Consider the following 72,089-nt stretch of genomic DNA (forward strand, 5'->3'; position numbering starts at 1 on the left):
TGTCCCATTTTAGACAACAGGGCGGGTTTCCAAGGAAAGCAATAAAAAGCAAAACAAACAACCAGACCAAACAAGAAGCACGACTTGAAAGTTCCAGGGAAGACGGCTGAGACATTGAGAACTGGCCTTGCCATTTCCTTGGTAACCTAAAATTATAAGTGGTTCTAGATAAATAGGACATAAGCTATTTCTAGAGAGTCAGAGCTTTCTCTCACCGTGGAGAGTCCCCAATCCAGACGCATCCCAGTGGATAGAGTCTGCACTGTTCCTCACCTTGGCTTTGTGGCCATCTTAGGCAACTTCCTCTGGCTCAGACAGATATGACTGTAGATACTTTACTCCATTCATCCAGGGCACAAGTAGAAGAGAAGAGAGCCAAGCAATGCCATCTTATCAATCCCATGTCCCCCTTTTCCACGTGGTCCTCAATTGGAATATGTGACATTATCTCTCCCTCTAGTAGTAACCAGGGTGGCAGGACACACTGACCCCTGAGTTACCAGTTTTGCAATCTTTTAGCGTATAACCTATATTAATAAAAAGCATTTAAAGTTGATCAAGACATTGCTATGAATCATTGAGCAAATCTCTCAAAATTTCCAAGCCTTGGGATTTATCAGGATCCTACGTCTTATCTACCACAGCAGGACAGAAAAGGTCAAGTTCAGAGGCCTGACAGGACAGGTCCTCTATGAGTTTTATCCCCCAGTGGGTTGACAAGCCCCTTTCACATCGAACTGACCTAAGGCCTGGCGAGGTAGGGCTGCTACAGACATGAAAAGTAATCTTGTTTGTTATCCTGGGAATTAATCTTCCATGTCCTGGTCTGATAGAGGCATAATGGCACAGGGACGGTGAGAGGTGGAAAAGAAGTGGACTCTAAATACTGCCAGAAGCAATGATTTTATTGTAGAACTTAAGGCACAAATAGAATTTTGGAGTACTGTTTTAATAGAATATACAATTAGGTGTATTACTCTCCAGTTCTCTGCCAAAATTCACTAAGTTTAACACCCAAAGCCTTTAGTGCTTCGTGGCCAGTCCTAAAAGAACTGGAAGTATCTAAGAATTTTTATGTCCTAGGCATTTGACACTAAGTAGCTTCAAATAGCAGAAAAATCCAAAGTAATCTGAACACTATAGAATTTAGCAACTTGCATTGTGGAAAAGTCTGGGGGGTTGATAGGGACCAGGGAGGATTCCTCCATTTCTTTGAGATTTTCTTGACTTTGTTCTCTTTTATTGTGTCTGTTTCATCTGAAGACTGGTGTCAAGACATGTATGAGACTGTGGCCTATGTAGTTGCATGGAATAGTATTTGATATTTCTCTATGGAACTCTATGAGGAGGGAGGAAGGATTCTCAGAATCTCTCAACACACTTTGCTCATATCTCATGGACTTGAGGATTTAACACCTACCAGATAGAGACACTGTGCTAATCAGAGTTCCCTAGAGTAATGGAACTTACAGAATGAATCTCTATTTATGAGAATGGCTTACAGACAGGCTGCAGTCTAGCTAATCCAAGTGGCAAGTTCCAGAACTCAGTAGCTGCTCAGTGCACAGTGCTGGATGTTGCAGCTGTTTTTTAGTATTTGGGATTCTGGAATCCTGAAGAAGTAGGATCTAATGTCAATGAAGGAATAGACTTTGTATTGGCTGGTTTTATGTATCAACTTGACACAGGCTGGAGTTATTACAGAGAAAGGAGCTTCAATTGGGGAAATGCCTCCATGAGATCCAGCTGTGGGGCATTTTCTCAGTTGGTAATCAAGGGGGAGGGCCCCTTATAGGTGGTGCCATCCCTGGGCTGGTATTCTTGGGTTCTATAAGAGATCAGGCTGAGCAAGCCCGGGGAAGCAAGCCAGTAAGGAACATTCCTCCATGGCCTCTGCATCAACTCCTGCTTCCTGACCTGCTTGAGTTCCAGTCCTGACTTTCTTTGGTGATGAACAGTAATGTGGAAGGGTAAGCTGAATAAACCTTTCCTCCTCAACTTGCTTCTTGGTCATGATGTTTGTGCAGGAACAGAAACTCTGACTAAGACTTTCTAGCAAGGCAAGAGAAAGCAGGCAAAGAACAAAAACTTTCTTCTTCCATGTTTTTATATAGGCTTCTAGCAGAAGGTGTGGCCCAGACTAGAGGTGGGTTTTTCCAGCACAGATGCTCTGTGTTAAAGGTATGTCTTCTTACCTCAAATATCCAGAATAGAAATGGCTCTTCCTACTTCAAATTGTGGAAGAATCCCTCACAGGTTTCTCCTCTATTTTTGAGTTTTAGTTTAATTTTAGGTGTAGTCAAATGGTCAGCCAAGAATAGTCATCACCTGTGACTACTTGAACACTGTGTGTGGATTGCTTTAAGTTCAAGTTTCTGAATGTATTTCTATTAAGTAGCAAAGACTTACTCTTAGATCCATTAGAGTTAGTTGTGTAAAATTGAGTCCAGTAATTTAAAATGTACATTGTAGGCTTAGAATTTAAAAACCTACTTTTAATAAGGATTCTTAAATGCTTCCACCCTCTCCTACTTCTAGCCCATTGTCCAAAGATAGGAGAGAAAAGATAGTAAAAAGGAAAAGGGGATGTGGACCTGTTTAGAAGTAGTTCCTTGACAAGTGAATGCTGCCATCTTCATTTGTCAGGATACCAGCAGTCCAGCTCAGTAGTGTCAGGATACTGAACAGGAATTAGCAGTGGTGGCATGATCCAGCAGAAACCACCAGGCCTCCACCAAGTAAGCAGGAGCAACCACGGTCAGCCAGGATGCCAGGAGAAGTTCTCTGGTCTGCTTCTCTCAACGAAGTGAAGATCAGTAAAGACTAAGAAAGACTAGAGACCAAAGAAGCATTGCAAAGGTAGCTATGCAAGCACAACATCACTGTCTGTTGAATCCTAGTTATACTCTATCCAAATATCACTTGTTCTCCCATGGGTCTTGCCTCAGCAAAACACCACGTGACTCTATATTACCTGACATATCTGGAAACTTAAACTTCAGTGGATAAAGAGATATGTGGAGACATGGGCTCTGATCGAAGGTCTGCTTCTTGCATGTAGCACTGACGCTTCTGTTTACATCCAAGATCTTTGTTAATCCATATTTAGCTGCAAGAGAGTCTGAGATATAGACCCTTTAATTCTGAGCAAATGTGTGTCCAGTAAAAACTGTGTTACTATGAAGAAAGTGGAGAAAAACAATGGAGAATGTAGCAACCATCACATGAGTGTTGCAAGGGAAATCAAGAAATTAGGAAAAACAGAGTTTTGCAGACTTATAGGTGGAGGTGCTGCTTTCTGGGATGAATAAAACTGGAGCAGGTTTTGAGATAAGGTGGGTGAAAAAGAGCAAGGGATCTTGTTTTTCCATATTAAATTTTAAGTAAGTTAACATTAGAAATTCAAGTCTACCCATTGATTATAGCAGACAGAAACCCAGAGGGCTCATCAATATACTAATTGCAATCAGAGGCCTGTGATTGGATGCAGTCATATGTGGACAGAGTACAAAAAAGGGAAAAACTTTGGACATAGCCTGAAATTCTAACATTTATGGGGGGGTCAGATCTAATTAGAGCCATCAAAGAAAGCAACTGTTAGTATTTGATCATATTCAGAAATGTTATGTAGGGGTGATAGTAACAATAGTGTGTTATTTTTTTATGAAAGTGTTCTTATTTTAAAATGCATGAAATATAAGTGTCATAATATGTCTGGGACTTGAAAATAACTTGAACAGGGAGCTGGGTAGAAGATGGAGGAAACAAAATTGATCATGAGTTAAACCAATGAACATGGAAGTTCATTCTACTATTCTGCAGACTTCTTATATAGTCAGACTTTTCATAATAAAAATGAATAAATAGTCACTCAAGTGGAATGACAACTGGAATCCATGGTGTCATGAAACCTGGGAAAGAGGCAGTGACCAATGTCTGATGTGCTGGTGGTAAGGAAGATAGGAACTGAGAGTTGACCTCTGGGTTTGACAAAACATTGGTAATTAGTGATACTATTTCCTTATTGAAAATAGATCTTTTCATAAAATATATTCTGATTATTGTTTCTTCTACAACTTCTCCCAGATCCTTTCTACTTCCTCACCCACCCTTTCTTTATTTCTTTTGTTAGAATGCAATAGGTATCTAAAAAAAAAATAAGACTAAACAAAAACAAATGAACCAGAATAGGACAAAACAAACAGAAAAGGAAGAGGCAAAGCAAAAAAAAAATCACATACAGATGCTGAGACACATACATACATTCAAACATATAGAAATCCCATAAGCATAAAATGTTAAACCATAATATACAAATAAAGCATCTGTTAAAAAAACAAGCCCAGACAAAGCATTGTGAGACAAAAACCAAACCAAACCAACCGAACAACAAAAACAAATCAAAAATAAAGAAAAAAATCCTTCGAAAATATGATTGAGTTCATTTTGTGTTGGCCATCTACTACTGGGCATGGGGCCTGCCCTTAAGTATGTTTTGTCTTCCCAGTGAGACTCTCTTGGAGAAACCTTATTTTGCCTTTGTGAGTAGTTATCAGTTGGGGATAGCTTTGGAGTTGGGTATAGGGGCTTGTTTCTTTCCCCTCTAGTCTCTTCCTATATACTTAACCTCTGGGGTAATATAGACTATAGCCTGCTTATTGAAGACTTGACAGATAAATCCACATATAAGTGAATACATATGTCTGGGTTACCTCAGTAAGGATGATTTTTTTCTAGTTCCATTCATTTACTTGAAAATTTCATGATTGTTTTCTTTTTAACAGCTGAGTAATATTTCATTGTGTAAATACAGCACAGTTTCTTTATCCATTCATCTGTTGATGGACATCTAGGCTATTTCCACTTCTGGGTCTTATGAATTAATGAACAGGTTTGAACAAGTATCTTTGTAGTAAGATGTAGAGTCCTTTGGGTGTATGTTTAAGAGTGATCTTGAAGTCTACTCCAAGCTTCCTGAGTAACCACCACACTGCTTTCCACAGTGGCTGTCTGTCCTAGTCACTATGCTATTACTGTGAAGAGACACCATGACCAAGGCAACTATTATAAAGGAAAACATTTAACTTGTTTACAGTTTCAGAGGCTTAGTCCATTATCATCATAACAAGGAACATGGTGGCAGGCATGGAGTTGAGAAAGCACTTTAAAGCTACAGCCTGAGAGAAAGAGAGAGACAGAGAGACAGAGAGACAGAGACAGACAGAGACACACACACAGAGACACAGAGACATACATAGACAGAGAGACAGAGACAGAGAGACAGAGACATACACAGAGACACAGAGACAAACAGAGAGAGAAACACAAGGAAAAAGAGAGGGGGAGGAAAGGGGAGAGAGAGAGAGAGAGAGAGAGAGAGAGAGAGAGAGAGAGAGAGAGAGAGAGAGAGAGACTGAGCCTTACATGGACTTCTGAAATCTCAAAGCTTTGTCCAACAAGGCCACATCTATTCCAACAAGGCTACAACTCCTAATCCTTCTCAAACAGTACCACTCCCTGGTGACTAAGCCATTCAAATATATGAACTTATGGGGCTATATTTATTGAAACCACCAGATTTCACTCCCTGTCTCTGATAGGTTTATAGTCAGATCATAACGCAAAGTGCATTTACTTTAACTTCAAAAGTCCCCATAGTTTTTCAGCACTATTTAAAAGTTGAAAGTTTTCAAATATGTATTGAACAATTTTACATCTATGTTCATAAACAGAAATTTGGCTGCAATTCTCTTTTTCTGTTGGTTATTGGGGTAACTGCTACCTATAAAATTAAAGACAAAGTTCCTTCTATTTCTCTCGTGTAGAGTAATTTGGGGGGCATTGATGTTAATTCCTCTTTGAAAGTCTGGTAAAATTCTGTACTAAACCCATCTGACCTTGAGTTTTTTATGATTGGAAAACTTTTAATGACTACTTGTATTTCACTAGGGGGTACAGGCCTGTTTAAATTGCTTATCTTGTCTTGATTTAGTTTTGATAGGTGGTATATATAAAGGGTGGATTTTATTTTTGAGTTCAATCTGTTGACTGTGGTTTTTTTTTGGAGGTATATTAGGACAATTGATGTTGAAGGTTATCAACAAGCAGAACAAAGGGACAAATTATCCATCTCTTTTGTGTTTTCTAGTTTTGTGGAGTACAGGGGGTTTATTACTGATTTTTTCAAAGAACAAACTCTTATTGATTCTTTGTATGGGTTTTTATTGTTGTTGTTTGTTTTTGTTTTACTGATTTCAGGCCTGAGTTTGATTATGTCTTGCTACCTTTTGAGTGTTATTTCTTCTTTTTCTTCTTGAACTTTCAGGTATGCCATTAAATTACAAATATGAGATTGCTCCAATTTAGTGCTATGAACTGTCCTCTTAGAATTACCTTCACTGAGTTTTCATTTTTATTCTAGAAAGTTTAAAATTTTTTCTGGAGTCATTTTTCATTCAGTAGTGAATTATTTATTTTTCATGAGTTTGTAAGCTTTCTATTGTTTCTGTTGATGATATCTAGCTTTAATCTGTGAGATCAGATAGGATTCTGAGTATGTGGCCAATTTTGGACAAAGTTCCATGAGTTCCTGAGAAGAAGGAATATTCATTTGTGTTTGGTTGAAATGTTCTATAAATATCTGCTAGATCCATTTCATTTATAATGTTGTTTAGCTCTAGAATTTCTGTTTAGATTTTGTCTAGATGATCTATCTATTGAAGAACATGGGAATCATCCACATTACCCAGTGAGGGCCAAGATGGAATTTAAGTTGATGTTTCTTTTATGCACTTGGGTGCCTTTGTGTTTGTTGCATAAGTGTTTAGAATTATAATATCCTCTTGATGAACTTTTCCCTTGATGAGTATATAGTGTGCTTTCCTAGCTTTAGTTTGGTCTGTCAGATATTAAAATAGCTATACTGGCTTGCTTCTTGTCCATTTTTTTGGAATATCTTTTTCCATTATTTTATCCTGAGGTGGTTCTTGAATGCAGGAGAAGGATGGATTCTATTTCTGAATTCCATCTGCTATCTGTGTTTTTTTTTGGGGGGGGGACCATTGATGTTGAAGGGTATCAATGAGAAGGGTTGATTCCTGCTATTTTGTTGTTATGGTGTGTGCTTTCTTGTCCATATTTTGTTTTACTGGTGTGAGATTATTTATTCCTTATCTTTTTTGGGTGTGGTTAACCTCTTTAGGTTGAAGGTTTTCTTCTAGTACTTTCTGTAGAGATGGATTTGTAGACAGATCCTGCTAAATTTGGTTTTTATCACGGAATGATTTCCTTTCCACATCTATTTTGATTGGCATCTGTGGTCTATAAGACTTTGTGGAACATCTGTCTAGTTCTTTTTGGCTTTTAGAGTCTTCATTGAAAAGTCAGGTGTTTGAGGAATATCAAATGGTGAAGAAGGACCTAAAGAAATGTTCAGGGAAATGCAAATCAAAACAACCCTGAGATTTCATCTCACACCAGTAAGAATGGCTAAGATAAAAAACGCAGGAGAACACAGGTGCTGGTGAGGATGTGGAGAAAGAGGAGCACTCCTCCACGGTGCTGGTGGGGTTGCAAGCTGGTACAACCACTCTGGAAATCAGTCTGGCAGTTCCTCAGAAAACTGGGCATGATACTACCGGAGGACCCTGTTATACCACTCCTGGGCATATACCCAGAAGATTCCCCAGCATGTAATAAGGATACATGCTCCACTATGTTCATAGCAGCCCTATTTATAATAGCCAGAAGCTGGAAAGAACCCAAATGTCCCTCAGCAGAGGAATGGATACAGAAAATGTGGTATATATACACAATGGAGTACTATTCAGCCATTAAAAACAATGATTTCACGATATTCTTAGACAAATGGATGGAACTGGAGAATATCATCCTAAGTAAGGCAACCCAACCACAAAAGAACACTCATGCTATGCACTCACTGATAAGTGGATATTAGCCTAGAAGCTTGGAATACCCAAGACACAATTCATATATCAAATGATGCCCAAGAAGAAAGAAGGACAGGTCTCTGGTCCTGGAAAGGCTCAGTGCAGCAGTGTAGGGGAATACCAGAACAGGGAAGTGGGAAGGGATGGATTGGGGAACAGGGGGAGGCAAGAGGACTTATGGGACTTTCTGGGAGGGGGGATCCAGGAAAGGGGAATCATTTGAAATGTAAATAAAGAATATATCAAATAAAATAAATGAAGAAAGAAAGAAAGTAAAAAAATGTTCATAATTGATAAATAAAAATTACTGATCTCAAAATAAAAAAGAAAGAAAGAAAGAAAGAAAGAAAGAAAGAAAGAAAGAAAGAAAGAAAGAAAGAAAGAAAGAACAGTCAGGTGTTGTTCCAATAGGTCTGCCTTTATATGTTATTTGGTCTTTTCCCCTTGAATTTTTAAATATTCTTTCTCTGTTCTGCACATTTAGTGTTTTGATGACTTGCTGAATGTAATTTATTTTCTGGTCAGGTATATTTGGTGTTCTGCATACTTCTGGTACTCTGATACTCTTCTTCTTCTTTTTTTTCTTCTTCTTCTTCTTCTTTTTTTTTTTTTTCCGAGACAGGGTTTCTCTGTGTAGCCCTGGCTGTCCTGGAACTCACTCTGTTCCAGGCTGGCCTCGAACTCAGAAATCTGCCTGCCTCTGCCTCCCAAGTGCTGGGATTAAAGGCGTGCGCCACCGCTGCCCAGCCATCTCCTTCTTTAGGTTAGGGACATTTTCTTCTATGAATTTTTTTTGAAAATATCTGGATTCTTCTCTTTTCTCTATTTCTATTATTCATAGATTTGGTCTTTTAATAGTGTCCCAGATGGCCTGGATATTTTTAAATTTAACATTTTCTTTGACTGAGGTATTCATTTCTTCTATCTTTTATTCAATGTTTGAGAGCCTGTCTTCCATCTTTTGTATTCTGTTAGTGAGCATGCCTCCTAGCTTCCTGTTTTTCATTTCCAGTTTCCCCAAGTTAGGATTTTTTATTGATTCTATTTCCACTTTCAAGCTCTAAACCATTTTCTTCATTTCATTCTACTGTTTTTGTTCTCACAGGTTTCACTAAAAGATTTGTTTATTTTCTCTTCAAGAACCTCTATAATATTTATAAAAGCTATTTTAAGGTCTTTGTTCTGTTTCTCAGCTATGTTGTTATTCCCAGGGGAATCCTACCCTAGGATTCTGGACTCTAGTGGAGACATATTGTTCTAGCTATAATTGATTGGGCTTGTGTGATAATATCTAGACATCTGGGCTTGGGATGACTATAGTCCTAGGTGTTTATGTCTGATCTTGTCTTTGTTGGGTGGATTTTCTACCTTTTGGTTTTTATTGTCTTTTCTGGATCTTAGAAAGGTAAGGTGTGTATGGGTTTTCTTGCAGAAAGTGCTTCTGGATCTCTGTAAGGTGTCGCCGTGGGGGTCCCAGGAAGAATCTGATCCTTGGTATTAGGGCATGATAGAAAGGAACATGGTTGGGCTAGAAGGCTGAGGATGTGAGTGTCCACAGGAAGGTGGAAAGCTGAGTTTGCTGTGAGGATCTGTGGGTTCAGAGAGAGAGAGAGAGAGAGAGAGAGAGAGAGAGAGAGAGAGGCGAGTCCCCTGCCGATAGTCTTCTATAGGGCTGGCAATGAGACTCAGGAATTTATAACAGAGAAGAGGAGGGAAAGGGAAGAAGGCCCACTTGATTCTCAGATGTCTGGCCACCAGGTTCCCAGGTAGAGAGTACCTCTAGGTATTGGTGACTGACACAAAGTTGTGGGGAGAGGGGAGGAAGACTGGGTCCTGTTAGTGTCTGCAGAGTCTCCAGGGAGTGGAGACAGAGAAGAAAGGCAGACTCCATGGGTGGCCTGCTGCAGGGCTGTGTATGAGCCATTGGTGATGTTTCTAAGATCATTCTCTTGACAAGGGAGAGGTGTTGTGAAGAGAAAGAAAGTGAGGAACTAGAAGAAGTCAAGCTCTGGTCTCTGAAGAGAAAGAGAAATGGACAAATTGTCTGAACAAGGCTGTGGGCACAGGGAATGTACTTAACTGCCACACTCAGGCATATGAATATATTGATGACTCAGCAAAGGAGACATTATGCTCTGGGGGCAAGGGGTGGAGTCAGGAAAGATGGTTGGATGGAGAGAGGCTGGCTTTGGCAAACAGCAAGGTTCTTTACTCCTAGGCCCAGACCACTCATAGGTACGGGTTGTTGTTGGTCCTGAGATAGTTCTCCTTTACTTAGAAGCATTTTTTCCCCTGTAATTTATGACATGAGGTCTTGAAAACAAGGAAAGAAAGCTGTCGTAGGCTTGAGGAAGGAGAGGAAGCAGCCTAACAGTCACCCTAGGAAGAAGGATCAGATTTCCCAGGCCAATGCAGTGCTGGTTTAGGAAATGTCATGAATTTAAAATAACCAGTGGGAGAAACATTTGATTTTCATCTTGTTTCAGTGACCGGAGAATGAGCAGGAAGGAGGCAGACGAGGCTTTGGGAGAGCCGGAGCTTACCCAGGTGACTCAGATGGCTGCAGAGAAGTGACTGGAGAGGGGGCATCACAGAGGGCTAGAGCCAAGGACCATGGCCTCCCAGTGAGGAGTGGTGGCTGAGGACAAGTGGCCCATGGGAACAGAAACCTCAGAGGTGGTGCGGATGTTGGTGAGGGCAGACATGAGGACAGATGTCTGAGGTGGGTGCAGGAAGTGGTTATTGGAGCTAGGGGCCAAGGAACCAAGAACCCGGAGTGCTCCTTTTCCCCTTTCCAGCGCTGAGCACAGGACTCTCCATGCAGTGGCTCCTTTATAATAGTTGGTATATGTCAATCCAGACCAGCTGCAGAGGGACCAAGGGGCCAGGAATGAGATTTAACAGAAACAGAGGATGGCCAAGTTGAGAGTAGGAGCAGTCTTTCCATCATCTTGGTCCCTGGGGTTGGCCCAGGACACTCCTTTTGTTGGGCTGACTATCTTCTAATGGAGCAGTAGGAACATACTCAGCTCCTGCCAATTTAACTATTGAGCATTTACTACGTCTCAAATGGTAGGCTGGGCGCTGAGAGCCGGGAGGGAAGGCGTACAGCCAGGCTGGAGAGAAGGTGGGACACAGGCATAACAACCCTAGGCAGCTTAAAGTGCCACACAGTGAATAAAATTGGCTGCCTCCTGCTTTGGGGGGCAGGCAGGGGCACTCCTTGGAGACTGCGTTTGAGACTACAATCTCCGGAAGGCTGCTGCACTATCACACGGCACTGGGGCAGAGGAGGGTACCCACTGACGCTTCTGAAGTTGGATCACTTTGTAATTATTCTCAGTGTCTCCATCCCAATCTTCCAGATAGATTTCTTTAAGGAATGTTCATGCAGCGTGGAAGCTGGCAAGTTAAACAAACAAATGTAAGACAGATGGGCAAGTTGAACATTCTGGTGAAAGTGGATACTGTTCAGATCCCACAGGCTCTAGACGTTAGGTTATAGTCCAGAAAACTCCAATTTTGGAGAAGCTCCGCCATTGTTTTAAAGACCTTCAACCAATCGGGTGAGGCGCATGCGCATTATGGCGGGTTCTCTGCTGTGCTACAAAGCTCTGGCTTAAATATTTGACATGTATTTTCAGTACGATCGCTGTTGCCATAGGGACAAGCAACTGGGCCCGTCCCCTAATTGACATATAAAAATTAAGTGTCATATCTGTTTGTAAGACTATCAACGTGAAAGTCCTGTGTAATTTTGGCTATATCTGAAGCATGCCAGTCACACATGTCTTCCTGAACTGCAGACTTTAACCTTGTTGCTACTAGGCTCCATTTTCTGTTTTATTAGAACACATCTCTTAAGAGGATACAGGTTCCTCTTGCCTTTACATCTGCCAGAGTCAGACCCGAACTCTAACATGCCAGGGGACAAGACGAGGGTAAGAACAGATGATAACACAGGCTGAAGAATAGATTCTGAAAGGTCATTCCAGCTACTTGTTTATATTTTGGAAAGAAGCACAATTTTCACTAAACAGCAATGTTGATTTACAATTTGGTTAAAATAAAAAGAGGTCTGTGATTCTCCGATCTAATAATTTTACTTTTTTAAAGTAAGGGGGCTAGAAAGATGGCTCAAAGAGTAAGAGTGGTTGATTAATCATAAGGATCTGAGTTCAGATCCCAGCAACCACCTTACGGGATGGGCATGGTCTCGTGTGCGTGTGTGCGTGAGGCCATGCAACTGCACATCCCAAGTACCAGAGAGAAGGGGAGAGAGGGGAAGGAGAAAAATGTTTAGGAGTGATGTAAGCACTACCTCAGTACTAGCCTCTTAATGAGAATCAGTCATTGGGAGGGTATCAGAAATGAATTCATATTTTGTCCTAAGAAAGCAAGGTATTGGGAAGAATACAGCACAGGGAAATGTGTATGTTATATTCACAAGGGAAGGATGTTCAAATGCGAAGGGTCAGCAAGGAAAAGGCAGTTTAAATAGCCTCAAGTTCTGGAATGTTAGAGGCTCACCATGCTCAGAGGACCTGCACGGAAGCAGGAGGGTTAGCCAACATAGCACCATGGGCTCTGAACATTGTGGAGGATTCAAATATGGAAAGGAACACTGAGAGGATTTATAGGTGAGCTACTGAAGTTTGAAATGAAGGAAGAGATCATTCTATCATCACAGTCTGGGAAAACCCCAAGATGATAGAAAGGAATAATAAAAATGGAGGGTCAACAGCACGGGTATATAGATACAGGAAATACCCTAAAGCATTGTATTCAAGTTTACTCCACAGTCCTAGAGAGAAACAGTCATTTCCAAGCTGGTAATTTGTATCTCACCTAATTCCAGAGGTAGCCTTGGGATTGAAGCATCTTCCACTATCTAACCCCAGGAATCAGACATTTTTCTTACTGCTACCTCCGGCCAGTGTCTCCCTGAGGTGATCACTAGCTGCCCAGGACACCCTCATGGCAATTCTCAAGCTGGTGCGGATGCTCCGTTATCCACTTACATGCATCTCTTATTTTTCTCTGCTCCTGAGAAATGGCAATACTTGGCTTGTTACTTGGGGAACAGTGTCACATGACCTCGGTAGTGTCAGCCATCTTAAAAACACGTGTCGTACCACCCTTAGGTCAGGATCTTGGGAGACTCTCCATCATTCCATGGTGGGAGCTTTTGGCTTCTTCTATGTTCAGATCTTACTCTTTCCTACGACACAACACCCCCTCTCCGCTGTGTAACCCCTTCTTCGCTGACTCTTGCAACACATACTGTAGATCGCAGATGAAGCCAGCCAGTGTTCACGTTCTGCCAGACTATTCAGAATGCCTTTTGCAGTTCATCCTTCCCCTCAGAGTCCAGGGTGCCGCAGTGTTCAAGTGCTGCGTGTACACGCTGCAAGCTGACCCTAGCAGGGAGTTAGTTCTCTCTTCTAGGATGAAGTGCTCCTCAGTTCTCAGATTTTCCTTCATCCTGCGCCAGCTTTTCCTGAGCTCCATGGAGTTTCTATCTGTATTTTTGGGCACCTTCCTCCGTGAGGAGCTTGTGGTAACCATGGTGCACCCGAGACTGCCCAGAAAGCCAGCATAGCCTTCTGGTCTCCCTACAGAGGGGCGGGCTTTTCTCTCCAAGGCTTGTGAACCCTTATGCTTTCTGCCTGGTCTCTGGGCTCAATTTGCTCCCTTGAGCCTCTCCACTGTGTTGGCCCCACACCAGTTAGGTGTCAAGTTTTTAAACTGGAAAGGAATTCGGGGACACAGGGCAGGTGCTCTCCTTTGCTGGGATCCACAGTTCAGTGTGGTGCAGGCCCAGCCAGAGCTGCCCCAAGTCTGTGTTCAGCGATGCTTTCAGGAGCCCCAGGCTGATGGGGCAGGTCACCTCTCTGTTGGCATTCATCAGAACGGCTGAAGCCATAGGTGACTTTCTCTGCTTCTTCTGCCTTGACTCCTGGGGTTTCTCTGCTCAGATTTCTAAGCAATTTCAATGTTTTAAAATTTTCTGAACTCTCCTTTCTGCAAATCACCCAATACAGCTTCAGGCCACTAAGAGAAGCTGTTGTTTACGGCAGGGGAGCAAAGGCAGGCCAGGGAGTGTGTGTCCAGGACTCATTTACTAAGCTTGGCCTCTATCATGACCCTCTCCCCTCAAAATAACTTTAAACAATTATCTGACAGTTCTCTAGATGTAAAATGGGAACAACAGTCCTTTTTATAAAACTATTATAGATTTGTTGGGAAGCTTTGTTTTGAATTTCTCTTTTGTCTTCTGTCTCCAAACTTAGAACTTACCATACTCCGAGGCAGGTGTTAAGCACTACTTGGGCACATACTTGACCTTCAGAGCAACCTCATTGTGCTGTAATTATTATCACATCGTATGATTATTATCCCCATTTCACAGAGAGCAAAGGGCCCAGAAAGTCATATTCTGCTTTGGCTATTACCATAAAATACCCACAGACTGGTAGATTAAAAATAACAGAAGTTTAGCCTCACAGCTCTGGAGGTGGCTGACTTGGGGCAGGTTGAGGATTTGCTTTCTGGTTTGTAAACAATGAACCTCCCATGGTGTCTCCGCATTGAGGAGGAACATGGGAGCTCCTTTTATAAGGCTCCCATTTTATACAGGACAGCTTTTATAAGGCTCCAGTTCTGTGCACAAAGGCTTGACTCTCACCATCTTCTATAACTTCATCTTCTAATACCACCATCTTGGAGGTGAAGGTGTCGGTATATGAATTCTGGGGTAGTGGTACAGTGAACCACAAACACTATCAATAGAGAGTCATGCTCGACATGGTGATGTAGGATTGGAACTTTTTTCCTGTGGCTCCTCTTGATCACGAAAGGCCTTCCCTCCACCTGGGGTACCTGCTTATCTTCTAGAGCTAGCGACTGCCTCTCTGCCTCTGTGATGTCTTTATAGATGCAGCCTCCCTCGGGATGAGCTTACCTGGATGGTGTGTCAAGTATGTCCTTGACCAAGGCAGGGAGGGAATTGGAAATCAGCCTTAGCTTCCTGGCATCTAAGGAGGCCTGCCTCAGGCTCTTGGGGTTGGTCTAATGCTGCTATGCATTCAAATGCTAAATGCTGGTCTCCAAGGTCTGGTGGCAGTGAGCACATTCGCATGTACACCAAGTGATGTGTAAACTTCCCTTGCCAATCTTCTCTGACTGGTTAAATAGAAGTGATTGATAGCCAATTACTGGGAGAACAGAGTTAGGCAAGCCTTTGGTTCCTGGGCTGGGGAGTCACAGGTAGGAACAATGAGGCTGAGAGAGAGAAGAAGAGAAGAAAAAGAAGAGGAAGAAGAAGAGAAGAAGGAGGAGGAGGAGGAAGAAGAAGAAGAGTAGGGGGAAAAAGGGAAGGGGAGAGAGAGGGTGAGAGAGGAAGAGAGAGAGACAAAGAGATAGATAGACACACACACGCACACATACACACACAATGAGGCTGAGAGAGAGAGAGGAAGGGGGAGGGAGAGAGAGAGAGAGAGAGAGAGAGAGAGAGAGAGAGAGAGAGAGAGAGAGAATGGACAACCAGGATATAGTCTGATGGCGTGACTCCAGCACAGACAGGACCACTATTGGCAAATGGGGAGTGCGGCTGGGAAATAGCCAGTCTAGCATAGAAAAATAGTTTAGGGATAATCACTCAGTAATTGTGCTAAAGCTGATTAAACAAATCAATAGACTTCTGTCTCTATTATTGGGGGCTGGCTGGGTCATAATAAGAACTAATAGAGTTATTAAATATTCAACAACACTATCAGGCTGCCAAGGAGGAAGGGCCACTTGGCTGTAATTCTAACAATCAGAAGGTTCTTTTCCCACAAGGCGCCTGAGGTTATCTGGGCCTTGAGAATGGCCCTTCCTCCAGGACCCACCATAACAAGTTGAGGAAGGGCCATCTTCTGCTGCTCTTTACCAAGCAGTGACCTTTTAAGGGCCTTCAGTGTCAATGTGTACACTCACCTAACACGGTACCAGTAACACTTCTGCTTCTAGTAAGCAAATGTGTAGAAGGAAGAGAGGCCCCTCCACGTATCTCTTGAGGTTGAAAATGATGTCACTCTTTTATTTATTCACAACAAACATTTACTGAGCATGAACATGCACCATGCATAAGTCACAGTGTAGAAACTGGCTATGTAAGACACACAAGATGTTCTGACCCTTAAGGAAAAACTCATTTTTTTTTCTGTTACTATAATAGAAAGGGAACATTATATAGTTAAAAATAAAACTATATAACATCCACACTGAGCAGGCTTCTTGAAACACCTTTTCGATCTCTGGGGTTTCATGCTTCTAGACTCCTAATGAGTCAGCTTGCTCAAAACAGCAGGGGGTTTTGCTATGTACCAGAGGAAGGAAGTGATGAGCCTGTTATCCCTGGAGTGTGGGAAACCAAGATGTCAGAGAGACTTAGCTGACTCATCCTGCTCGATGCCCTGGAGTGTGGGGAAACCAAGATGTCGAGTGACTTAGCTGACTCATTGTGCTCAATGCTTTGTGCTTCTGTAGCATTTGCTGTACCCTGCCAGAGCAGAGCCTGGGCTGGCCTACCTGGCAAAGAAAGCCCTCTTCACCCACAAGCCCTGTGCCCCTCCCCTCCAGAGCAGGTGGCACCAGCAGGAGTCCCGTGGCATCATCTGCGATGAGCACAGTGAATTGGTTTGTCTGCATAGTTCCTAAGTGGCTTGGTGCTTGGGCTTCCGTAGTGACACAGAGCAATAATACAACGTCCTGAGCTCTACAGAGCAGTGGGGCCTCCAGCTATTAAGGCCAATATGACAATATGTTTAAACTCAAATGCGTGATACATTTTCTGTTATTTTCTTGGATAATTGGGTGTGGGCATTGTATGCCAAGCACCCAGTTTAAGAGGGAGCTACAGTTTTTATTTTAGAGATTAATTTAACTCTGTCATAATATAAAGTGTCAGGTTAAGGCAAAACATCATATAAATGCTCAGAAATGCTGAGAGGAGCCACAGGGGTGTTTTTTGTTTTGTTTTGTTTTATTTTTGTTTGGCTTTTTTTTCTTTTCCAGTAAGGAGAAATTTCCTTATGTGGTGAGGTAGAGTCCTAACATCACTGGGACCTGTAGTTTATATCATTAGTGTTTTCTAATGACAGAAGCCATTTTACATGTGGAAGTTCTTCATCATTTACATACTGTCAAATGGGACACACAGTTGACATCACATAACAAGGTTTACATAAAACGCTCAGCATGGGCCTGGCTCCAGGAAGGCACCCAGTAGCTGTTTCAGTGTTTGACTCTGATGAACACCCAGTAGCTGTTTCAGTGTTTGACTCTGATGAACATAACTGGGAGCTCTTCAGAGCTGCCAGTCTCACAGATCTTGGATTCATTCAGCAAACTGAAATTGCACCCGGCTCACACAGATGATGGAGCAGCTGAGAGAGCAACCAGTGGGCAGAGATTAGCAAAGAAGAAGCTGTTACCATGCTTGGGCTACAGGGAGACTGAGAGACATCATAGCTAGCCCCCCAGAAGATGGCTGGTCATCATGGGACCATGGTTGGCAGGACTTGGAGCCACAGAGGACACCCAGATGTCCCCCAAAACAGCATCATCAGAGCCAATGGAGAGAAATGTTCTGTGATTTGTGATTTGCTTGTTTTTTTTTTCTTTTATTTCTCCCCTCACACCCATGCCCAGTATAATTAGAAACTGAGTCAACATGGAGCATCTGAGCTTTAGGGGTGCCTCCAACCTTACCTCACAGAGAGGGGATGTGGGGGGAGAGGGACAGATGAAGAAGGGAACAGATAGAAAACAGACCCAGGCTCTTGGCCCCTGCCCCCTTCGTGGGAGACATACCAAATGCATTTCTTTTGGTGTGTAAAGTCTTCATTTAGGGTGGCACTTTGTTTCCAGTCCATCACTTACCTGCTTGTCCATATCCCTACATTTCTCTATGTCTCCAAATCCCCAGATTTTCTGCTCACCTTGCATATAGATGTCAGGGGATGACAGACAGCAAACACATTGTCATGGTCACTGGGTCACCCCTGCTGCCATTGCGATCACTGCTTCCAGACATCATCAGCAGGGTGAAACCCAGAGGGAAGTCTCTTGGCGATGCAGGCCACACATACTCTGCTCAGAGCTGGGAGGAAATCTCCGGAAGGCTTTCTTGGAGAACCTGGATGCTTTGGGCCCAAGACTGGCTATTGGGTGCATTATTTGAAAGGGTCCTCTCCTTGTGTCACCTGTACTCACCCTGCAAATTCTGCATGACTTTTAAGAGAGAAAGCAGAGAATAGAGAATACAGGGTAGTTCATCATCACCAACAGCTTAACTGGATTTAGAGCCACCTGGATTGAACGTGTCTTGGTGTGTGGATGGGTCCACAGGAGAACGGACCCAGCCGGAATGTGGGTGGCACATCTCGTGGACTGTGATTTGGACATTGGGGATGGGGAAGAAATCCAGAGAAATCACTCACATTCCCCTTTTCTCTCGGTTCTGACTTGCCGCACGGAGCGCTCTTGTAAGTTTATGCCAGGTGCTTGGTCATAGCGATGAGAAGTGACTTCAGGGTTTGGGGCACAGCGTGTTTGCTATTCCCCTTCTTGAGCTCTTCCTCCAGCTGCCACGTTCCACGTTACTGCAAACTTGCTTCCTATTCCTCAAGGCAGCCCTGAGCCTCTCCGTGCCATTACCTTCAATTCAGGGTAAGCTTCGTGTATGCAGGAGAAATTTAACAATGAGAGCGGTTTATTTTTCTAACTGCAGCATGTCTTGTTTGAATATGAGATTCATTAAAAATATTTATGATGACATGGGAAATGTTTTTGTTGTAAAGTAGATGGGGGGAAAAGCTGCATGGACATTTATGTCAAACAGAGTAAGCAACAAATGATCAAATGATAGCACATCAAAGTGTCTAAGGGACATGAACTCACATGTTGTCTGTTAGGGGACGCTAATGTGATTGGTTTTCATGCAAAAGAAAGGATGTTTGTCCCAGAAATCCCTTGGCCTCAGGAACTGATTTTAATTATTCTCGTGTCTATTTTTCCTCTTTATTTCCAGAGAACAGAAGATTCCCAGTAGGCAGAAGTCTGTGGAAGGGTCTCTTGTGAGTCTTCTAGAGTTTCAGCCCATCTCTGTTCTTATGTGGCACCTGGGGTGAGGGTCACAGAAGTCAGAGTGAGGGACTCAGCTGTTCACACTGCAGACCTAGAATCTCAGGAGCAGACCCTAGATCCTGATAACCGTCTCCTGACTTCACAGTCAGGGCCTGGAGAGAACCAGAGGGGCTGATGATCAAGTGCAGGTTTGAAACAGAAGTAGGGTGTTTAGAGTGTTTGCTGCAGTGTGTGTTTTGCTGAGGTTCTAATTGTGTGGTTCTTTTTTGGACTGCTTGCTGCTGAGGCTTGAGGATACCCCTCAAACATTCATGTGCTACAAGGTTCTTTTACTGGATTCACAGCTTCAAGGTAGTGCGGTTGGGGTTATGATTAGAGAGTTCATGAGAAACTCTTCAGTATGTGCCCTCCACAGAACACACTCCACTTAAGCTTTCTAAGGCATGGCCTGGGCGTGGGCCTCTTCCCTCCAAGGAATGTTGTTTGGGTTACTTGAAACTCCTTTGGAGTCATTGGTGCAGTGGGTGGGTGCTTGTCTACTATGTGGATTCAATCCCCAGTGCTACCAAGACCAAAACAAGACAGAACAAAGTGAAAAGCCCTCTTTCAGCCTTACTCTGTCTCTTAGAAGGATCTAACTGATTGCATGTGGTCAAATTGTACAGAGCAGGAAAGAATGTAATGGCTTCTGTGTTGGCAAATAGATTTTGTTTTTGCAAACTCAGCACAAACCAGAGTCATCTGGGAAGAGGGAACTTTAGTTGAGGGGTTGCCTCCATCAGATTGCCTGTAGGGAAGCCTGTAGGTCATTTTCTTGTTTAAGGATTGATTTAGGAGGTCCAGCTACTATGGTGGTACCTTGATTGGGTACAAGCTCCTGGGTGGTTTAACACGGAAGGCTGGGGAGTCCTGGGGAACACGGCAGTAAATGGTGCCCTCCAGAGGACTCTGCTTCAGCTCCTGCTTCCAGTTCCTGACCAGACTTCTCTCAATGAGGGACTGATTAAATTCCAGGACATCTGGGGCTACACAGAGAGACCCTTTCTCAGTGTGTGGGTTGGGTGGGGAGAAAGAAAAAGAATAAAAGAGAAAAGTAAACAAGAACAAATCAGGAATCAGTTGTCATCTACGAAAAACATTCTTTATCTTGTCCAGGGTTTACCACAGAGGGATGGGAGAAAGAGATATTTCCCTCTTTACCTTTTTAAAATATATATCTCCTATCCATTTTTGAGATAGGGTCTTACTATATGGCCCAGGCTAGACTTTTTTTTTTCTTTTTTTTTTTTTTTAGTTCATTATTTTATTTTATTTTTTTATTCGATATAATTTATTTACATTTCAAATGATTTCCCCTTTTCTAGCCCCCCCCCCCACTCCCCGAAAGTCCCGTAAGCCCCCTTCTCTTCCCCTGTCCTCCCTCCCACCCCTTCCCAGTTCCCCGTTCTGGTTTTGCCAAATACTGTTTCACTGAGTCTTTCCAGAACCAGGGACCACTCCTGCTTTCTTCTTGTATCTCATTTGATGTGTGGATTATGTTTTGGGTATTCCAGTTTTCTAGGTTAATAACCACTTATTAGTGAGTGCATACCATGATTCACCTTTTGAGTCTGGGTTACCTCACTTAGTATGATGTTCTCTAGCTCCATCCATTTGCCTAAGAATTTCATGAATTCATTGTTTCTAATGGCTGAATAGTACTCCATTGTGTAGATATACCACATTTTTTGTATCCACTCTTCTGTTGAGGGATACCTGGGTTCTTTCCAGCATCTGGCAATTATAAATAGGGCTGCTATGAACATAGTAGAGCATGTATCCTTATTACATGGTGGGGAATCCTCTGGGTATATGCCCAGGAGTGGTATAGCAGGATCTTCTGGAAGTGAGGTGCCCAGTTTTCGGAGGAACCGCCAGACTGCTTTCCAGAGTGGTTGTACCAATTTGCAACCCCACCAGCAGTGGAGGAGTGTTCCTCTTTCTCCGCACCCTCTCCAACACCTGCTGTCTCCTGAATTTTTAATCTTAGCCATTCTGACTGGTGTAAGATGAAATCTCAGGGTTGTTTTGATTTGCATTTCCCTAATGACTAATGAAGTGGAGCATTTTTTAAGATGCTTCTCCGCCATCCGAAGTTCTTCAGGTGAGAATTCTTTGTTTAACTCTGTACCCCATTTTTTAATAGGGTTGTTCGGTTTTCTGGAGTCTAACTTCTTGAGTTCTTTATATATATTGGATATTAGCCCTCTATCTGATGTAGGATTGGTGAAGATCTTTTCCCAATTTGTTGGTTGCCGATCTGTCCTCTTGATGGTGCCCTTTGCTTTACAGAAACTCTGTAACCTTATGAGGTCCCATTTGTCAATTCTTGCTCTTAGAGCATACGCTATTGGTGTTCTGTTCAGAAACTTTCTCCCTGTACCGATGTCCTCAAGGGTCTTCCCCAGTTTCTTTTCTATTAGCTTCAGAGTGTCTGGCTTTATGTGGAGGTCCTTGATCCATTTGGATTTGAGCTTAGTACAAGGAGACAAGGATGGATCAATTCGCATTCTTCTGCATGCTGACCTCCAGTTGAACCAGCACCATTTGTTGAAAAGGCTATCTTTTTTCCATTGGATGTTTTCAACCTCTTTGTCGAGGATCAAGTGGCCATAGGTGTGTGGGTTCATTTCTGGATCTTCAATCCTGTTCCATTGATCCTGGCCCAGGCTAGACTTAAACTCTTGATTCTCCTGCCTCAGGTTTCCAGGGATCCACTCACCACTTTGGCACTCAGTGCACTGATGGGCAGGAAAGAGCTCGGGAAGTGAGAGCTGGAAAATTGTTTTGTCACCATATCCTGCTCAGATGAGTAGCCATCAATTTACAGGACTTTTATTACAGGAATAAAAACCCCTAGCCTAGTGATCATTGCAGAATTAAGTATTTCTTAAATATCTTTATTCCCCCACCCATGACTCTTTTACGGATAAGCTTTATAATGTTGTAAACACACACACACATTGAGTTTCCAAATGAGATAATCAAGTATTAGGAGTCTCTAAGTCCAGGGACAAGCTTGTTCCCGGAGTGGCAGCCTTGGCTCCAGTCCTTGAAGGAGGGTACCTGAGGGAAGTACGTGGTTCTGGGAAGCTCCTGCGCTGCCCGAGCCATAACCGTTACCAGATATCACTGGAACATGTTTATTGTTTCCAGGAGCCTTGTCTTTCTCCATCATCATGGCGGTAGTAGTCTGGAACTTTCAAAGAGATGTGTTTTCCTTCCTGCAACTTTCTTATTTATTATACATAAGTACACTGTAGCTGTCTTCAGATATTCCAGAAGATAGCATCAGATTTCATTAAGGATGGTTGTGAGCCACCATGTGGTTGCTGGGATTTGAACTCAGGACCTTTAGAAGAGCAGTCAGTGCTCTTAACCTCTGAGCTATCTCTCCAGCTCTCCCGCAACTTTCAAGAATGATGTGTTGAGGGAGGCTTCTTTGGCTCCGCTCTTGGCAGCAGTGGCTGGGAATGGATGGGGCTGGGGGATATGATGAGTGGTTTTAAGGGTTGGACCAAACAAACCACAAAACAGCATAAAACAAAACCCCCAAACAAACAAAAACCTCCCAAAAACTTACCAACAAAAAACCCCACTAATCTAGAAAGTATAATATATATGCAATGGGCCTGTAGGATAAAAAAGACAAAATACAAACAAAATAAATTCTGATACAATGTTATGAAACAAGACCTCCGGTAAAGCTACTGAACTCATTTTCAGCTGGCATCTACTGCTGGGCGTGCAGAGACCCTTATGAGTAGTGAGGGTTTCTCAGTGAGACTCCCTTTGAGGAAACTAAATTTTCGTTTGCAAGTGGTCATCAATTTTGATTTCTTTTGGTTAGGGGTGGAGGCATGTGTCCGCTTCGCCCTTCAGCTCTGGGAACCCGTCTGGCCCAGACATGGGCAGACCCTGTGCATGCTGTCTGCGGCTCTGTTGAGGGCGTAGAGTGTCTGTCGTATTGATTTAGACTGTCTGGTTCCCTTGCTGCCTTCCACCTGTCTTCCACCTCCTAGCTTCCCTCTTCTGGCTTGTCCACTCTTTATGTCTTTTCTTCTGCACAATTTCCAGAGTCCTGGGGGGTAGGGGGAAGGGAATTGATGGCGACAAGCCATTTAGGGCTGAATATACCAAGCTCTCTTACTCCCTGCATATTGTATAAGTGTGGGTCTCTGTTCCCATCCAAACCTCTCTGACGATGGCTGAGCAAGGCACTATTTATGAGTACAGTAGAACGTCACGAGGAGTCATTCTATTGCTATGTGTCTTTAGTAGAACTGTAGTATTTGGTTTTGCCCCAGGTCCTTTGTCATCCAAGCAGTGTCAGACATAGGTTCTATCTCACAAAGTCAGCCTTAAGTCAAATCACATACCGGTTGGTTCCTCACACAAGCTTTGTGAGACCATTGGACTAGCGTATTGAAGACAGGGCACCATTGTAGATCAAAGAGTTTGTAGTTGGGTTTGTGTTTACCTTTCTTTTTTGGTAGTGTGAGGAGTTCCTTCCTGTACCAGATTCTGGCTCACAGGGGTTAGGTCTCTATGTAGGCACCAGCTCAGCCTCTCCATGTTCAATGAGTTGTGTGTGTTGTCTTCAGCACTGGAGTCTTGCTGTCATTTTGTGAAAAACTACCCTTTAGCCGTGGCAGCAGCTTGGGTGGTTTTGGGCACCATCAGATTCCTTTGACCAAAAACTCAATTAGATGTAACTCATTTCCAGTATTGGAAGCTTCATTTGGTGACAAGCAATGTCCAGTTGGAATTAACTAAAACTTAATGGCCGGACATACCTGTGAGGAATATTATTTTTTTTAATTAAATCATTTAAAGCCGGAAGCCCCAGATCTTTGAGGTGGGAAGATATACCTCTACTCCAGAATTTTAAAATATTTATTTATTTATTTATGTTGACAGGTTCTCTCTACATAGTTCTAGTTGTCCTAGAACTCACTATGTAGATCAGACTGGCCTCAAACTCACAGAGCTACACCTGCCTCTGCCTCCTAAATTCTGAGATTAAGGCCTGCATCACTGTACGTGCACTCCACATACTCTCAAAAGATCAGGAGTAAAGGATGATCCACCTGTAACTGATTGCACCTCCTACTGGACACCTATATAAAGGACATGGAAGAAGGAACCTTGCTCTCTCTTCGCTTGCTTGCTTTCACTTTTGCTAGTAAGTTCATTTCTTCACTGGCTCTGATGCCTACTGCTTAAGGATTCAGCCTCATGGACTGATAACTACTGGATTCTTGGACCTCTTATTGGTTGACAGATAATGCTGAGCTAGTTGGACCATAGTAAGCCCTAATCTCATTAGGAGTTATGTATGTATGTATGTATGTATGTATGTATGTATGTATATATGTATCTATCTCATATATATACATATATGCACATATGGTAGGAGTACACACACACACACACACACACACATATATATATATATGGTAGGAGTACACACACATATATGTATCTATATATAGATACATACGTGTCAGCTAGGACTATGTAGAAAGACCATGTCAAAAAATAAATAAAAATAAAAAATTCTGGATTAAAAGTATAACTTGTTATCTCAATACACACACACACACACACACACACACACACACATATATATATATACACATACATGTATTCATTTTATAAGTCCTGCTTCTCTGGAGAAGCAGAGAAATGCATATTTTACTGAGAAATAGAGAAATACATATTTTTATATATTTTGTATATATTTTAAGAGGCTTTTACAGTATTATGTCTCCATACTACCACTCAAATGGTTCTAAACTTTAGCTGTCTTTCCTCATATTCCCTCCTTCATCCCCTGAAGGAGACCCTGCAGGTCATCATGGCAGGCAGGGAAGCTAATTGCAGAGAGGTGAGAATGAAATCTCTGTTCAGATTGATTTTGTGAACCTGGATCAAGACTTTGGGGAGTCTGATGCCAGGTGGTTTATTGTAGCATATTTAAACCCAATATAATTTGAAGAAAAAGTTTCCTGATTTAATACAATCCCCAGTGTACGAGAAATCATAGTTATGTCAAAACTCAACTCAGGCTATAAGTAATTTCTTCCAAGAAGATGGGTTGCAGAGATAGGCTACTTGTATTAGCTTAAGTGTCTAGAGAAGGATCTGGCCTGGTCTTGGTCATATGGGTTGCATAGAGGTCATTTAGTCTATTAATCACCTCTAGTCCTGGTTGTGGGAGCTTTAGGGATCTCCTGACTATATGGATAATATGAAGGTCATTTAGACTATTAGGTCTCTCCAGTCCTGGTTGTGGGAGCTTGGGGATCTCCTGTCTATAAGGGTCATTTAGAATACTAGCCACCTCTAGTCCTGGTAATAGGAGCTTGATATGGCTGGCTCAACATATAAAGAGACCACTGGGCTATTAATCCCTCCAATTCCCAGCTTTTTGGATGGAAGAACAGGTTTTACATTTTTCCCATTGGGAAGATAATTCTGAAAGCTTAACATTCCTGGTCTCTCTGGAGATCTGTGGGCACAAGGACCTTCATGCTGTATGCTCAATAGTTCCTCTTTTCCCTCCCCCTCCCCTCTTGATCCTCCTGTTCCACCCCCCCACCCCCACCCCTGCATCAATCCAAAGCTATCTATTCTATTTCCCTTTTATAGGGATATCTATTTCTCCCTAACCTCTTACTCTATACCTAACCTCTGTGGTTCTATAGATTGTAGCTTGCTTACAATGACTTAACAATTAATATCCACAGCTAAGCCAATACATAGCACATTTGTCTTTTTGGGTCTGGTGTACTTCATTCAGGATGGTTTGTTGTTGTTACATCCATTTACCTTTGATTTTTATTCATTTTAGTGGTTGAGTAATATTCCATTGTATAAATGTACCATATTTTCTTTATGCATTCATCTTTTGACAGATATCTAAGTTGTTTCCAGTTTCTGACTATTATAAATAAAGCAGCAATGAACATGGTTGAGCCAGTTTCTCTGTGGTGGGACGAAGCATCCTTTGGGTGTGTGCTGGGTGTTGAGGTAGATGATCTCCATCTTCTTGAGGCTGCCACGCTGACTTCCATAGTGGCTGTACAAAAACGACAGTCATATCAGCAATGGACGAGTGCTTCTCCCACTCCACATCCTGGCCAGCATGAACTGTCATTTATTTTATTGATCTTAGGAATTTTGATTGGTGTAAAATGGAATCTCAAAGTAGTTTTGATTTGTATCTTCCTGAAGACTAAAGATGTTGAACATTGTTTTAGAGATTCCTCAGCTATTTACGCTGTCTCTTCTGAGAATTATCTGTTTTAAAATATATCTCATTTCAAATATATCCCATTTTTAGGTTATTTGTTTTCTTGATATCTAATCTTATGAGTTATTTGTATATTTTGAATATTAGCCCTCTATGGGATATATAGTTGGTAAAAAAAAAAAAAACTTTTCCCATTCTGTTGCCTCCTGCTTTGTCTAAATGATGGTAGCTTTTGCTACACAGCTTTTCAATTCCATGAGGTCCCACTTATTAATTGTTGGTCTCAGTGCCTATGCTAACAGTGTTTTGTTCAGAAAGTCTTTTTTTTTTTTTTTTTTTTTTTTTTTTTGCTAATGGGTTCAAGGTTATTCCCCCTTTCTTTTCTGTCAGATTCAGTGTATCTGGTTTTATGTTAAGATCCTTGATCCATTTGGAGTTGACTTCTGTGCAGGGTGATAAATATGGATCTATTTGGATCTTCTGCCTGCAGTCACTCAGTTGAACCAGGACCATTTGTTGAAGATGCATTCTTTTGTCCAGTGTCTATTTCTGATTTCTTTATTTAAAATAAGGTGCCCATAAGTGTGTGGACTTATGTCTGGGTCCTCAATTCCATTCCATTGATCAGCACATCTATTTTATGTTGGTTCTATGATGTTTTTATTACTATAGTTCAGTACTACAGTTTGAGGTCAGGGATGGTGATAGCTCTAGTAGCTCTTTCATTATTGTTTTAGCTATCCTGTTTTTTTTCTATTTCCATATGAAGATGATAAATGTCTGTTCAAGATCCTTAAAGAATCATGTTGAAATTTTGATGGGTATTGCACTATATCTATAGAATTTTTAGAGGAGGGGTAGGAAGGCCATTTTTACTGTTAATCACACTAACCCAGAGGTTCATCTTTCTGTCTTCTAATATCTTCTTCAATTGCTTTCTTCAGTGTTTTTAAGTTTTTATCAAACAATTCTTCACTTGCTTTATTAGCTTTATCCCCAACCATTTTGTATTATTTGAGACTATTGGGAAAGGAATTGTTTTTACGATTTCTTCTTCAGTCCATTTGTCATTTGTCATTGCTATATAGATAGGAAGGCAGGTTCCAAGGTATTGCCTGCTCAACTTGGAGTCTGAACTAACAGGCTGTGTGTGTGTGTGTGTATCTCTGTGTGTATGTGTGTGTATGTGTGTGTGTGTGTGTGTGTGTGTGTGTGTGTTTGGAGGTTGGAGGAGAATAGACATGGGGAGTTGGAGATGGGGACAGAGAAGAGGGAGGGAGAGGCTACAGAGGTGGTGCAGTCCGGAGCTGGAGATGAGACTGGGGAACTGAACTTGGAGGAAAGCAGGGAGATGTGAAGATCTGCAGTTAGCCTATAAACTTCCCTGGCCAGACCGGATGCTATCTTTTCTACAGACCATATTTATCCATATTTATACGACTATTTTTGTGCGGAGAATTAGTTATTCAAGTGTTTTCACATTTTTCATGGCGTGAAAAAGCACTGGAGGGATTTTGTATACCTGTTGTATAGTACTCCCTTGTCAAACATGAGCTGCAAACAGTTTTCCTCTTTTGTAGGTAGTCTTTCTTACGGTGTTAATGTCTTTGTACGAGTGCTGTGGGGTAGAACTCATGGCTTTTCATGTGCATGGTGACAACAGTGCACCACAAGCTTCCCACTCCCAGCTTTTAATCACGTTTTTCATTGATTTAATACTGAATTTGTGTATTATGACTTAAGTGTCATAATCAAGAAATCATTGTGAAATTCCAAGTCGTATATGTTTCATTGTACATTCTCAGATTTTTATAGTTTTAGTTCTCACATTTAGTCCTCCTGTCCAATTTGAGTTATGTTTTGTATATGGATATACAGTGCTGATTAAGGATCAAACTTCAGTGTTTGGTATATGGATTCAATTTTTCTTCTATAGAATTTATTGAAAATACTATACTCCCCAGTAGATGGCCATGACACCTTGTTTAAAATGATTTAACTATGTATGGAAGGGTTAATTTGGGACACTCTATTCTATTTCATTGGTCCATGTGTCTGTAATTATATCAACTAGACTGTTATAATTCCTATAGTAGTGTGTTGTTTGAGATTATAAGGTTTGAGACTTCTGGGTTGATTGTTCTTTTCAAGATTATATTGAGTATTCAGTGGTCATGTTAGATATGGTATAGATTTTAAATGGATTTGGCTGAGAATAAATTAAACATACGCAAGGGAAGAAGAAACAAAGATGGCAGAAGGCAAATCTTTCGGAAAAATCTTGCACCTGGAAAATTAATAGGAAAAGAAGAATCTGAAAATGGAGTGTATTAGGTACTATTCTGTTTCTATAGTAAAATATCGTGACCAAAGGCAACATAAGGAAGGAGTTTATTGGGGTTTTGATTCCAGAGAGTCATTATGACCTGGTAGGCGTGGTGGCAGGTGGCCAGAGCTGGAAGCTGAGAGATCACATCTGTATCTGAAAATGTGAAGCAGAGAGAACGAATGAGAACTAGAGTGAGGGGGATAAACTCTCACAGGCCACGTCCAGTGCCACGCCTCCTCTTGTGAGGCTGCACCCCCCCCTCCAGTAGCACCACTGACTGGAGACCCAGTGTTCAAGTGGGAGGCATTTGAATCTGTGGGAGACATTTGTCATTCAATCACAGGAGGCAAAGGAGAATCGTTCTGAAAATTGGCCATCGGTGACCTTTGCAGAGACTCTTCAGTGGAGTGAGAACATGAGAAAGTCAGAGTGGTGAGAGCGCTCTAAAGCAGGCTGCGGGGCTGGGCGTGAAAGGCTGCACTCACGGGCCTGGCATGGGAACAGAAACCCTTTTGGAGAAATAACAGCCACTTAAACTCCTCCCCCAGCTCCCTGCCTATCACATCTTGCAAAAGATGTTGATGGAAAGAAAAAAAAAAGAAAGGAAATAAAGGAAAGAAAAGAAAAGCCCCAACAAAAACCAATCATCAGAGGAAGGGCAATTCCACGGTGACTTGAAAGAGGTCGACAGTCACTAACTGGAAATTCTCTGACTTCTGAAGAAAGAACCCAGCTCCCACTCCCATGACAGTGCCACAAAGCTGAGGTCCTGCTGACCCAGGTTCCTTCTTGTCTTGCTATTGGCTGACACTGGTCATAAACTGGCTGTTTCACTTTTGTTTTAAATAAACAAACTTGCATTCTACCGGGGAGAAGCCAGGAGTCAGAGCAGAGTCAAACGCCAGGGCAGCGGAAGGCAGAGGCACAGGTAGGTTTCCACTTGTGTTAATTTGTTACTGAGACTTGAGCTTTGATGGACCCTAGAGGAATTTGTTCAGCTATCAGTGTTTGTTCTACCACTTTAAGTGGCAAACTGAAATAGGAGGAGAAAGTACAAAAACCTGTAGAATGTAGAAAACATCACCACAGGAAAGACTTGGTTGACAGTTGGGGTATTTCCTTTCTGTTTTGGGTGCATATAATTTTAACTTTCTCTCATAGTTGTAGAGATAAAATAAGAACACGTCAATATTAATTTCTTCCTTTACAGTGTGTGCTTTATCCACATTGCCATGAATTCTGTAAAATCGTAATTGTAAATTGCTGTATGAGGCACTAAAATCTGCCCTCTTTCGCCATACAAAATTTGCCATATAGATTCTTTCCTATTTTGTGTAGATTGGATTCCTACTCAGAAGCCTGGCTTTTGGAAGAAAGTAGATTGTATCTGAGAAGGTGTACTTCAGTGGTTTGGTTCAGAGCTGCACTGGGGAGTGCACACGGGTGGAGGGCTGTGTTCTTGGAATCCATTCATTTTGGAGCATCCATTGGCAGTTTTTGCTTGGGCTGTACCTCAGGCAGAATCACTTCATCTCTGGAGATTAGAAAATAGCCCCTCAAAAGCTGATTTTTTTGGTATTGTCCAGTCTTTAATGTGTTTTTGTTTGCTATTAATTTTCAGGTGATGCTAATGACAAGCCAGTTAAAAAAATAAGCTGTTTGAAACACTTTCTAGTCTCTTACACGTATCTGAGAATAATATGAATGAATAGAAAGACACAATTAAAGGCAAGTCTGTTTGAAACTCTGTAAATGACTTAGCTATAGAGCTAATTTACAGGTCATATCAGAATTTTAGAAATCTCTGTCTTCTACTTCGACCACTTCAAGCCCTCAGATGAGACCCTGCTTGGAAGCTTCAGTTCACTAATGCTTGAAGTAAGAAGATTTGTTTCCATGGCTTGGGAAGGTAGGCGCTAGGGAAGTTGAAACTCTAGAAGGTTCTAAATATGTTAGCATTAAGCTCACTGTGTGCTAGCACCTGTTAAGACTGCCACATTTCTTTCATAAGCTTGCAAGGTCTTTTAATAGATGGACATTTAATATGTGGCCAGTTACAAACATACCACAGTTACAGCAGATGGCTAAGACAGGATCTAATGGCTTACCCTGCTTTCCAAGGGAAACTGTTTTTACTGGATCCACAGCCCTCTAAGAAAAACATGGACTGAATTTATATTAGAGTTGTGTTCTTCTTTCTCCCCTTAAAAAGAGTAGACAGATAAAAGGCAACTAGCCCAGGCTGATTCAGTTCTTGCTTTTTCCTGAGCTTCCCACAGGGATATACTTGGACTTAATTTGATCAACAGCATGTCAAACAAATTTCTTCTTGTTTTCATTTCATGGAGAAGAGTACCTCTTTAGCATCTTTGATGCACATAATCACTTATGTAATACATTAGCATACAGAAACACATTTTCATATATCTATAGAGAATATATTTCTCATTTTAGAGATGGCAAAAACAAAACCCTGGGGTTACAGGGTATTTTCCTAGGTAAAAGCAAATTGGTGAACCCAGAGGACCTGGCTACATTCTTACAACCCAAATAATAACTATTTTATGAAATTGATTAAATGAATTGTGTTTTATCTGCGTGTTATTAGTTAAATGCTGGTATTAATATTGTATCATTTGTAAAATAAAAGATGACTATGTCTCAGTGGCTAGAAAAAGCAGGATACAGAACAACACTATAACATGCACCCTCTTTTATTGAAAGTAGCCATCTGTAATTGGAGAAAGAGAAGAAGTATATGTGCAGATTTATCTGGTTGGTAAAATTTGTCATTCATACACGACTCAGTTTGTTATCTTTGTCCTCACCTTAAGTGCATATAATGCATAGAACAAAAACAAAATGCAAACTAAACAGAACCGGGTAGAATGGACTGCACCTTCTGGTTATTATCCAGATAAAATGGCCCGACTCCCTTTTCTAGTTGGCTAGAAAGAAGGTCTGTGCTCAGTTCTGAGTTTTGTCTGTGGCTGTCACCTGTTGTGTCGTGGTTGTGGCTAGCACAGACTAAGCTCTCAGGGTGTTAGGAGCCAAGCTGGTCAGGCCACGCCCAACTTCTCCATTTAAACTCATCCCCTCAGCCGAGGAGGGTTTGGAAGTTTAGAGGGATGAAATACTATGACAGAAAAGCAGTGCTGAGACTTGAACTTGGGTCTCTTCTGACCTCTCTGTCTACCTTAGGTCTAAGAGGAACTCCTTCCACTAAGCCACTTTTATGGAGGAAGGGTGATGGACACTCCTTCCTATGTGTCAGAATCTGCTCGAAAACTGTTAATAACTGAGGAACTCTTTGCTTTTCTTGTTTGCCCTAAATAGCAGGCATCAGAGACAGGCTGGTCCCCTGAACTAAGCTTATAGGAGAAAAGACTCATAAGGGATCATGCAGTGACTCAGAACTTGGCTAATATAGCATCAGCCTCAGCATCAGCCTTAGCATCAGCCTCAGCATCAGCCTCAGCATCAGCCTCAGCATCAGCATGCTGAATAACACAAAGGAAGATAAGCATTTTGCTATGGTTGCTCATCTTTGCTACAGGGTCTGTTGAAAGCCACTGTCCCATGCATGCATGGACATGTCTCAGCACATGGACCCCCTCTCTCCTTGTGCAGGAGTGATTTTTTGTGTGTTCTCTTCCACTGTACTGCATGAAGAGCCTGAAGACAGTCTTGGCATTGTATCCAGTATGTGGGACTCCATTGGGAAGATTGGGAAGGTATAAACAAAGTAACTCAGGGATGTGGACTAGTCACAGCTGTTGACTTTGGCTTACTAACTTCTATTCATTGACCCACAGAGAAAATGTAACAATGTTGGGCAACATCTAAAGGGAAACTCCCATTGGATTGGTAACTGAGTGGTTGTATAGGTTGGTTTCCTTGACCCAAGGAGTCCATGAGGAGTATTATGCGTGAGCCAAACCCCCAAACCTGAAGGTCATAGGAAGAGGCAGACCAGGCAGCAGAAGCTTTTGTAACTCTGGTATGAAGTCTAAGGTCCTTGATGGAGATTGAAGTGGGAATGGGGGAGTGGGGGCGTGGCTTGATTGGTCGTGTGTTTGCTTAGGATGCAGGAAGTCTGGAGGAGTTTGATCCTCAGTGCTGCATAAACTGGGTTATGGGGTGCATGCATGTCATTTCACACTCAAGAGGAGCAGGAGACAGGAAAAGGATCAGGAGTTCTAGGTCATCTTTGGCCTGGGTATCTTGAAACAGTCTTAAAATAGAGAGATAAATGAACAGGTTGGGAGCCTATGAGAGGAAGAGCAAGAATCGGAGAGAGAAAAGAGGGAGAGAGGGAAGCAGAGGCTGTCTATTTTGCAAACTTAAATATTAATTAAACTGAGAAAAATAAGAATTTAATCCAGAATTATTTCTTCTATTGTTATTAAACCATGATTTTTTTCTTCAAAGGAAAAAAGAGACTTTCCTACTAAATCTTCTCCAATGGGCCTGTTAAGAGGCCACCTCTTCTGCACCCTGTCACAGAGAACCACCTCTTCACCCTAAGCCACTTCCTGCCTTGACAGGAACTCTGCTACCTGGCAGATTCTAAGATTTGGAAATGGTCCACACTGTTAATTCGAACAGGCACAGATCTCTGTCAGAATGAGAGAGATAGTTTGCTAGTTTCGGCACAACAGCACTGTTTTCTATAACACTGGGATAAGAACCTTTGCACTGGGTCCTACCCCAGGGTCCTTGTCTCCCCTTTGATGGTGTGAGGGATTGAACTCATGACCCCACACAAGCTAGACTAGTGTTACCTTTGAGCCCGATTCAGCCCTCCTGACTTTTCATTCTTAAGAATTCACAGGTCTTTGACCTGGATTTTGGAGGAAAGAAAAAAAATTATAAGGCAAAGCACACCAACAGCATTTCATTGTAAACAGAAACTTGGAGTCCCCCAAATAGTTATTGGAGACATAAAATAAGAAAGTATCAGCTCATCTGTGTGTCACATGTGCTAGGCCTACAGAGGGACCACAGCAGGCTTTCTAGTGATTGGATACATTAACTGTGAAGACAATAACTGCAGTACAAGTAGCCAAGACTTGGAGGTTCAGAGAACACTCCCCTGTCTGTCTGTCTGTCTGTCTGTCTCTGCTGGGAAGTAATGATATTTAGATAGGAATTTGAGAGTGGACAAATGATAATTAGGCTGTGAGTTAGAACTCAAAGTACACATTCACAAGAGAGAATTTCCTCCCTTTTCCTCCTCTCCCCTCCCTCCTTTTCCTTCCTTCTCCTCCCTTCCCTTCCCCTCACTCTCTTTCCCTGCTCTTCCTCCTCATCTTCACTGGCCCTCTTCCCATTCCATTTTAAGCAGTCAACTAATCCATATGCCACAACATTCTCTCAGATAGGATTTGCTGGTCCTCTGCTTTTAGCCTCAGGAGTCAGAGTATTCAGGAAGTGAGACTCAGTGTAGACTAATTCATCAGTCTTACTCAGTTGCTGGATACTAACAGCCATCTCGAGTTTCCCATACTGTACTGAAGAGGTGGACTAGAAAACAACAAGGAAGGTGAGGGTTCAAAAATGCACTCGTGTATTCTGCAAAAGAAACGAAAGGCACAGCTATTGTTTTTTCCTTCTTATTGAAAATGGATCCTTTTCTCACAGAATACATCCTGATTATAGTTCTCCCTCCTTCTACCCCTCCCAGTTCCTTCCCACCTCCACTCCCATCAGATACACTCCTTTTTTGCAAGAGCAGCTATTGTTAAAGTGGTAATACAAGATGGATAATTATGAGATAGCACATTTTGGGTGTATATAATTCTAAGTGTATTTTTCTACTCCTGCAGATTTTTTTTAAGTTTAAAATTTTATTATATTTATTTCATGTGTGTGTGTGTGTGTGTGTGTGTGTGTGTGTACAGCATGTATGTGGAAGCTAGAGGAGCAGAGTAGGTTCTCTTATTCCACAATGAGCATCTTAGGGGCCCAACTTAAATCCTTAGGCTACGCTGCAAGTGACTATACCTGCTGAGCATCTCAAAGGCCCTACTCAGGGATCTTTGCCCCAAAGGTGACTCTGGCAACATGCATCTCCTTGGGGTGTCTCTTTTTCTATCTGTATTAGCATAATATGCAGCACATTCTGTCTCATATATATTCTGTGACTGTGTTCTTCTTTTAGTGGAAGATGGACTCATGTATGTATTTTCAAGAAGACCATCTGGCTTAGGCAAAGAAGGGTCTGGAGCATCAATATGTTCTCATAGGTTAGAGAAAGGCAGAGAGAGACAGACAGAAGCTGAAGGGTAAAGTACATTAGTAACTGGGAGAGATCACTCACGTTAACCACCCAGCTACCATAACTTTTACAAACTGTTTGAAGCAGGAAACTTAATGTCATACAATTTGATGTTCCTGTTCATTAGAACTAACATATGAAACCAAGACAGTGAAATTCAGACATTAATTTGGGGGTTTCTGAATTTTCATAGATTATTATCATTTTGGAATTTGATCAGAATGAAAGTCAGATGGCCCAACATCTCCCACAATCTTTAGAACATCTCTCCCACTAATCCTGGTGGATTCCTGAGGAATTCTTTCTTGAGAAAACCATATGGAAATTTTATTTACAGAGCAACCAATTAGGTGAGGTGAACATAAGAAAGAAATTTCTTGGTGCATTTGAAGCTAGACAGGAAATTTGGCCTGTTGGAACAATTATATATTAAAGCCACTCTGCTACCTGCCCCTAAAGGATTCTCTATTCCCCCAGAGAGTTCCCTGATGGAAACAGAATGGGTTTAGACACTGCTCCTTAAGAGCTTCCAGACACACCAGGAACCATGGCATCTCATGAGTAATACCTAAATGTCTTCCTCTGGAATATCAGGATGAGTCAGTGTAAACTTGATTGGCACACAAGAGGAAGGGTGTGGTCCTGATACTTGTAAATATGAGATCTGAGTTGATGGTGGGCTACAAAGAAGACAAAACAATATTGAGAAACAAACTGTGCACAGGCCACTGAGGGAGAACTTGAGTTTCCCTGAGGTGCTGAGGTGAGGGCCTGGACTTAGCCTAAGAAGGATCACTAAAGCTGTTGACAATCTATGAAGTAGAGAAAGTGACGCAGAGAACTGCCTCTCCTCAGGGCTTTCAGGGCTACGCATGCTTAAGTAACAAGTTCCAGCTTCCAATGGAACTACCAACAAACTTTTTCCCAGTGGGCTCAGGTACTGATTGCACATAAATGGATTTTGGCAAGCCAAGAGTCATTAGTCTGATGTCCCATGAAGTGGCTTCTACTCTGGGAGTCTTTGAGGCACTTTGGGAGTGACAGATGGAAGAATCAGGACATTAAAATCCTCTAGGGTGCTGAGTCTGTGGAAATGGAACCCAGGGTGTTTATTCCTTCCTCATGATCCTGGACACCATGACACCAGCAAAGTTCCTCATTTAAAAGCTGTGACAATCACAGTTATTTTTATCTGTATTTTTGTGTTTCTCTCCAGTAGCTTAGTTTACGTCAATCCTTTGAAAAAGAAAATCTGAAGGGTCTATGAGACTTTGTATTTCTTTCTTTCTTTTTTTTGGTAGACAATGAGGTTTATTTCATTTTTTTCTATAATTAATATAGCATAAGAAACAACAGAAAAACATTGAAACAGGCTTTCTACTTCTTTTTTAAAAAGCTATTCGATTTTATTTTTTATTCGATATATTCTTTATTTACATTTCAAATGATTTCCCCTTTCCTTGATGCCCCCATCCCCACAAGTCCCATAAGCCCTCTTCCCTCCCCCCCCCCCCCCCCCCCGTTCCCCCATCCATCCCTTCCCACTTCCCTGTTCTGGTATTCCCCTACATTGCTGCACTGAGCCTTTCCAGAACCAGGGGCCACTCCTTCCTTCTTCTTGGACATCATTTGATATGTGGATTGTGTCTTGGGTATTCCAAGCTTCTAGGTTAATATCTGCTTATCAGTGAGTGCATACCATGAATGTTCTTTTGAGACTGGGTTACCTCACTTAGGACGATGTTCTCTAGCTCCATCTATTTGTCTAAGAATTTCATGAATTCATTGTTTCCAATAGCTGAATAGTACTCCATTGTGTATATATAACACATTTTTTTTTTGTATCCATTCCTCTGTTGAGGGACATCTGGGTTCTTTCCAGTTTCTGGCTATTATGAATAGGGCTGCTATGAACATAGCGGAGCATGTATCCTTATTATATGCTGGGGAATCCTCTGGGTATATGCCCAGGAGTGGTATAGCAGGGTCCTTCGGAAGTGTCATGCCCAGTTTTCTGAGGAACTTCTAGACTGATTTCCAGAGTGGTTGTACCAGCTTACAATCCCACCAGCAGTGGAGGAGTGTTCCTCTTTCTCCACACCCTCTCCAACACCTGCTGTCTCCTGAGTTTTTAATCTTAGCCATTCTGACTGGTGTGAGACAAAATCTCAAGGTTGTTTTGATTTGCATTTCCATAATTACTAATGATGTTGAGCATTTCTTAAGGTGCTTCTCAGCCATCCGAATTTCTTCAGGTGAAAATTCTTTGTTTAGATCTGTACCCCATTTTTTTTAATAGGGTTATTTGGTTTTCTGGGGTCTAACTTCTTAAGTTTTTTTACATATATTGGATATTAGCCCTCTGTCAGATATGGGGTTGGTGAAGATCTTTTCCCAATTTGTTGGTTGCTGATTTGTCCTTTTGATGGTGTCCTTTGCCTTACAGAAACTTTGTCATTTTATGAGGTCCCATTTGTCAATTCTTGATCTTAGAGCAAAAGCTATTGGTGTTTTGTTCAGGAACTTTCCCCCTGTGCCCATGTTCTCAAAGGGTCTTCCACAGTTTCTTTTCTATTAGTTTCAGTGTGCCTGGCTTTATGTGGCGGTCCTTGATCCACTTGGAGTTAAGCTTAGTACAAGGAGATAAGGATGGATCAATTCGCATTCTTCTGCATGCTGACCTCCAGTTGAACCAGCACCATTTGTTGAAAAGGCTATCTTTTTTTCCACTGGATGTTTTCAGCTCCTTTGTTGAAGATCAAGTGACCATAGGTGTGTGGGTTCATTTCTGGGTCTTCAATCCTATTCCATTAATCCACCTGCCTGTCACTGTACCAATACCATGCAGTTTTTAACACTAATGCTCTGTAGTATTGCTTGAGGTCCGGGATACTGATTCCCCCAGAAGTTCTTTTACTGTTGAGAATAGTTTTAGCTCTCCTGGGTTTTTTGTTATTCCAGATGAATTTGAGAATTGCTCTTTCTAACTCTATGAAGAACTGAGTTGGGATTTTGATGGGGATCACGTTGAATCTGTATATTGCTTTTTGGCAAGATGGCCATTTTAACTATATTAATCCTGCCAATCCATGAGCATGGAAGATTTTTCTGTTTTCTGAGGTCTTCTTCAATTTCCTTCTTCAGAGACCTGAAGTCCTTGTCATACAGATCTTTCACTTGTTTGGTTAGAGTCACACCAAGATACTTTATGTTGTTTGTGGCTATTGTGAAGGGTGTAATTTCCCAATTTCTTTCTCAGCTTGATTATCCTTTGAGTAGAGGAAGGCTAGTGTCTTCTGAAGTCCAGCTCTGTCTTTGCAGCTTAGACTTCAGGAAGGGTCCTAATGCTACTTCCCTGCTTTGAAGAACATACTAGTTTAGCACTCTGTGGTCTGGATTTAGAGAGACAAATGTATTTGTGGACATTTCTACTGTGGAGGAGGGCTGCATTCTCTCTGCATAACAGGGAGCAACTTTAGGGAGCCTGTGCAATGATTACAGTGAATCTTTCTCTGCTGGTGTCTATGATCCAGGCTCTGGTCTAAGTGTCCTTTCAGGAAATTACCACCCCCATTTCACTGATAAGAAACCGAGGCATGAGGTAAAACTACCTATATCAGGTAATAGAATTAGTAAATGAAAGGACAGAATTCAACCCGGAGTTTGTGCGTTCCTCTCTGTCTCACTTGCTGCAGAGGGTAATAAATAGCATGCCTTCCACAGTCTGAGTCAATCATCTCTGTCTTTGCTTTTATATTTGAACTGATGCATGAGAAAATTTTGCCTCCTTAATAATGTTAGACCTGAGCTAGCTAGCTATGCTGGATTATAGCCAGCTTGCTAGATAGAGTTGAATTATCCTTCAGGCAAGAAATTTAGTGATACTGAGGTAAGAGGTATGGTGGGAGTCTGACATCCATAGTTTCAGTCCTGCCAGATAAAACAAGGCGTCTACTCTTAGAGACTTCAGAGAAAAGAGGCGGTCTTGCATTTTTGAGGAAACATTAATTAATGTTACCTTAATAACTGTGGAAGCAGAGCATACATTGGCAGGCTATGTGACCGTGGTCACCTTTCCTCTGGGCAGGGGCTTGGGCTTGGTTCATATGTAGTCGTACAATTTGATAGTAGTCGGGATGCCTCTGATCCCCAGGGGGTGATGGGGTGTGTTCTTCCCTTGCTTACAGCCCTCTCTGGCTCTGGTTCAGTCCTGTTTACTTAGAGGGTTTACCTACTGGATACTTTCTAAGTCCTATATTTGAAATTCTAGAAGATGGTCTGCTCTGCTTATTGTAGTCACATTTTCGACAGCTTCTTGATGCAATCTTCCAGCCCTCCCTACACTCTCCTCTATCCACTGCCAGAAGCACCTTTCTAAAAATATGCATAAGCTCCCACATATTGGAGGGCTCTCACTGCCTGGAGGATCAAACCCAGACGTCCTATTATGGACACAGACTCTCCTTCACTGTATCTTGCCTTCGTAGGTCTTTTCTGGATGGTAGTAAATGGCTTACAGTTCTCCATACTTACCTTGTGTTTTTGGCTTTGAGACTTTGTACTGTTCTTCTGTCTGGGATCCTTGACACTCTCTTCTTAGTCAATGTGTTGGAATGTCAGGGAGACACTGCATTATCATCGCCTCACACCCCAGCCGGCTGCCTCTCCTCTTGACACATTATCACGCACTTCACATTTCCTTCTGGCTCTTGTCATTTCACAGCTCTGTTGGTTAACATGTCTGACTCATTCACCACTTCAGAGCTGGATCCCAGTTACAGAAGGCATTTTCTTTAATTCACACAGTGCACAGGATACGATGTTCAGCATGGGACAGTATGGGGCTGTGGTTGAGAGGCGGTGACTGGGTCAAAGCCTTACCCCATCACTAACCTGGAGAATGAACTTGAGCCTGTTAGCTTTTCTTTGCCTCTGGATTTTGATCGTATCTATAAAATGACCAAACTAGAGCATCTACAATTGCTATCAAGTAAAACCACCAGTGGCTACTAGGGATTGATTTTATACCCATCTGGAACTTGACAAAGTTTGACAGAGATCCTGATGTGTACTGAGCATGGGACAGCCCACCCCACCAGTCTCTGTTACATGATGAGTCCTGAGGTTGGAGCTACAAATGACTTGAGGAAATGTAATTTGCCAGAGCCCTTGGACAGAGTTGCCCACTTGGTTGCACGTGACAAGCAATGAGAATGACCTACCAGACTGTCAGGTCCTTTGATGCACAACCTTTCCTGGCATTAACTCAGAATCACAGCTCTCACTTCAAAGGGAATATGGGACAGTTCATTGTGGAGCCAAATATGAGTGACCATAGCCTGGGAAACATAGATTAGGTTACTGCCAAATATCATATTACAATGTGTTTTTTATAGTAATAAAACAAAATAGTCATAAATCAAGGGACTTAAAATATATTTGTGAAAATATCAGGTTGGGTTACATATAGTTAATCAGCCTTATAGAGTATGGGTATATGTATTTATTTTCAACTTGTCAGGTCCTAGAATCCACCAAGAATGGAACCTCCGTGCCTGTTCATGAGTAATTATGTAGATGAGTCTCTTATATATTCCTTGCAGTCGTCTCATGAGATAGATGGTGTAGACCCCTGTTGTGGGGTGAATGATGTCTTGCAAAATAGCACTCATGAGTATTTAACCTCATTTATCTGTAAATGCAACCTTATTTGGAGATAACACTATGAACAATGTAAGTTAGGACAAAGTCATACCACGTTAAGTGAGCCCTGAACTCAATATGACCAAAGCTTCTCGCAGAAGAGCTAGAGGCACAGGCACACATAGAAAGATGATATGAAGACATAGACTACAGCAAACAGCACCCTCACAGTTGGATCACACAGATTGGAATGACATATCTCTGAACCAAGAACTACCAAAGATTGCTGGTATTTACCAGAGGCCAAACAGAAAAAAAGAATCCCTCATTCCAGTATTTGAAGAAAGCATAGCCCTGTTGACAACTTGAGTACAGACATGTAGCCTCAGGACTATAAGAGAATAAGAAGAAAATTCTGGTGTTTTGAGACACCAAGCTTAAGGTACATTGCTAAGATAACCCTTGAAAGCCAACACAGAAACGCAAATTTGCCTGGTAGTGAGTGCTCCCTGCATTTCTTACTGGTTGATCACTCCCCAAGGTGGTATTCTCTTTCTCTTCTACTAAAATCACACTCTAGATAAGTTGCACAATAACAGAAGAAGTTCTGTGGGATTGTAGAATGTTTTAATGTTTAAAGAATATTTCATAGGAAACAAAACAAAACAAGGCAAAAGGAGAGACAAACTATCCCTAAACCATGCTTTTCTGCTTTTACAGAGCTCTGGGAGCATCATAAATTCCCAAAAGGGAGGGCCATTAGAGATGGTTCTATTTCTCAGGCTGATTTGACCATGGGAGCCTTTCGTTTGCCAAAGCATCTCACGGGATTCATGTTCTGTCAAAAGTACTTTGGGAAGTGCAGAACTAAACAATCATACAAACAAAAAAAATTTTTTTTACATTATATTTATACCAGATAGTTTTCTTCAGAGTTAAAACTTTGTATTGGTGTTTATTCATTGCAAATAGTGATGAGTTACACAAAGACAATTTATTTCAAGTATACTATATGCCTTTAAAAATAATAAGCCAATTATTTTTGTGAGTCACATTTTTACACAAGTGTCTGGAGGAAAATTGGGAAACATTACTGCTGCATCTGGAATTAGTTTCTATATATCTATATATGTAGCTTAAACTAGTGTTTTCTTGTAAGTTTATTATTCTTTGTATTATTATGTGGACTCTTAGAGGCAATGTCATTTAGTCAAAAGTCATTATGAAAATACCTATATTGAATAAAGTTGGGTTAGTGGATTTGTATTAAGCAAAAAGTACCCATTATTGGTGCGGTGAATTCTTAATAATTTTATGTTGCCAAGGCATCAATTCTAATTCATTTGTAGGGGACCAGAGAGGTGACCCCGAGGTTAAAAGTATGTACTGTTTTGCAGAGGATCAGAGTTAGACCCATAGCACTTACATTGGGTAGCTAACAGCTAGTAACTCCAGCTTCAGGTGATCTAATGCCAGCACCCCAACATATAATTAAACTACACACACACACACACACACACACACACACACACACACACACACTTATTTTTTTTCCTACCAGAATTAGGGCTTAGTCTTAAAAGTTAGTGTTTCTACTACCTGTGACTGCAGTCCAGATGGGAGCCGCACCCTTCCACCTCCCAATGATAGCTTCCTGAAGGGTAGCTAATATACCCTACTGACTATCCTTACTGGACGCTCTACCTCACTTGCACTGTGAAGGCATGCAGTGGTATTTCTGGACCTTGTATCTGCTTTACTTCACAGTGGGAAACCCTGGACCAATAAAATTCTCCAATGAGTTCCTTTCTCTCCCTTCCTGTACCTTCTGACTTAGGAGTGTATAGCTTCTAGGCAAGCCCTGTACCTACCAGGACCTGTAAGTTATCAAATAATTTTATTTTTATTTTGTGTCTCTCCTAATTGTTGAAGAGGTACTTTCATCTTATACTTAAAAGGCTGGATAATGAGTGTTTCAGGAAGAAAGTGTTAGAAAAGAATTATTACAGGCTTGTTGTTGCTGTGAGGTCACTTGGGCATATAGGTAAAAGAAGACAGAGTTTGCAGAAATAAACATGGTCACTAGTTCTGTAATACTCTGTTCTGGAAACAGAGAAAGTAATGCCCAGGCAATGAGTGTACATTGCTCAAGTCCACGTGAGCATGTGCGTGTGCATGTGTGTGCATGCATGTACTGTGTGTGTTCTTCTTAGTCATTCACACTAGGGACAGCTCTGTGGTATTTATATAAGTGCAGCCAGAAGCTTTTACTCTAGCTAAGAAAAAAAAAAAAACAAAAAACAAACTAAGGACAATATGTTGATTACTCCTGACAGCCCTACTTAAAGAATTCAAATTTAAAAGCAGAACAGATCCAGTATAACTTTCTGGAGTTAGTCACAAATTTTATATGATCATCCCTACTTCTGTCATTCCAGCTGTGCTAACTGCTACTCATAGCGTATATGATATAAGGGGTCTGGGTCTTCCTCCATGGGTTTTCTCAACTGTCCTGTGCTTGCTTCTTCTTTTTTTTTTTTTTTTAGAGGTTTCTATGAATCCCTTTAGGGTAGAAGAGGGAATCTGATTCATGGAAAAGATGTCAGTTAGAACATCTGAACTTCTCTACTTCACAAGACAAGCTCATGTGGATCCTAAGGACTATCCTGGTAGTGTAGACTGGATTATTAGCAGCATTTATCAATAATTGATTATGACAGGAATGAACTTTGTAGAGTAGTTGTTGAAATGAAAAGAATGTATATTGGATATATATGTATATATATGATGTAATCACACACACATATAATAGTGGATGATTTTTTTGTTCTTGTTTCTAAAGAGTTAGTTTTCTCTGATATGGAAGAAAGACCCCAGCAGAGGTGTGTTGATGGGAATCAATGTATGATATTCATAAGATGATGATTGCCATAACCAAACATTATGTGGAGCTCAGGAATTCGTGGAAGAGGGGGAGGAAGGGTTATAAGGACAAGAGGGGTCAAGGACACCATAAGAACATGGCTCACAGAATCAACTAACCAGGCCTTATAGGAACTCACAGAGGCTGAAATGACAACCGGGAGCCTGCGTGGATCTGACCTAGGTCTTCTGCATGTATGTTATGGTTGTGTAGCTTGGTGTTCTTGTGGGACTCCTCAGTGGGAGCAGTGACTATCTCTGGCTCTTTTGCCTGTTTTGGGGATCCTTTTCCTCCTCCTGTGTTGCCTCATCCAGGTTTGATATGAGCTATGTGCCTGGACTTATTATAGCTTGTTACGCCATTTTTGGTTGATAACCCTGAGAGATCTGCTTTTTTCTGAAGGGAAATGAGGAAGAGTAGATTGAGAGGAAAGGGGAGATGGGGGGAGAGATAGTGGGAGGAGAAGAGGGAGGGGAAACTGCAGTCGGGATGTAATATATGAGAGAAGAATAAATAAATAAATTAATTTAAGATATGATGATTCTGTGGCTGGTAATATGGCTCAGTATTCCAGCCAACTTCAACTGAATCAGATCCCTGCAACCTACACTGTAGGACAGAGCAAACTCCCTCAGGATGTCCTTTGGTTCACACACAAGCAGTATAACATTCATATGTGTGTGTGTGTGTGTGTGTGTGTGTGTGTAGACACTTGCATATGTCCTCATTTATGACTGCACACTTGCATGCACATAAAATAAATAAATGTAATAAAAAATTAAAAAAAAACAATGCCTGTAATTAATCAGGGGCCTATAGGGAGAAAATTTACTTTTGGAATGCTTTTTCCCCTGAAGGTCATTAAATTTTGTGAGAAATCATTTAAATTCAGAACAATGTCTATGAACTATGTTAAAAAATTACAAAGATGCTGGCTTTCCCTTGAGCAGCACCAGACCATGATTAGTTCAAAATGACAGGGAATGAAGAGATTTTGAATCAGATCTGAGAGGCCACAACGCAGTAAGGGGCAAGTTGGGTTTCAGAGGGACTGAGAAGCTCAGAACGTGTGTTTTGTTCTGTCCTGTTTGAAGTTGCCTGTTTCTACAGCCAGTGGTCTGGCCCACAGATTATAGCTGGGGCTGCCCACTTCTACCACTCATCAACTGGGGAATTTCCATAAACATTCAGGGTAAGGAGTTTTCAAGGAATTTGGCCACAAGTGCCATTTTAGTTGGGTAACAAGATGCACAGTTAAAATACTGAAGAATTTTGGCTGTGTTTGTTTCTCATAGTTCCCTTGAGGTCTTTTCCATAGAGGTTCATGCATTTTTCTCTGATGTCCTTTCCAAGAGACCAAATATATAGCATTTAAATCACAGAGGCTGCCCTGGGGAGCCTTTTGAAGGCGCCAGTTTCCTGTAGTCCTCCCATTGGGGCACAAAAGAATAGAATGTAGGATTGGAAGCAATCCTGAAGTAAGCCCCATCTTAGGAACTCACAGGGAAGTGATTGGTGACTTCTCCAAGAGAAGATCAGTGGCTGGAAAGGTATCTTAGTCAGTGTTTTATTGATGGGAAGAGTTAACACGATCGTGGCAATTTTATAAAGAAAACTTTTAATTGGGACTGGATTACAGGTTTAGTCCATTGGCATCATGGGAGGGGCATAGAAGTGTGCAGGCAGGCATGGTGCTGGAGAAGGAGTTGAGAGTTCTACATCTGCATCGTCAGGCAGCAGGAAGTGAGATGAGCCCCTGCACCTGGCTTAAACCTTTGAAACCTCGAAGCCCAGGCCCAGTGACACACTTCCTCCAACAAGCCACATCTCTTAATTGTACTACTCCCTATGAGCCTACATGGAGCGTGTTCATTCCACTCCACAACGCGAAGGACAGTGTCAGGTTGAGGGTTTTGGAATCCCCTTGCTTCTCCTAACCTTTGATGATTGTTGAGAATGACGATGAAAAAGAAATTTCTGTGTAATAGACTGAACTGTATTGTTCTTTTACAGTTGTCATGGGGAAGAATGTGTCTCTTTGGCTAAAGAGAAGACTGGGAACTTCTTGAGTTGGGAGGATAAAAGTAAGTTACTTCCTGCCCCCCTCCATTGTTACAGACAGACCTCTCCAACAATGACAAGGATCATTGAAATTTGGATAGAACCAAGGACCCGAGTAACATCATAGACCTTTCAAAGATAGATGCTTAGAAGATCTCAAGGCTTCTGTTGTCCGTGGTCTGCTCTTACAGATGTATGAGGGAGGTGTTGCTGTAGGCAAGGTGTGCATGGGGTATTATTGACAATACTTTAAATTACCCTATCAACCCCGGCTTAATATCACTGCTAATTTACTACTGCTGTTGGTGGGAATATCAAGAATCAGTTTTGCCAAATGTAAATTTTATTATAGCTCCTGCTGTAACAGTAAATTACCCCATGATTCTTTAATTCATTTACTGTTTTATAGTTGTTCTTAGAGTGCCTGAAGAGTCTCTTTCCTCTCCTCCCCTCCCCTCTCCTCTACTCCTTTCTAGTATTCACTATGTAAATCTGGATGGCCTCAAGTTTGAAATTCTCCCACTTCAGCCTTCCAAGTCTGGAATTAGATGTCTAGCCCATTTTAGCCTAGAAGATCTTATTTCTAAACATTTTAAATTTGTGGGCTCATCCAAATTCATACACCTTATATCAGCACAAATATCTTTCATCTTTTCTCATCTGACAGGTCTAACTGGGAACAACTTATTCAACCATCTAGACATTTATTTCTGGAAGAAATTTATATTTCAAGAAAAAATTTAAGAGACTATATAATCTTACCAATTTTTAGTTTTTCTTTTTCTTTTTTTTAGTTATGAACCAGTAACAAACAGAATTAAGTCAGGAAATTCAGAAGGTCTACAGAGAATATGGCAATTTCCTAATTGAGATATCATATCATAGACATCTTTTTCTAAGTACAAGGGGGCATGATCACAGAGTGTCATAGCAACATATAGAGGAAGATCAGTCAAGAAAGCTGGGTAGAAGGGTGGTGACTGGATGTCTACTCCCTCATCATTAAAAGCAGTAGGCAAATTATTAGGCTCAAATTAAGTAACTCAGTGTAGTTGGCTTAATGCTTCTAAAAGTCATGTTGCAGAGAATATGACACCTAGCCAAAACAGGCACACAGGGGCCACTAGACCTAAGGAAGGACCAAAATACACAATGAGCCTCTGATGTTTCGTCTACAGTTTAGTTGACATCCTTGCAGGTTTGTTAAGACTTTGCATGACTGAAGAAAAAAGGGATGATGTGAGCCTTGAATCTTTCAAGAAAAAAATATTTGGCACACAGCTGTTAAATTTGATGCTTAAGCATAAACATGCTTCTATCAAATTTTTTAGTATTTAATTTTAATTATATATTCTTTGAGGATTTTATGGACATATAGAATATATTTTTATCATATCCCACATTCCTCCACAGTTCTTCCCAGAAGCCCCTCCTCTCCCTTCCAACTTCATATCCTTGCTTTTTTCTTTAGAGTCCACTCAGTCCAATTACTTCAGTCTGCATGCACACACATGTAAAGGTCATTCACTGGAGATCAGGCAACGTAGCAGGAACCTAGGAAGAAAACTGAGTGAGCCTCTTCTTCAGTCTATCAACTGCGATAACTTTTAGCTAGAGGCAGGGTCTTGTGAATTCTTTCTCCATCCAATAAGCATGCTTTTAAAAACAAAATCCACAAGTATAACCCTTGGAATAATATGTTTTAATTAGCATATTTTACTTAGATATAGTTAACTATGAAAAAATCTACTTTCATTTTCATTTATCAGCTTTTTATGACTAAGTTCAATAGACAAAAGAATGCTCATATTCATTTTAAATTAATTAAAATTTAAAGGATATTTAGAAATCTGATTGTCTATGTTATCTTTTTTGTCATAGGATGAAGAAGATGATCTGTTAGTGGCCACTTGTAGCAAGGTTTGAGCGCCAAAGGACATATGATGGCATTTTAATCAGATTTGGGACCTGAATTTTGGAAAGGAAGGATGAAGAATGTTGTCCAAGAGAGAAGCTGTAGGTTCTACCTATCTAGACTCAAGAAATAATTATTGGCATTGTAAAATCACAATTAACAATAGTTGCGAGGAGCTTAACTTTAATTTTTAGGAAAGCATCATATCTTTCTGAAAACAACTTGAAAGGATCTTTAAAAAGACACAATTAACACTATTTTATTGACAAAAATTACTTGTGGCATAAAATAAGAATTATTTTACGTAAAAGCCCAGATTCTAATTTTACTTGTTTTGCACATTATCTGCACAACAATCTATAACAGATCTTTTATTAATATGCCTACGTGTTTGTGTTTATATACCTAGATGTACACATATATCCAAATTATTGATATTTTTAAAATGTGGTATAGGATCCCTTTATATATCTTTACTTCTTCTCTTCCTGTATAATGTACTAGTCTACAACTCCTCTATATCCCTCTAAAACCATGTCAGACAGTGTTATAGTTTTTGTTTCAAACATCAAGTATAACTTAGACTTGAAAAGGAAAAGGGAAGCTGGTGTCCTTGCATTCTTTTGTTTTTTTTTCCTCTCTCCTTTTTCCCCCTGATATTCTAAAGTTACTTCTTTTATTTATCATTTCCTTCTATGGGAACTTTATTTAGTCATTCTTTAAAAATTACTTATGTATTTTTCTTTTATTGTGTGGATGTTTTGCTTGCATACCTGTAGGTCAACCATGTGTTTGCCTGATGCCTGCCAAGATCAGAAGAAGGTGTCAGAGAAACTTGCTTCTCTCCGTGTGAGGCTGAGTACAGCAAATGTTTGATCAGTAATCAGGAAGAAAAGTGGAATTGTATGAAGTAACCTTTCGAGTTTATCTCTTTTTAAACTAATATAAAGAGAAAACTTTATATTAGTCCTTGCCTCTGTCCAACTTCATATCAGAAATGGAAGTAACTGAGACCCTCGGCAGTTATAGTAACAGGAACTGTACAATAGGTAGCTTCAAGAAGGAATTTTACCCCATCATATACCTGGTAATATTTGTCTGGGGAGCCTTGGGAAATGGCTTTTCCATATATGTCTTCCTACAGACTTACAAGAAGTCCACATCTGTGAATGTTTTCATGCTCAACCTTGCCATTTCAGATTTCCTATTCATAAGCACCCTGCCCTTCAGGGCTGACTATTATTTCAGAGGTTCCGATTGGATATTTGGGGACCTGGTCTGCAGAATTATGTCTTATTCCTTGTACGTCAACATGTACACTAGCATTTATTTCCTAACTGTGCTGAGTGTTGTGCGTTTCCTGGCCACTGCCCGCCCCTTCCAGATGCTCCGTGGTACCAGCATCAGGAGCGCCTGGGTCCTCTGTGGGATCATATGGGTCTTCATCATGGCTTCCGCAGCACCGCTTCTGGTAAATGGCCAAGAGAAGAACAATACCACTATGTTGTGCCTGGAGCTGAATTCCCAAACACTGAAAAAACTCGTGATCATGAACCACATTTCATTAGCGGTAGGCTTCTTGCTTCCGTTTTTCACACTCACCATCTGCTACCTGCTGATCATCCGGGTCTTGTTAAAGGTGGAGATTCCAGAATCAGGTCCACGGGCTGCTCATAGGAAGGCGCTGACCACCATTGTCATTGCTATGATCATCTTCCTGCTCTGTTTTCTGCCGTACCATGCACTGCGGACCCTCCACTTGGTCACGTGGAATAAAGAATCATGTGGGGATGTGTTACATAAGGCCACGGTCGTCACACTGACCTTGGCTGCAGCCAATAGTTGCTTCAATCCTTTTCTCTATTATTTTGCCGGAGAGAATTTCAAAGCTCGATTAAGAGCTATATTCTGGAAAGATCATCTATAGAAAGCAAAGTCAAAGTGCTATTTGTGTGTAGCTGAAGAAGAGGATTAAGCGTATAGGTCGTGAACACTGGTGTCTACCCTCATTCACTCAGGGTCTCCAAATTACTTTATACTTGCATCATAACCAACAAATCTTGGTTGCTGACATTTAATTGACCACAGCATTTGTTAATAAAGCCTATTTCAGAAATTTCATTAGATGTATTTTTAGTGGTTGGAACGAAATGAGAAATGTAGAAAAAAAATTTCTACTGGAATCTTGCATGCTGAAATGTGACATTGGGAAACCTTGTCAAACATACTAGGCCATGTTTTGCATCGGATCCTATGCCAGCTCTCTGGCCCAGACATTCTAAATTCCTAACTTGAAGACATCCTTCAGAGTTATACCTCCTCCAAATCCTCGTCATATTTAAGCCTTTGAGACACAGTCAATCCTACTGGGGGGCCTCTATGCATCTAGGGTATCATTCCCAAGGACTCTGGAGCAGGCTTTGATTTGAAGAAGAAAACAGTCCTCTAATAATGCAAGTCACGGTTCAGACAAGGTTGACAAGATTTCGAAAAAGGAGAGTGAATGTTAAGTAGAGGTAAAGATTATAAGCAAGTTAACGACCACACAATTTTCAATGGAAAAACTCCTTAATATTCAAGGCACCAACAATTAAGATCGCAGAGGGAAACATCTTCATTAGGAAAGGTCTCAACATTTTTATTTTACTTGCATCAGAAAGCACTTGGATATTGCTCACAACAAACAAACAAGCAAACAAATACAAGCAGACAGGCGACCAAGACAATGATAGCACAATGAAGTCATTAGTGTGCTACAGAAGAAAAGTGTTAGCCAAGGGCTCAAGTAATAACTGGAGTCCACTACACAGTTCAATATTTACACAGAGACTGACACATAGAAACACTACAATGGATTCTCAGGGAATGAGTGGGGAGGGTACATGTAGGAGGAGAGCATAGGAAGCTTGGATTTCCATCTTCCACCAGAGAGAGTTCATGTTAACCAAAGTTAGGGAGAAATAAACAGCTACACGGCATGCCATTTAGTGAGAGGGAGTGAAGGAGAGAGAGAGAGTAGGGGGTGCAAAAAGACCTGGAGGAGACTGCCTCTCGACAGGGAGTTGAGGGTAGGATATTTGTTATTGAGAATTGTCAAATTGAGTGATTTGTGAATGTGTACTGCTGAAATAAAACGAAATTAAATAGAAAACTTTAAATCAACTTTGTGTTTTTTAAAGAAAAGCAAGAATAACAGAAGTGGTACGGGGGGGGGGGGGGCTCACATATGGTGAAATGTCTCTGAGGCAAGAGACAAAATGGAAGTGTGTTTGCCCAAGTGAAGGCCAGGAATGCCCTGAGGCTTTAGATACAGCTCTTGGTTGAGGGATGAGGCAACTCTTCACAGAAATGTGCCAACTCTTCAGGGAGGAGAAAGGAGTTTCGGCATGGAAGCCTTTTCAGTGGGGGCCAGGACTGGATTACATTGTGGTTTAGAACCTTGATGGGTTATGGAAACCTTTCAGATTTCATCATGGTTTATTCTCAAGCAGAGATGATGTTAAATGAAAAAAAAAAACTAAGGAGAGGAGACCAGTGGACATGATAGCTTTCTGTCTAGAGTTCACTTTCTATCTAGAAAAACATTTGGAAGAGAGACATCTGTCAGAGGAGAATGGGAGCCCAAGGTATATGGGGGTGAGAAACGTCTAGTCTAGAGAGGGAGAGGCTAGTAAAAGTCATAAAGAAAAATACATTGAGAAAGAATTTGTTATAACGCTGATGTGGATTTTCACATTCTGCTATCATAGTAGCACTAGTTAAGCATCTGCAGGCAGCTAAAAAGAAACAGCCTGGATACAAGCTGCTCGCCACGGAGAGGTGGAGAAGTCTGGCAGGTTAGCTGCGTGATGTCTGCCGGGAGCTAAAGGCTCAGTCTGTGGACCGCCACCTCTAATTCTCTGTGCCTTTGCATTCCAGGTATGGGTTGGCACAGCGAGATGTACCGGCCATAAAGACAACTTGGAGCATGGGTCAATACATTTGAGCTGGTGTCTGATGACCAGAGAGACTCACAGAATACCTCACATTTTTGCATAACAGACAGGGAACAGCAGACTGCTGTATAGCTCACACACTAGGACATCAATGACCAGATTGAATTTCCCATCTGCTGGTACAATGAGGGCTTGAATGGTAAATTAATGTTCTTCAAATCAACTGCAATATTGTATAGTAACATTTTAGCTGGAAGCTTCTACCCATTCTTTATTAACAATGTATTTCACACAAATAAAGACATAAGCTAAAGGAGAATCAGATAGTGGCCTCTGTTCTTACTCTTTAGTAGGAGGACTAAGCTTTTATTAGTACTGCCATGGTCATTCACAGATCTATGACCATAGAGACTATCAATCTGGATTTCATATCATTCTTGGTTTTATTTTTAGTTTTACCACATAAACGTCTGCCCACACAAAATGTTGCTTTGTTTGGAAGCATGTGCACTTTGTTTTGGAAAATGGAATGATACAAGAACTTTTTCTTTCCAGATTTAGTTATTCATTTGTTTGAAAGTCAATCAGGATGTTACCTCTTGGATGACTAATATAATTGAACTATTCATGCTCTTATTATTGAGGACTTAAGGTTTTTGTGATATTTTTGTTTTGCTTTGTTTTTCTGTTTTGGCAAGGTCTCATTCAGCCTGGGGTGGCCTTGAATTCCCTATGTAGCCAAGGATAACTTTAAACTCCTGATCTTCATGCTTTTGCCTCCCAAGTGCTGGGTTATAGGCATGCACCGCCATGCTCGATTTTATGCCTGCTGAGTAAGCACTCTACTAACTGAGCTACATTCCCAACTCTGTGTCTTAGGTCTCTGTTCCTTCAGTATTAAGGACCACATTCTCATATGTGTCTCAGTGCACACACTTAATGAGAAATATTCTCCAGATCCTGAATTTAGGAATCTTCACAATAACACATTTTTGAGGACTATTTTCCCAACTGGTTTTACCAACTCAAATCCATTCCAGCAGTAGATGTGAATTCTCATGGGTCACCTTATGTAGTGGTTTACATAGGAAAGTCCCTCATAGACTCAAGTGTATGAATGCTTGGCTTATAGGGAGTGGCACTATTAGGAGTTGTGGCCTCCTTGTTGGAGGAAATTTGTGAAGGTAGAGACAGGCTTTGAGGTCTCATATGCTCAAGTGTGGCATACAGTCTCTTTCTGCTGCCTGCAGATCGACATGTAGAACTCTCAGCATCTTCTCCTACACCATGTCTGCCTGATGGCAAGGAACTAAATTTTTGAAACTGTAAGCCAGCCCCAATGAAATGTTTTCCAGTATAAGAGTCGAGGTCATGGTGTCTCTTTACAGCAAAGAAACCCCAACTAAGAGACCCTCCTTGGAAAGTAACCTCTTTGGGAAGGTATGAAGGTTCACTGAGACAATTATAATTACTACATACAATCATTATGCTTTTGGCAAAAGGACAGTGGTAGCAGACAGACAGTATGAAATGTAAGATAGAAGAGCGCACAAAGATAAAGGTGATTACAGCGTGCAAGCCTAGAACTGCAGATCAACAGTTGGGTTAACTGTCTGCTGCTATTTGTCACTGCCTAACTGTCACCTATCCAACTGGCATTTCTTTGGTGTCAGCAGCTAGCATTTATTAATGTTATACTTTTTTTTTTTTTAAAAAAACATGCTTGTGCATTTTCATGCACTAAAAGAACCTAAAAATATCCAAAATATATAAAGAACTCAAGAACCTAGGCAACTGCCGCGGTGGCCCAGTGATGTCTGTAAAAATGATATTTTACAGACAGAGGTGGAAAAGAAATGCCTCCTGGGAATAACGGAACTTTCTGGAAGCTGTGGAAGCTGATAATCTCACCTGGCAATTTACTGTACTCTCTTACTTTCTGGCTATTTAAGATGGGCCCTTAGTTCTCAAGTAGCAGTTTGCCTTGACTTCCTCCTTTTCTCTCTTCACCGGGATTCCTAAGGCCTGGCTGATAATCCGGTCTTTGAAGTCGACTCACTGACCGCCAACCCCCCGTTGTTTACTACCTTCCAACTACATGCAGGTTTTTATGGCTGTGCGTATGTATATGAGGATGGCTAGGGCACTCCCATACTGAAAGCATTGATTTACTCAGGAAGTTTTGTTTCACAAGATAGAAGGCTAAATGTTAGATAAGGATTTCTCACAAGAACTGTTAAGACCCAGGTGGTATAAGAAACTTCAAACTCTTTGAAGGTTTGCTGTAAACTATGAGTGACTCTGTATTCTAATCAGGAAGTTTGATGGCATCTGTAAATTGATCCTCTGTATCTGTTACTTCAGAAACTTTGTTCCTGATTGATGTTGCATTTCCTTGTACCAAATAGCTATGATAATTGTGCCTGCCTCACTGGCTACCTCTTTTGAAATGGTAATACCAACTCTTCCTGTATAAAAATCCTTGCCTTAGAGCTCCAAAATACATTCAGTTCAAACCGCTTCTGTGTATATGTGGTTTGTTCTGTCTGTCATCTCAGCCGGACCTGTGCCTTCCTGGACCAGAGGACCCTGGTTATCTCACAGCAGACCCACGGTCTGTAACAGGCAACAATAAACCAAATAACCCAATTTAAAAAAGGTACAGAGCTAAACAGAATGTTCAAAAGAGGGATCTCTAATGATCTAGAAGCACTTAAAGAACTGTTCAACATCCTTAGTCATTAGGGAAATGCAAATTAAAGCTACAGTGAGATTCTATCTTTACACCTGTCAGAATGGCTAAGATCAACAACACAAGTGACAGCTCATGCTGGTGAGGATGTGGAGCAAGGGGAACACTCCTCTACTGCTGATGGGAGTGCAAACTAGTACAGCCACTATGGAAATCAATATGGTATTTCCTCAGAAAATGGGCAATCAATTTATCTCAAGACCCAGATATACCACTCTTGGGCATATACCCAAAGGGCTCTGCATCTTACCACAAGGACACTTGTTCAATCATGTTCACAGCAGTTTTATTCATAACAGGCAGAAACTGAAAACAATCTATATGTTCCTTAACTGAAGAATGGATAAAGGAAATGTGATACATTTATACAATGGAGTATTACTCAGCTGTTAAAATCAATGACATCACAGAAATTTTGGGCAAATGGATGGAACTAGAAAAGACCATCCTGAATGAAGTAACCCAGATTCAAAAAGACAAACATGATATGTACTCACTTATATGTGATATCAGCTGTTAAGTAAAGGATGCAGAGAGGCTAAGTAACAAGGAGGGCTCAAGAGGGGAATGCACAGATCTCCCTGGGAAGAGGAAATAGAATAGGTTTTGTGGGTGAAGTAGGGGCTGGTAGAGGAGAGACAAGACCTCTGGAATTGGAGGGCATTTGGGAGTGATCTAAAAACCTAGTGCAGTGGAAACTCCCTGGAATCTACAAGATTGATCCTAGTGAAGTCTCCTAGTAATGGGGTATACAGAACCTGAACTGGCCATCACCAAGCAAGGCTCCTAGCAATGTGACTGGGACATCCACTCAGCCATAAAACCTTTGACCTACAATCTGTCCTGTCTGCAAGACATGCTGGGACAATGGTGGCATAAAACTTGTGGGAGTGGACAATGCATGAATGATCCAACTTGAGTCTGCCTCTCATGACATGAGCCTGACTTGAATTAGTGTTGCTCAAATAGGTACATAGGTGGGAGCCACCCACTGAGGCATGGGGAATCTATAAATAACCACATCCTCTAAGAAAATTGACTCTTCCTTCCTCAGAAGTCATCAAGGGCTGATATCTTCTCAACTAGGAGTAGGGCCTTGGGAGAACCTTCTCTATCCATTTGGCAATTCTGACTGGCTTGGTCTCCTGCAGGTATGTGCAGGCAGTCAGCCATAGCTGCTAATAGTTGATGTGTCTATCAGCTGTATCACCTCCAGAAGGCATCTCACAGCGCCTCCATTCCTTGGCTCTTACATTCTTTCCATCCACTGCAATGTTTTCTGAGCATTGACTGAGGAAAGTTTGTAGGCATAATTTTTTTTTTTGCAACCTACTTTTAATAAGAGTTCAATCTCTTCTCTAGTCCACCAACCAGCAGAGGCAGTAGAAGAGAAAAGTTATTAGGACATGGGGAAGTGGACCTGTTTAGCAATAGTTCTTTGGGGGCTAGCTACATCTTCTTTGGGTGCAGTTCAGTCCTATAGCAAACATGAATTGTGATTCAGTAGCTGCAGACCAGTCCTCTAGGCAGGCAGACACTGGGCACGAACCAGCAGCTACAGTCCAGTCCTTTCAGCAAGCAGACACCAGGCAGCTATAGTTTAATACTGAAGAAACCATCAGGTTCACCAACCTGCCTGGGGTGAAGCTGTGGAATTGGCAAGCTGCCACAGGAACCTCACGAGCGGTCCTCGGGTGACTTTCTTTCGATGGCAGTGTTAGCACAAGTTGAGCTCAACTATGCTATCTAAGGCGAACCAATACATGTGTGTCTTTAGTGAAGAATAACAAGGTGGGGCAAACCAAACCATTGCCCAGTGCTCATCTTCCACTGCCTGTGAGGCCATATTTATACTCCACCAAGCATCCTTTCATGTGTCTGCTGTATCCAAACATCCTTTCACCTGTGTCTGCTTTAGAAAAACAGTCTTTCATGTGTTTGCTTTAGCAAGACATCCTTTCACTTGTGTGCCCCAGCAGAACGTTTGACATCACTAACTTTCCAAAGAAACCAGAAATTTCCACCTCAAAAGTTGGTATAGATTTCTTTCTATAGATGAACTGTATTATGGTCACTAATTCTTAGAGCTTTGATTAGTCAGAAGTCTCCATATTAATTACTACCCACTGCAAAAGGTAGTTTCTATGACCAAGGTTGGGAGCAGCGCAAATCTGTGGTGATAAAAATAAATTTTAAGAAGGTAATGTAATAACGACTACTTAGCAGAACATGACCAATTGATTTCTCTTAGGGACTATAATCTCTAAGTTATGGTATTCTGATCAGGTTTATAATGCCATACATGCAATACCTCCTGTCGAGCAGGCCTTGATTTCAACTAGAAAGTGGTTACTGTCTTGGTTTGGGTTTTACTGCTGTGAACAGACACCATGACCAAGGCAACTCTTTTAAAAACAACATTTCGTTGGGGCTGGCTTACAGGTTCAGAGGTTCAGTCCAGTATCATCAAGACAGGAACATGGCAGTATCCAGGCAGGCATGGTGCAGGAGGAGCTGAGAGTTCTACATCTTCATCCAAAGGCAAACAGAAAAAGACTAGCTTCCAGGCAGTTAGGAAGAGGGCCTTAAAGCCCATGCTCACAGTAACACACCTACTCCAAGACTACGCTTCCTGAGCCAAACATATTCAAACCACTCTAGTTACCCCTATAACTGCATTCCAGAGCTATACTGAGTGGGTGTAACAAGCCTGACAGGTCAGTATTGCAGCTTGTAGAACCCAGTTCCAACTAAAACTATTTAACTATAGAAGTCTTTCCTTCCCTAGCAAGTCATCCAGCACCTTCTAACTCTATGAAAGCTAACCAACAGGGAGAGAGTTTCCTCATCAGTTTGAGACTGATTTCTCAGTGTTCTACAACTAAAATGGGTGGTCTCTTCATCAGTAGGCATGTCAACAACCAGGAGCAGTGGCAATCTCCTGTGTTGTTGGGAGTGCTTCTGAGGCCTACCCGACCAACAACTTGTTGGAGGGATGTTGTTTCCAACACTGAAATCTCATTAAATAGCCCCTGTCTCTTCTGGAGGCAGTATTATCTACCATGCATGTACCAACGAGCAAACTTCCTTGTTTCGTATTATGTTTCTTAATTATCTTACAAACTAATGGATTTTCACAAAGCTTCTTACTTTTGACTAATCCACGCTCTATCCTTTGCTCTCCCCGCTCCCACCCCCCTTTAACCTTTAACCCACAGTATCCCTCCCGCCTCCAGCTGTTCTTTCATGCCACCTGGGTTCTGCTGTTCCCTCTAATTATATCTTACTTGGGGTGCCAGATCATAGGCTTCCATAGTCTTTTTCATTGACCTTTACTTTTTGCTAAGCTTTCCTCTACGCCCTCATTCCACCACACCCCAGCCCTTGATGTATGAGCCCTTGAGTTCCTAATCTCCCCTCTTCATTTTCTTTTCCCCTGTATTTTATTGTCTCCTCTCCCTTAATTCAGCCTACATTCTATCAACGGATATAACCCTGATTTATATGAGGGGCGTCTACAGGTTTGAGAATGGGTAGAGTTCTGGAGCTTATTACCCAAGAATATAGAGGGGTGAGTGTATTTTCCTTTTTTTTTTTGGAAGTTCATTTCTCAAAGGGGCATGGTAGTAACTTACATTATTTTGCTATTGTTAGTCTCTTCAGAATTCATTGTGTTGAAATGCATATGTTTTTCCTTTTGGATATTTATTTTTATAATTTAGCTGCTAATTAAAAGGAACAATTAAAGAGGTCAGGAAGATGGCTCAGCGGTCAAGAGCATTTGTTGCTTTTGCAGAGGACCAGGGTGGAAGACTGAAGGGGGCGATGTAAGGACTAGAGATCTGTTTGAAGAATATTACCCTGCAGTGAACACATAGCCTGAAAATTTAGTATTATTTTATGATCAAATCCTAAAGTGAAACAGAATTTACTCTTTTTTAAAAACATTTTTAAAAATTTGCATGTTTGTGTGTTTTGTCTGCATGTCTGTGTAGCTGGTGCCTTCAGATTCCAGAAAAGAGTGTCAGATAGTCTGGAACTAGGGTTAGAAAGGGTGTGAGCTGCCATGGGAGAGTTGGAAACGGAACAAGGGTCCTCTGGAAGAGCAGCCAGAGTTCTCAACTGCCGAGCCGGCTCTCCAGCCTTCAGAATTATTCTTGATTATCTTCCATCTTTGTCTTTCCTCTGCTAGAGAGAAGAAACAGGCTAATTATACTAGATTTGCCCATGGGGGATTGGCTGGAAACTTTGACCGCAGGACTGTTTAGTTTCACAAGCTGTGACTCGTCTTTACCAGTTCTCAGAGTGTGTCAAGCCATCTTTGTGCTTTCTGGTTTGAACTGAGAACAACTAAACCTGCACCTGGAAATTCTCGTTGAGTATAGTTGGCATGGCCATCAGAGTTTTTAGTATGTGATTACCAATGTTATCTGGTTAAACTCTACTTCTAAGGGAATCCCTGAGGGTACTTCTGTAAGAGACGAGCATTGGTACCATGACTCCCAGTCAGGTAGATGGCTCTCTCTAAAGAGGATAAGCAGCATGCACTTCTCTGCAGGCCTGAAGAGAACCTAAAGCAGGAGGAGGGAGAATTCTCTCTTCAGCTACTTGTGCTGAGATATTTGCTTTCTTTCTCTACACTGGGACTCACCTATAAGGACCCTGGACCTTCAGACCGGCATTAAAACTGTACTGTTATAACCATGGATCTAACTCCAGAGAACACTCACTGAGATTTCCAAGGTCTTGCAACCCAGAACAAAGAATTGCACCAGTGATGCATGGATAACAATAGAAATAGAGAGATTATTAAGAAAGACAATGGCAGGAACTGGAGAGATGGCTCAGTGGTTAAGAGCACTGACTGCTCTTCTAGAGGTTCTGAGTTCAATTCCCATCAAGCACATGGTGACTCACAACCATCACATCTGTAATGGGATCTGATGCTCTCTTCTGCTGTGTCTGAAGAGAGCAACAGTATACAGTGTACTCGCCTACATAAAATCAATCAATCAATCATCAATCAATCTTAAGAACGAAAGAAGGAAAGAAAGGAACAGAATGCCCCTATGGAGAATGCAAGTAGGGTAGAGTGCTAGAACAAGCCCAAAGCTCACAACTCTTTCTACCTTTGCCTAATTTAGAGATCATTGAGGGTGGGTTTTTCTTGAACATCCTTTGTTTTGTTTTAAGTGACCCTGATAGGATGAGTGGTTCTCATTCTTTCTTGTCAAAGGGCTAATAGTTAGCCTTGATGCCACCCTCTGTGCCTTACCTTCCTGGCATAGTACCACTACCCTCCCAGGGTCTTCTCTTTGTAGACAGACATCATGAGACTTCTCAGCTTCTATAATTACATAACCCAATTCCTTGTTATATTTTTCCTTGTATGTATGTATGCATGCAAACATAGACACAGACATGGCTATAGTCTTGTCTGGTTGATTGCATTCCTCAGGAGAAGCCTGGTAAATGCATGAAACTCCATTAGTGACTTAGACGGCGGAGATTGCAGATCTTGGGGCTACAGACATAGTGAAGTGATTAATTCTTGCAGAGGACCTAAGTTAGATTCCCAATACCCATGTCAATCAGCTCACAATTGCCTATTTTTCTAGCTCCAGGGGCATCTCAGTGAGTATCTTACTCATGTATACATACATACTCCATACATACACATTTTTGAAAATTAATTTCAAAAAATATAAATCTTCAGTTACAATGTGAGGAATCAAATTACTTTCTCCACAGTTATATATTCCAGATTTCCATATACTTTGTAATGGTTTCTAATATCTGGGTCCCAGAAGATAAACATGGTGTGAAGTCCAACACTCAGGAGTCTGAGGCAGGAACATTCAAATATTCTAGGCCAGCCTAGGCTGCAGATCCCAAGTCTGTCTCAGACAAATAAAACTCACAATCAGAGTATAAATCTGAACAAGATTTATATATAAATAAATCTGTGTTCATATAAGAAAAGTGTCATTTGAAGAGAAGTTAAATGAGTTGACAGCCTGACTCAGCCCTCTGTCACTTTGCAGCTATGTGACCTCAGTAACGACTATTTTCCCCTTTGCCCTAGTTTTCTGTTACAGAAGGATGTTAGATCATGGGCCGGGGACCTGCAGATGCTAATCACTCTAAGAGATCAGACCTGCAGCCTGGAGAAATCAGGGCACAGCCTCCCACAGTTTGCTCCTTGAGGTAAAGACGTGGCAATCCCCAATGTTAACACAGAACCCAGCCCCTTTCAGATATAATAGTCAGAATACCAGTTTCAGATTCTTCTGCTAGCCTGGTTCCCCCTCTGTGATGGCAATCTGTCCTTTTCTTTTTCTGTAAGCTATCTGTCCTAATGTTCTCAAGATGTGCTTTCTGCTTGTTTATCCCATGGCTCAGAAATGAGACCTCTGGAATGAGAGTCTCTTCTTCTGCTCTTTTACTTCAAGGCCCAGTCATGAATCCTGTGGTTGCATGGACTGTCTTTCCTAAGAAAGAACGTTTCTGGAGAGTAAATCCCTGTCTGGTCCTTTCCCAAACCGATGGCTTTAATTTCTAACAAGGAATAATTATTCATGAGTACCCCTACCTCCCAAGAGTTGTTATAAAGATAAAATATATATTGACATACAATGGTAAAATTCTGAAGAACACAAGCTAGTATATACTACCCGACAGTTTGTAAAAAGAAAACAACAGGGTTTTTATTATTCGCATTACCTTTTAAATAGCTTTGGGGAGCTTGCCACACAAATGAAATCATTAGAGAAATTTGACCTAAAGCAAACAGTCCTTTTGTGTTTAGAATTCCACCCTTATTTGCTTGTTCTTTGAATTTTGCTGTTTCTAGTGTGCCAAAAATAGCTCGCACTGGCTGGCATTCTCACGAAGCCACGGTGATTACGCTGACCAGAATGTAGTGCCGGTTGGAAGGGAGCTCAGAGGTCTGCATTCACCAGGGACGAGGCAGAAGCTGGGGCTTGCTGGAACAGCTGCAGGTGACCCTTGGAGCTCCTGGAACAAATGGCTTCGACTGTCTTTTGTGCAAAGGAGTGACATCATGGAAGTCAGGGCCTCAATGACTCACAGCTCTCTGGGTTTCCTTAGCTTGTCCTTAAATGCAGAAGGCTATAAACAGCTTCTTACCTCAATACATTTACGTACCTTCCGGAAATATGAGAGGAAAACCGTAATTGTGGCTGCAGTTTTGGGCTCTGGCAGCCTCCGCAGGCTAGGGGTCGCCACCTGGTCTCCCTCATCCAGTTAATGACACACACGATAGTGAAAAGTAGAGGAAAAATTAATTCAGTTTGCCTACCCTGGGAAGAGAGACAAACCAGGACACATCCCTAGCCCATAACATCAGATTTGTATTCTAACAAAGGGCAGGGGTATGCATCACTAAGCAGGTCTGGTCAGGGGTCCTGCTTAGTACTGATATATCATTTCCTGAGCTCCAGGCTCCAGGTCTGTTCTCTATGAAATCTCTTCCTCAAGAGACAGACTCCCCCTCTGGCTGTTACCAGCCTTTTCTATCCTGACACAAGACTCCTAGGGAAATCCCAATTCCTTGGGGCCCGTTGAAGTGTCTCTCTGTAGTGTCTTCTGTGGGACAGTTAGTTACATAATCTCAGGAAAGAAAGGTTAGACACAAAAGCTGTGTCCTAAAGCCCGCAGGAAGCTTAGTGGAGCTTTGTCAGTTTAGGACTTTGGGACCTGTCACATTACATAAAGATCTCTAGTTATGATTTGTGTTGTTGGTTTGTTCTTGTTTTCTCCACAAAGCATCAAAAGGGAGAGGGAAGGGAAGAGGGAGAGAGGGGGGGAGAATGAGAGGGAGAGGGAGAGGGAGAGAGAGACATAGAACTTAAAGAGGCCTAAGCTATCAATCATATAAAATATACCAGGTAAAGATTTCCAGGAAGCAGGTGAATATGTCAGGAGACCAGTAGCCCATTCTTTGAGAACCTGCCTTCGACCTCAGCTCTAGAGAGCTCAGGTAGGGTAAGCATTCTGTCAGGCTTCCATGGAGAGACTAAAGCCTGTCTCACAGGGTCACAGAGGTTGGTGCTACTGGCAACATATGTAAGAGCAATAAGCAAAATCCTAAGTCCACAGTGGACTCTCCAAATCTTGCTTATTTTAATAGGAGGAAACTGGTCAGCAAAAAAGTTTTTTTACAAGAATGTGATAGTTTGTATGTGCTTGGCCCAGGGAGTGGCCTATTTGGAGGTGTAGCCTTGTTGGAGTAGGCGTGGCCTTGTTGGAGGAAGTGTGTCACTGTGGGTGGCGTGGACTTTAAGACCTTCATCTAAGCTGTCTGGAAGCCAGTCTTCTAGCACCCTTCAGATAAAGGTTTATAAGTCTCAGCTCAGCCTGCTCCATGCCTGCCTGGATGCTGCTCTGCTCCTGCCTTGATGATAATGGACTGAACCTCTGAACCTGAAAGCCAGCTCCAATTAAGTGCTGTCTTTATAAGAGTTGCCTTGGTCATGGTGTCTGTTCACAGCAATACAAACCTAACTAAGACAAGAATGAAACATGGCAACTTAATGGAACAAAATGGAAATGAAAAATGTTCTCAGTTTTATTCAGTGTGTGTGTGTGTGTGTGTGTGTGTGCGTGCGCGCACGCGCGCGCGCGTGTGTATGTGACACATCTGTCTGTCTGTGTGTATTTGTGTGTTTATGTCTGTATGCCTATGCAATCAATTGTAGGTATAAAGGAAACATTTATAAACTTAAAGTGAAAATTCTTAGAAGGGCTCTCTGCTCCTTCAGATCCAATCCCCAGTCTCATCTCTAGCTCTGTAGCAGAACCACTCGTCTTCCTGGTGCCTTTGCTCCCATTGCCTATGGATCTTTGCCCTTTCTAACCTCCCTCCCTGACTCCCCAAACCCACTAGGAATTCCCTTCTAGCCCAAGAGTTGTCCTTCTCAGGGAAACAAGTAGGCAGAAGGTGGGCCTACACCTTTTCAATGTATTGCTCCTAAGATACAGTCCCCCCACTCTCCAGTTTTATCCCCAGCTCTGTAGCAGGAAACCTGGTGCAGTCTCCATTTCCTCTCTGATCCCATTCCCAAAAGACCACAAAAACTTTCTCTTTCAACTTTCCTTCCCTTAACTCATTCCATTACCCCAGCTTCCAACACTTGCAGTCATTCCCTGTGAACACACCAGCTGAGCAGGCCAGGAAAACAGGCAACACACAACTATCACACTCTCTGAAAATCCAAGGAACAAAAACCCCACTGAACAAAGATAAATCCAGAAATCAGCACCCGGACCTATTATCATCCCAAATCCAGATGCCTAGATGCCAGCATGAAATCACAGTCAATAATAGCCGGGACAATATTTCTTTCTTCCCTAGAGCCAAGCTATCCTATCACAGCAGGCCCTGAATGTTCCAACATAGCTGAAACACAAGAAAAAAGACCCTAAAACCAACTGTGGTGACTTTGTTGTCAACTAGACTATATCTGGAATGAACTAAAATCCAGAAACGGATGGCACACCTGATCTTGAGGCAGGATGACACATGCTTTTGATCTGGATCTTGAGGCAGGAAGGCACACCTTTAATTTGGGCCTCTGGAAGCCTTTATAACAACAATGAAAGAAGGAAAGGTTTGCTCTTCTTTGCCTGCTTGCCCTGGCCTTGGTAGCACATCCTTTACTGGCATTAGAACTTACCTCTTCAGGACTACAGCTTACACAGAAGACCAGCTGAGACCCAGCCTGCTGTGAGACTGAGAAACTACTAGATTCTCGGACTTTCCATTCACATCACAGCTAGCCATTAGTTGGACTGCAGCCTGTAAGTCATTCCAATAAACTTCTTATATGTATATGTATATGTATATGTATATGTGTATATATATATATATATATATATATATATATATATTTATATATAGAGATTCATTCCGTAAGTTCTGTGGCTCTAGGGAATCCTGACTAATGTGTGAACTACATGAAGATGATAGAGGTCTTTAAAGAGGAAATGAAAAAATCCCTTAAAGAAATCCAAGAAAACACAGTGTTATAAACTCAACTAAACTGTTAAGACCTGAAAATGGAAACAGAATCAATAAAGAAAATATAAACTATGAGAATTCTGGAAATGAAAAAATTAAGAATTCATATAGGAAGTACAGAGCTAAGCTTCACCAAAAGAATACAGAAGCAAGCTTAACCAACAGACTACAAGAGACAGAAGAGAGAATCTCAGGCTTTGAAGATATGAAATGGATATGTCCATCAAAGACAATATTAAATCTAAAAATTTTCTGACACAAAATATCCAGGAAATTCAGGACAGTTTGAAAAGACTAAACCTAAGTATAGTAGGAAAAGAAGAAGAATCCCAGTTTAAAGGCCTAGAAAATATTTTCAACAAACTCATAGAAGAAAATTTTTCTAACCTAAAGTAAGAGATTCCTAAAAAGGTATGCAAAGCATACAGAACACCAAATAGATTAGACCAGAAAAAAGTCCCCTTGTCACATAATCTTCAAAATGTTAAACCTAGAAAGAATATTAAAAGCTACAATGGAAGAAGACCCAAGTAACATATAAAGGCAGACCTATTAGAATAACACTTGAATTCTCAATGGAGTCTCTAAAAGCCAGAAGAGTCTAAACAGATGTGCTGCAGACTCTGGAAACAGATGTCAGTCCAGACTACTATACCAGCAAACTCTACAATCACTGTAGATGGAGAAAATAAGACATTCCATGATATAATCAAATTTAAACAATATCTGTCTGTAAATACAGCCTCCAAAAGATGCTAGAAGGGAAACTCCAACAAAAGGGAATTAACTACACCCATGAAAACCCAGAGAATAAATGATCTCAGACCAGAAAAATCAAAAGAAGAGAAACATACACACACACACTTCACCACCACCACCACCACCACCACCACCACCACCACCACCACCATCACCACCGTCATGAACAACAACAACAAAATAACAGGAACCAATGATCATTGGTTATTGATCTCTCACAGTATCAATGATCTTAATTCCTCAATAAAAAGATAAACCTAACAGAGTGGATGTGAAAATAGGATCCATCCTTCTGCTGCATCCAAGAAACACACCTCAACATCAAGGAAAGACATTATCTTAGGATAAACATTTGGAGAAAGATATTCTAAGCAATTGGAGCTAAGAAGCACACTGTATGAGAAAATAATCTATTTCAATAAAAGGAAGAAAAAAAAGATTAAAAGAAAATTTTGAGAAGGGAAGCCTTTGGGTCTATTGGGATGATATAAGATAAATTATTAATTTTAATAACTTCATGGATTTCCTTGCACATTTATTTTTGTAAAGATAGGCAGTTTTGTGGTCAAGTCATCTCATTCAAAGAAACATAGCTCAGGAACCAAAGAGTGATTACTAGCAATTAGAATATCTTATTACATTGTTTCGCATAAAGGGCCCAAGAGAATAATTCTCTTAAAATATAGTAAAAAAGGAATTTGCCCCCTGTTCTCTCTTTCTTGTTCTTCTGACATACCTGGTAGTTTCCCCAGGGTCTCTCTACATCTCCCCACTTTGTGCTCTAAGTCCTGACCTCTGCTCCACATTTGGCCACCTGGTAGGAGTCTTATGCTCTTATTAAATGATTACCATTTTTTTTCAGACAGTAGTCCGCAATATTCTCAAACTACTTACCCAATCAGCATCTTGGTTACTGGTTTATTGCTGTGAAGAGGAACTATGACCAAGGGGAATTTATAAAAGGAGACATTTAAATGGGTGGTCATTTACAGTTCCAGAGGCTGAGTCCATGATCATCATGGTGGGCAGCATGGCAGGCGCCAGGCAGGCGTGGCTCTGGAGTGGTAGCTGAGAGCTCACATCTGATCTGAAAGATGGAGGCAGAGTGAGAGCCTGGGTCTGGCATGGACTTTGGAAACCTCAAAGCCCAGCCCGCTGACATACCTCCAACAGTCCTAATCCTTCAGAACGGTTCATCAACTGGGAACCAAGCATTCAAATATATGAATGGCCTATGGGGGCAATTCCTTTTTTTAAAAATTAATTGATTCATTTATACACTTTACATTCCAGTATCAGGCCCCCTTTCCTCTCACTCTCTCTTTCTCTCTTAGCTCCTCCCCCATTCTCCACTTCCCCTCTCTTATGAGAAGGGGAACCCGCTCACTTATATGCCCCTCCCCCCATACTGGCACATCGGCCCCTGCAGGACCAGGTGCATCCTCTCCCACTGCGGCCAGCCATGGCAGCCCAGTTAGGGGGACAGGATCCACAGTCAGGGAACAATTTCAGGGACACCCCTTACTCCAGTTGTTGGGGACACACATGAAGATCAAGCTGCACATCTGGTACATATTTGTGGAGCCGGGGTGGGGGCTAGGTACAGTTCATTCTAGCTCTTTGGTTGGTGTTTCCCTCTCTGGGAGCATGGGGGGCATTCTTAATCAAACCACCACACATAATAATAAATCTTTAAGGAAAATGCTTTGACACTGAATATTTTTGTCTTAGCCCACCATTTCTAAATGTCCCACTACATTCACAAATGTATTATTGTATTATGGAAGTTTGCTGCCTTAAGAGAAATTATGAATGAGCTGGGATGGAATGAGTCTATTGGTAGACTGCCTGCCCAGCATTCAGGAAGCCCCTGGGTAGATCACCAGCACTGCATATAACTGGGTGCAGTAGTGCATGCCTGTAATCCAGCACATTGGAGGCAGATTCAGAACTATCAAAAGTTCAAGGTTATCCTCAGCTACGTAGACAGTTTAAAACCATCCCCCACTCAAAAATAAAACTCCCTTGCTGGATAGCGGTGGTGTATGCCTTTAATCCCAGCACTTGGCCAGCAGAGACAGGCAGGTCCTTGAGTTCGAGGCCAGTCTAGTCTACAGAGTGAGTTCCAGGACAGCCAGGGTTACCCAGAGAAACCCTGTCTTGAAAAGCCAAATCCTAAACCCAAACTTAAACCCAAACCAAAACAAACCTCCCAAATTTACAGCCACCACTACTGCAAAATACCAAATAGAAAAGACACATTAAGAATAATTTAACAATTATAAAAATTAATACATCTTCACTAATCAGACAAAATGATTGCCAATATTATGAAACTATTTCCTTTCCATAAGGGATATGTATATGTTTACTTTTTGATCCTCTCATATATGTATATGATGTCAACAATTATTTACTGGGTTGGGTATTTTTATTTAGAACTTTAGCCCAAATGCTGGTATCATGTTTAGTGCAAAGAACCCAGGAACTCCATTTAAGGCTTCTTGGATTCCAAACGATCCCTTCTCAAACAAATAAAAATGACTATTCTGGAAGTCAGAGGGTCTCTTCTTCCAGTCTAGGGGTTTCACAGGCTATGAGCATGCTTGCTAGAGGCCCAGTGATGCTGTACCAGGACTCAGAAGGCCCCCACTGGAGCCTGGATTTAGTCTTTTGGGATTGGCAATGCCCCACCCCCCATCACCATCATGGACTGCAGAGTTTTCACAATAGATGCCTATTTTCTTCTAATTTTCATGGCTAGAAGTTCAAGATCAAAGCATTGTCAGGGTTAACTTCTGGAGAGGCCTCAGCCAGGCCTGTAGTTGGCGGCTCTCTCCTGTGCTCTTCGTTTTTTGCAGACACTGGGGAACAGGACTGCTGTGTGTGAGATGCCAGACTGTTCCTCACTGAATGGCTTCCTCAGGTGGGGACAAGAATACAGGAACGGAGTGGCTCACGGTCCACTAACATTTTAATGACTGAGAACACAATGAAGAATAGCAAGGATGTGACCTTGCAGGAGGAGAGGCTGGGAGGGGGGAGGTCATAAGACAGCACACAAAGGAAACTTTGTCTGGGCCATATCTACTCAAGATAGAAGCGTTTCTGGGGTGAAGACGTAAGACAGAAAATGAAGCAAAGAGGCCTGAACAAGGTCGTTGACTGTGTGGAGAGGAAGGGACTGAGAACTGTGTGAGAAAAGGCTAGCTTTCTGATCTCTCACTTGAGAAAGGTTCAGTGCCATCCTGGGATCCCAAATCAGTGTGGTCTCTGGCTAGCTAATAAAAACTTTTGAGTTCCTGGAGGCGGGGACCCGGGTAGCCAACGGAGCCTGTGGAGCATCATGCCCAAGTTTTATTGTGACTACTGTGATCTGTATCTTACCCACAATTCTCCATCTGCGAGGAAGACACAATGCAGAAACACAAAGAGAATGTGAAGACTATTACCAGAAATGGATGGAAGAGCAGGCCCAGAGCCTGACTGACAAAGCAACGGCTGCATTTGAACACGGAAAGATCCATCCGGCTCTGTTCTCTGCTCCTCTGCCTGCAGGGGCCATGATCCCACCCACACCCTCCAACTCCCCCTGCTCCAGTCTCCTGGCCTGATGCCTGCGCCCCACATGGGAGGCTCTCCCGTGATGCCAATGATAGGCCCTCCTCTTCCTGGGATGATACGTGTGGGACCAGCTCCCGGGATGAGACGGCTCCCGGGGCCACATGCCCATGATGCCCGGACCGCCAATGATGAGGCCGCCCGCCCGCCCGCCTGCCCTGTGATGGTGCCCACACGGCCTGGCATGACCGGGTCAAACAGATAAGAGCAGAAGCGTTCTATCGCTTTGTGTTTCTTGTTCTGTTTCACCAGGAGATCTTGGTGCTGAGCCTGAGTGTTTACTAGATGCATGACAAGGAAACTTTCCTTCCTAACAGAGAGGAAGAAGGGAGAAGTGATACAAAAAAGTGGGGTTTTCACTTATATTGCGAGATGTGAAAATAAAATCATCAGCTCTTTTAGTTAAAAAAAACAGCAAAACAAAAACAAACAAACAAACAAACAGATAAACAAAAAAACAATTTTCCATTGCCTTAAACCTATTCCCAGGTGAATACCCCGTAACAAGACCAATCAAAGGGAAGTCAATGAACGGAAACCAGTGTCAAGTGAAGAATCTATGGAAAACAGATGTTAGCAATGGAGGTCAAACAGCTGTGGCGTCATAACGTGGTTTCAAACTGGCTAGAGGGTGTCCCAGGGCAAGTGTGCGTTCTTCTGTGACTTATTTTTCTCAGCTGAGAAAAGGACATATAATGCTACTGACTTTTCCATTATATTTCAGTAATGTGCAAGCTAGCTCAGCATGGCCCTGAGGTAGGTCGTATTGTGCAGAGGAGAGAGGAAGGGTGGGGAAGACGGCTTGAGAGGAGAGGTGGGGTGCAATGGTTAATCTTGAGATTCTACTTGATGGGACTTATCATGAAATAAACCTCTAGGGATACCTGTGAGGGAGTTTCTAGATTGAACTGAAGTGGGAGAACCTGTTGTATATATGAGATGAACATTCCTTCCTCTCTGTTTCTCAATTGAAGCTGGGTATAGAGAGAGAAACCAGACAAGAACTGAGGGTTAAAAATGGAAGAGGCTTTGTAACAGGGGATGGTGGGGTTGGGGTGTGAACACTAGAGAAGGCGGAGGACTTGGATGACTCACAGAACAGAGGCCTGTGATAGACCTCGGCAAAGGCTCCAACACTTTGGCTGAAGGGCTGGCTTCGTGAGAGGGCTGATCTCTCTCTGCAGAAGGAAGTCTAGGATGCTCTTCAGCTTCCTGCGAGCCACAGCTGTGCTGAGCAGGCTTAGGATAGCTCTTCCCCACAGAAGATGCCCAGGTCCCAGCAAGTGTGCACCAGTTTGTCAACATAGGGCTCATCAGGTTTGGAGATGGATACCTGCTGGGTAAGAGATAGAAGCGGAGCCAACACTTCCCATCATCTGAAACAGGAAAGAAATGAAAACAGTCGGAGAGCCACTGAAAGGCAGATTTTATGTTAATTCCAAATAAAGTGTTCGATTCAACAACTGTTCTCTGAGCTGCTTTAGGATGCTGGGGATTGGTACCACCTTGGCAGAGGGCATTATATTTGCCTCACCCTGACTGTGCAGTGTCTGATTTACCTTGTTGATGGCTTGAAAACCAAGCAGAATCTTTCATATGCACACGGCGGATGCTTTCTGTGAGCATGAAGCTGCCTCCTCAGTCAGTCATTCTCCTGTGTCACAGGCTCGAGTTGCTGCCCTGAAAATCAGGATGAGACAAGGCTGCCTCCTGACCCCAGCATCCCTTTTTTTGTGTGTGTTTTTTTTTTTATTTATAATTTTTTTATTTTCAATATTCTTTGTTTACATTCTTTGTTCAGAATGATTTTCCCTTTCCTGGTTCCCCCCTCCCCATAAGTTTCCTAAGCCCTCTTCCCTCCACCCATTCTCCTATCAACCCCCTCCTACTTCCCTGGTGCTCCCCTACAATGCTGGAACAAGCCTTTTCAGGACCAGGGACCCCTCTTTCCTCCTTCTTGGGAGTCATTTGATATGTGAATTGTGTCTTGGGTATTCAGAGTTTCTGAGCTAATATCCACTTATCAGTGACTGTATTCCATGTGTGTTCTTTTGTGATTGGGTTTTTGTTACCTCGCTTAGGATGATATTTTCCAGATCCAATCATTTGCCTAAGAATTTCATGAATTCATTGTTTTTAATTGCTGAGTAGTATTCCATTGTGTAAATACACCACATTTTCTGTATCCATTCCTCCATTGAGGGACATCTGGGTTCTTTCCAGCTTGTGGCTATTATAAATAAGGCTGCTATGAACATATTGGAGCATGTGTCCTTATTGCATGCTGGGGAATCCTCCAGGTATATGCCCAGGAGTGGTATAGCAGGGTCCTCCGGAAGTGCTATGCCCAGTTTTCTGAGGAACCGCCAGACTGATTTCCAGAGTGGTTGTACCAACTTGCATTCCCACCAGCAGTGGAGGAGTGTTCCTCTTTCTCCATATCCTCGCCAACACCTACTGTCTCCTGAGTTTTTAATTTTAGCCATTCTGACAAGTGTAAGGTAAAAATCTCAGGGTTGTTTTGATTTGCATTTCCCTAATGACTAATGATGTTGAACACTTTTTAAGGTGCTTCTCAGCCATTCAAAGTTCTTCAGGTGAAAATTCTTTGTTTAGTTCTGTACCCCATTTTTAATAGGGTTATTTTGCTCTCCGGAGTCTAACTTCTTGAGTTCTTTGTATATATTGGATATTAGCCCTCTGTCAGATGTAAGGTTGGTGAAGATCCTTTCCTAATTTGTTGGTTGCCATTTTGTCCGCTTGATTTTATAAGTCCACTGGAAGCAGTGTAATCACTACCGCTCACTGACTATCTGGGTCAGAACTATTTTCATCATACAGTAAAATGCTATTTAAATTTTTTACTCCCATTCTTTCCTGGTGTGTGCTAGAGTTTTCCAGGGACTACATATTGTGTGGTATCATCACAGGCTGAGAGTCTAAACACGCGCACCAATCCTGATGTCACCCATGTAGCTAGCCAGACACTAAGTACATGTGTGTTTATGTATTTATTTGCACATGTGTGAGCATATGCCATGGTGTGCAGGTGTGTGCCGGTGTCAAAGAACATCTTATAGGAGCAATGTCCTGCCACCATGTGGACAATGGGAAGTAGACTCAGGTCATCAGACTTGGAGGCAGGTGCCTTTACCCACTGAGCCATCTCCCACTGACCTAGATGTTAGCCAAAGGGATAAACATCAGTGTACTAAAGTTAAACATTCAGTTACTTATGCATTTTTTAATTTTGAAGACAGTCATTTGTTCTTAAAAATAAGGGTTTCAGACATCCTAACTATACATATACAGCTTATGTGGAAATTTCCCACCAGGGGTGGCTGTGCTCCCTCTAAGAGCCATAGACTATCTAACTCCCCGCTCCCACCAGGCATTAGCAACCCATTATGAATTGTTGGCAGAGGAGCTGAAGAGGTTCCTTAAACA

General features: G+C 41.8%; 1 protein-coding gene and 1 pseudogene across 1 annotated transcript; both read left to right on the forward strand.

Annotated features, from left to right (window-relative positions):
- The first annotated feature begins 29,033 nt into the window (after nt 1-29,033).
- Nucleotides 29,034-50,691, forward strand: Cysltr2 (cysteinyl leukotriene receptor 2). Its single transcript, XM_052190974.1, has 4 exons — nt 29,034-29,639; nt 45,571-45,641; nt 47,500-47,634; nt 48,313-50,691. Exon 4 carries the CDS (start codon nt 48,531-48,533, stop codon nt 49,458-49,460), a length of 930 nt encoding a protein of 309 aa, XP_052046934.1. The 5' UTR covers nt 29,034-29,639; nt 45,571-45,641; nt 47,500-47,634; nt 48,313-48,530; the 3' UTR covers nt 49,461-50,691.
- A 17,676-nt stretch (nt 50,692-68,367) lies between these two features.
- On the forward strand, nt 68,368-68,847 carry LOC127691233 (U1 small nuclear ribonucleoprotein C-like; annotated as a pseudogene).
- Nucleotides 68,848-72,089: the final 3,242 nt, after the last annotated feature.

This window comes from Apodemus sylvaticus, chromosome 8, assembly GCF_947179515.1.
Source record: "Apodemus sylvaticus chromosome 8, mApoSyl1.1, whole genome shotgun sequence".
In the NCBI taxonomy this organism is placed as follows: domain Eukaryota; kingdom Metazoa; phylum Chordata; class Mammalia; order Rodentia; family Muridae; genus Apodemus; species Apodemus sylvaticus.

What these genes read in the sequence shown, in the direction of transcription:
- Cysltr2 (XM_052190974.1), top strand. Translation starts at nt 48,531, where the DNA reads ATGGAAGTAACTGAGACCCTCGGCAGTTATAGTAACAGGAACTGTACA.